A 63557-nucleotide genomic window follows, 5' to 3' on the forward strand; every position below is an offset into this window, starting at 1 on the left:
TCATTTTTATCCTATCTGAGCAGTTTATTATGGGATGTGCTACTGAAGGGTTATATAAATAATTAACCACAGCTGTACCATTGCATGTTAGGGTGGAGGCTCATTCTTGTGAACTCAGGAGAAATGGCAAAGCTATGGAAAGTAATGCACACGCCTACTTGAAAATATTGCAGAAAGTGAGAGTCCGCTTACATCTTAGTGAGAAAATTCACTTCAGGTTAAACTCTTTTTAGATATGAACAATCAGTATCACTCTAAGTAAGAAAAGTAATTGTGGTTGCTATCACGTGACAGTCATGAATTCCATCTCAGAATAGCTGCAGAATGAGAAATCCAAAGAATTGCCAAGAGATCCACTGGGGTCAGTGGAGCTCCTCTGGTCATTCTAGCCAGAGCCTTACTCTATTTGAGGACATGCTTGTTAGCAGCAGTGAAAATGGGGCTTGAAAAGAAATGAAATATTGAGACTTTACTGTTTTACAGATTTCATTGCACCTCTTTCTCCTGTATTTAACATACTTTGAAAGCTTTATACTGGGGAGAGAAAAAGGACGAAAGTTCTTGGGGTCATGGATGTTATCAGACATCTTCTGCAGCATGAATTATGCAAACTTGCTCTTTCACCCTTTCTTGAATCTTCAAAATTTGCGTTTGATTGGGTTCAGCTCACGTTATACGTGGGAGATGGTGGGACTCCTAAGGGCTGTTCTTATAAAAACTCATTCTTCTTTAGCGGTCAGAATTTAATTCAGTAGAGATCCCTAAAGGATGCGATTTTGAGCACTTGTATTTAGAGTTTATTCAGTTGCTGTAATGGAGTCAATATTGTTGACATTGTTTGTATTATGCTGTGGACACTAATTTGATTTAACACCACCAAACTCAATTAGAAGCAACTAATTCTCACTATTATTTCAGTAACAGAAGTATATGAATGTAATGAGAATATACTGACAAGCTCTGAAAACCTGGGTAGCTATTATCGGTTAAATGCATGTTAGCATGGCAGTAACCATCTGGATTTCCCTAGTTACCCCCGTATGGTCTGCCTAAGTGTTCTAGAAAGACTATTATCCTTGATTAGTTTGGAAGCGCAGGTAATTCATTACCCTCCAGGAAGCCAGAAAATGTTTAAAAGCTTTTAATAGCTCTCATAAAAAAGAAGAATAAAATAAGAGGCCACCATGAAAACATTGAATAAGTGACCAATGTATTCCTACCAGTGGAGTTTTCAGAATTATATATTGACAGGGAACATTAACAACAACTGGAGTTAGTTTCCTTTTCATGGAGTGCATAGTGTATGCATGAAGAGATGCCACTGATTGTGCTTGTAGGTTGCAAGATGAAACTGCTTTCCACAAAAGAAGAATGCCAAGAAACACCACAGATATGGAAAAGGATTATCTAAAAGGCTATTTTAGTTTTGTTTACGCAACATGATGAGTGTTTCCAATGTCTAATTTAGATAGGATCTTTGATTTTGTTTTATTCTAGTTAAATTGGGATTAGCTCAGCCTTTCATTGTAGCTATGCAGTTTCTCCTTAAGCTAGGCTACAGTTCCTTGAAGAAAATATATCTCAAAAAGTTACCTTGTCTTCAGGCTTTATGAATTTCCCTAGTAATAAGACGCAGAAAAAACTTGCCCCAGGTTTTGTGAGCTGTGTGCAGGACAGATATGTGGTAAAAAGAGGCAGCCTTGTATGACCTTCCTGGTTCTTTATTTCCCAAAAGATGCATGAAGGGAAAAATCAAAGAGAAGTGTGAGATGTTGTTGTTTAAGGAAAAAGCAGATAGAACTCGTTGCGTGCATTAATCTGTGTGAGAATGAGGAAGAACTCTGCTGGCAGTCAGTCCATGAGAATCTGAAACAGATGCTGGAAAAGATGCTGGATTGGCAGGACCTCTGTTGAGAGATGAACGTATAGAACTACACATTAAAGTTTGCTTTAGTGATCAGCAAAAGGGAATTTTTAGAAACTGGACCAGTGAAGATGCTACATCACCTCTGTCAGCTTCCCCCTCTCTGGCTGCTCTGCTATCTCCCTCTTTTTCCTTGTAGTTACCACGAAAACTCCCTTTTTTGCCCCCTAACTCTGTTCACGCAATGTGTTGGGGAAGATGGGGACAGTGGAGAACAGGGAACACAAATATTCTCAAGATGCTAAAGATACATAAAAGGTGCACCATGGATGAGATGGATAAGCAGAACAAAATGTCCTCACGGTTTTAGACAGTTCTTTCCAGGTTTTGGCACGCCCATTGAATGAGTCATGAATGAATGAGCCATTGAATGAGTGATGCTAGAAGTCATCTCTGAGTTGTTCTCTATGTGTTGTCAAAAAGTCTTAACTGCTTCCAAAATATAGGCATCTCCACTGGTGGTTCATGTTCCTATGCAAAATAGCCACAGAAGTAGCTGGAATCTGGAAGTAAATGGCTTTAGGCACCCCCAAAAGGAATCAGGATATTTCAGAAGGTAAGTGAAAGCAGCTCTTGGAATTCGTGACTGAATTCAGAGTGCCCCTGTGGTACCACTGTGGAATTGCCAGCATCCTTCCCTATTTCTGAGGACAGCAAAACTTTATTTCATTTCCATGTGATGCCATATTTGCTCCCACCTTCCTAATGGTAAGCATATGTCCTTATCTATGTAGTGCTGAAACAGAAGGGAGTGGGAGAACTTACTACATGCACTTAAACATTTTGCAGTGTTCTGGACACACAGAACACCAATGTTGTTTAAATAAATTACATCTCCAGGCTTACAGATGGACGAGTAAATTCCCTCAGGGCTTCTTAGAGGTCGCATTTGTGTATTTTGCCATGAGTTCACTACAGTGGTACCATTTTTGAGACAAAAATATGGATGCTTGACAAACTTGCATTGCAGCTAAAAGAAAAAAAAAATGTGTTGATTGCTCCTAGACTTGGAGTCGCAGGATTGTTCAACTTCCAGACTACTGATATCCAGGCTGCTATAGGGTGCTGCCTACTTAGTGAAGCCTTCTTACATAAAGATCCATGGTTATGAGGCCCAATTCATTGTTACCTGAGGAACTGGAATTCCTCCTGTTGACTTAAATGGCATTATGTATGTGGGCCAAAACGAAGAGTCCAGGAGTAGTGGTATCACGGAGAAGCAGGGAAGCAGATGAGAGTCCTAAGAAGGCGTTTTCCTGTGAAGCTAACTATAGCCAAAGGGGAAGGAACAGAGAAGGAGTTGCTGTCATGAATGCTGTGGATAAGGACATATTACAAGTAGTAATGCAATTCATACAAAAGTCCCAGAAGGGGACATTTATACTGTATAGTTAACCAATGTGCATAAAACCTTAACTCAGGACAGATGTCCACTCCAGTAATTGGTAGTCACACAATCATTTTTCAAAGAACACAATGTAATATCAGAGATCTTTTTTCCTGTTTTCTGCTAGTGAGTGCTACTCTGAGAATGGCAGGCAAGTAGTCTTTCAAAGTCATTTATATGTCAGCTATGAAGTGAACAAGGCAAAACCGTGAAATGAATTGAAACTTGTTTTGCAGCTGATCAGTCTTTCATTTGTCATCTTCCCCTTTGGGATAAAAGGCATGGACTGAAATAGGAAAGGAAGGAGATGATTAAAGAAGTCTAAGCAAAGAATCTGCTCCGGCTTGTGCCAGCTATCAGCTCCCATCAGCCCTGCTGGTGGAAGCATCACTGGGACCACTCATAACCCACCAATGCTGTAGGAACACAATTTTGGAAATGAGGTGCTTGCAATTATTTTATAGCCAAAGAAGAAAAAAATGCCCCTGCAACTTAAGGTGAATGAAAATTAGTGTAGGGCTGAGCATCATAAGAATGAATTAGGATGTTCTTTTTCATTGTATTTTAGATGTGAAATTAAAGCATGCAGGACCCTTGTGTTATACTCTTAGGCCTGAGATTACCTGATGTCATAAAACATGATGACACAAATATTGCTCATTTATGTCACTATAAAGTTAAGTTTATAGTGGTACAATCAGTACTACCATTTATGCTATCTAAGCTCAGCATTACTAATTGTATCACTATAAAGCTATTTTATAGTCATATAAACAGTACAGATAATGCTGTCAGACATCAGTATGAAAGCTGCAAATAAACCTACAAACACTTTATCCAGATATCTTTTATGGTGCTAATATGCAAACATTAGGGGCAAGCTCACCATTGTAATATGTGATCCTGTGGCCAGTTAGTTTTATCACTGGAGAATGAGACAAGGGAGTGCCCTTGCACTTTCCTCTGGCTGAAATATTTATTACCACATTTGCTTTTCATAAATGTCTGACTATCACATCTCCAACTGGGGATGTACAGCAAGTACCTCTCTAAGGGCAGGTCACACACTGGGGACCTGCAAGCAGGAGAAGTTCAGTTTCTGAATGAGGGGCTGGTATAATTCTGTAGCTCCTCTTTTTGCTGGAAGAGATAGTGGAAGTCTAGTTGGGAAAGTAGTCTTTTCTACTAGAGTGTACATTGTGGTTTTGTTGCCCCCTGAGCATAGCAGAAAGCAAAAAATGAAAGAGCCTCTCTGTGAGAGTTAGTATTGTGCCCTGTTCCCAGATTCCTGTCTCATGTATTGCCTCCAATAAGTTTCTTGGGTGGGAGAAGACCTCAGACTTGTAATGGAAGAATAAAAGGGAAATTCTTGTCTCTCATTTACTTTTGCTGTTAATTTGCAATTCTTAGTCATAAAGCTGGCTTAAAAAAAAAAAGTATCTGAAGACCATGATAGGTTATATCTATCCAGCAGCAAAGGCAGTGAGAGAATGCAAGGGTGCAGATGATTATTTTATGGCTTAAGGGCTATTAAGCTCAGGAATGGATGATACAGTTGCACATGCACTGTGCTCATATAAGCCTTTTTTCTGTAGAACATCAGGGTTAATGAGATTACAGGAAAAAAAAAAAAAGGAAAAAAAAAGAAAAAAAAAAAGACTAACACAGGGAGGTCTGCTACAGGTGTTGATTAATCTTGCAGGAAATCCAAAGTTCAAGTGTTTTAAGGTCTGGGATATACTGAGGGAAACCTCAGGTTTCTTCCCCAGGATTCACAGACAAGCATCCATCTTTCGAGAGCCTTTCCTCAGTTTCTCCCCAAGGCTCACAAGTGCTGCAAGCGCAAACCAAGGGGGACACTGCTCTCAGTGCCATGTTGCAGATGGGCACTGACTTAGTGCAGTGAGGATGGGCTGGCACCCATATCAAGATACTTCACCGCTGTTGGTCCTGACTAGCAGGAGGAAGAGCAGGTTGAAGCAGGGAAAGGAGAAGTGCTCTGAGACTCCAGGACAGGTGAGGAGACTCAGCAGAGATGATGATTGTCTCTTATCATGGACTGTGCTGAGAAGTTAGGGTAACAGCTTAGATGAGATGCTTCATTTTTCATATGGCTAAAATGAGTGAGAAGAAATCCTCCCTTGGTATCTGAATGGTTCAAAAATTGCACATTCAGAACCTAGCAGGCACTTACAGCATTGGTTCTCCTTCAGCCCAACATCATGATGCACACCAGCCTGGAGAAGAAGAGACTCCTAGCACTCAGAGACAACACAGGTAGCAAGGTTATTCCCACTCCAACTTTCTCAAGCAACAGTACAGCCTCCCTCCACTTTGGCAATATAATTCAGAAAAGCAAAGAGTAAGAATTCAAAACATGCATGCACAACGAAGCACTGAAGTAGAGAACCTAGGGAGGCTGTGTATTCTCTCCCTAAAGACATCCAGTGACAAGCATCATTCAGGAGTGAGGCAGGTATAGTTCAGTCTGCCTGGGGAAAGATGAGTTGACTTTTGAAAGTTCCTTCCAGCCCTGCAAAGAAAAAAACCCATAATCACAGCTCCACAGAAATGTCCATTTTTTCATGGATTTTCAGATACAAGTCATCTAACTGTGCCGTTAGGCTGTCTACTTTCATTATCTCCAGATCATCATAGCTCTTGCTTGTTTCAAATGCTGATGGTAACTTACTGCATTGAAGAAATGGTTTCTGCTGAGCAGAAAGCTCTCCTAGGACATGATTGTGTAGATTAAAACGTAATCAACACAGCATGAAGCTTTTGTGTGATCTGCTGAACTCTGGAGCTGCTGGCCAGCACATGAGGCTGTGGCAGCAGAATGAAATCTGACAGCTATTGTGGGCCCTTGATCTGGGCAGTATACCCCATCAGTGAGAATGGAGGAAGCAAGAGCGCATGTGCATGTTCACAGGGAGAGCAGCTAACATAGCATCATGTCAGCTGCACTCAGCATGCACAACGAAGTCAGTAGCTCAGTGATGTTCTTCTGATGTCAGCGTCACAGGGTTGAAACATTGCCAACCGAGAGCTAAAGATTAGTACAGAGACTACGGTCATTCCAGCACCACTTAGCATGTATGGGAACCAATTAATCTTTGCAGCATGTCTGCAGAATACATATGAAAAATTAAATCCTTGCCTTGCTGAAATCAGTGAGAGCTTTATTTCTGACTTTACTGATTTCCTGATTTCACCCTAAAAATACAAATCTTTATCTCTGTTTTGTAGACGATTTAGAAATACATGCCAGAGGGTAGGCATAAGTATTGGATTCTGTCCTAGAGATGAGTAGTCTTGTCTAAATTTTCCATGCAATTTAGGACTCTTACACACTTTCGTTCATTTGCCTGTAAAGAGAGCTCTTCATTACAACTTACTCGTGTTTTCTTTTGAAACATTATAAACCCACAGGTGAGATTTAAGGCTTATGTATTCAGGTACCAAGTACATAGATTCAATTCTTTTTGACTTTTTCTATCAGACATACTGTAAGATGCTGATAAAGGGGAAGGAAAAGTCCTCGTTCAAGTTGAGATATGGTGATTGTGAACTTGAAAATAGGAAATAATCAGACTTCTAGTAACAAGGGAAGGAAGGGTATATGAAAAAGCCAGACATATGCACGAGAGGAAATCTCCTCTGGGATTTCATCCCAATCAATTGTTAACTTTAACAGGCTCTTGGACTCCCTCTTGCACAGATTAATATTTTCTAGTGCAAATTGAAAGGACCTTTTAAAGAATTTTGCAGACATTGGTTGTTTTCTTGCCATTTCCTTGCAAATTTGAAGATTGGTAAAAGTTGTCTCTGAGACTTCCAATTTCTAATCTTTTGACCACTTCTCATCTGCTCACATCCAAAAGTATTTTTAAAAGACAGCTGCAGCAATGTAGCATGTGAGGATATTTTTACCTAGATCTCAAATTCAAAAGACTGAAGAATTTTCAACAGGCAGTGAAATTCGAGTGGTGAAAGAAAGGCTGGCATTTGCCTTCCCATCACTATACCTAACAATGTGTACTTTCATATATGCCTGTGTGTTTATTTACTGCTCCCAAAGGCTTTCATATAATACCACACTTCAGATTTCCAGATTCAGAAAGCTGCTGCTTTGATCTGGTATTTCTACAAATTAATTTTCTTCTGTCTAAAACTGAGTTGGGATTTCTCTGTCTTATAGAACTGGCAAGTTCTCTATCCACGTACATGCTAATGGTCTACATCATTATAGTTATAGAAAGAAATTGCAATTTGATTAGGCAGAGGCGCAAGAGATTTGTATTATATGGATGGTTCTGACACAGGCGTTCGCTATTCTTGGGCAGTAGCTATTAATCTTGCTGTGTACCTATAAATTGGCATGAATGGTCTTTTCCTGACCATTCTGTGGGTGCTTAATTAATGTTTGTAAATAATTTTCAAGTTACTGGGACTACGGACTGTCAAAAAGGCAGTATATGTTTGATCATGAAGACACTGAAACGTGGTAAAGTGAGTGAGTCTGTGTGCAAAACGCTATCCCTCCCAAAGCACCATGGTATCATGGCCAGAGAGACTATCCAGCAGTGGGTATTTTTCATGAAATGGACAAAATACCCATTCCACTATGTTGTGCATCCCTATGTTGAAATACTAATTAACTAATTACCCACTGAAACACACACAGTGCATGAGCAAAATGAATCAATAGAAATGCTTTTCAAGGCTGGAATTGTAGATTTCACTCATGAAACACAAGGCATTTCATGCTCTGCTCAAGACAGCAGGGCTGCTTGTGTAAGATTATGTGGATTTTCCCCTTGCTATATTTAAAGCAGCGCGGCAGCAATATGAGACAGTAAATTTTAGAAAGGTGGTGCTGCCTTTCATATCCTGGAAGTGGAATCTTTCCTTTCCATGCCAAATTCCCAAAGTCAGTGCATTTGATCACTGCTGAGAAGAGTTTTCTCAGTCTCCAGTAGCATCAGTCATTGTGCTGCTCTACTTTTCTATTCCTGTGATTCCATTGATTTGCATTGATTTGAGTTACAGCCATACAAAACTGGGGTAAAGTGGGAGGTAATCCAGCTCTTTGCAAGGGCACTTCCTTAATTACAGAAAACAACAATATTTTTACCTGGGCTTAAGGTAAACTTTCTGCTTTTTTCAAGTGTCTTGTATCCAAGACATGTGTTGCTTCCTCACCTTTTACAGCATTGTAACATTTTTTCTTTTCTTCTGAGAACTTACAGGTGAGACCTTATGGCTCTCTACAACTACCTGAAAGGAGGTTGTAGTGAGGTGGGGGTCGGTCTCTTCTGCCAAGTAGCAAGTAATGGAGCAAGAGGAAAGGGCCTCAAGTTGCGCCAGGAGAGGTTTGGGTTGGATATTAGGAAAAAATTGTTCGCTGAAAGGGTTATCAAACACTGGAACAGGCTGCCCAGGAAAGTGTTTGAGTCCCCATCCCTGGAGGTATTTAAAAGACATGTAGATGTGGTGCTTAGGGACATGGTTTAGTGGTGGACTTGGCAGTGTTAGGTTTACAGTTGGAATTGATGATCTTAAGGGTCTTTTTCAATCTAAATGATTCTATGATTCTATGGTAGTGGTATAAAAGTGATACTTTGGAGCTTTAGAGCAGCTATGCTGCCAGATCATCATGGATAAACATCAGAAAATGAGGAGTACTAGCATTTCCTTGGTAAACAGCATATTTTGGTCTGACTCCTTCGCAAGCATCTCTTAGTAGTTATGCCAATGACATCTGAGATTGAAAGTGCTTTACTGACAAGGTCATTAAAATTTCAGTATTTTCAGCATTAACATAACTGTGCTTGTCTCTTGGATTTTGCTTCCTCTGATTTTAAAACGTACTGTCATGCTAACCAAGCTGAGCCGCGTATGAGAAAATAGCTTTATCTCCTTCAAATACCAATCTCTTACAAATATTCCTGTAAAAGGATGGCTTTTGGAACATCTCCCAAACCAACAGATTTTCACCCTGTCAGATTTCAATGGAAAATAATTTTAAATTTAAATTCCTTTCACTGCAAACATCCTTCCTGTGTACCCCAAGACAGACTCAAGCGCTGTGGTCCAGAGTCTCTGAAGATCATTACAATGGATAAAACCTAAAAAAGGATTATGGGCATGATTCTGTCATTGAACCCAGCTAGCTCAGCAGTCAGGCTGGTAGGATCTGCTGAGTTACAGGACTTTACAAAATGTAGAGAATCCAAATTATGGCCTTAAATCATGACAATGTGCTAATTTTTGCAGTCACATATTGGATCTCCAGTCAAGACCGGAGACCCATTCCTGCCTTGGTCCAGATGTGGAATGAGATGCAGATGAATGGTTATTCTGAAGAACAGAATCTGTCTGAAGGAATCCTGCACAGGAAAAATGCAAATTTTTCACTCCAGCTTACCAGCAACTTAATCTGCCCCTCTTCTACCATGTTGTATTGAATGAAACCCTTCTGCATCTCCCAGACTATGTCAAATTAGTGGATTATGTGCCACCCCAGGAGCGAGCTTGTGGAGCAGAGGGCTGCAGTCTGCTCCAGCACATCCTTTTCATTTATTTAGAGACACTCTCTTTCTCTTTGGCTTACTCTTTTTCTCATTTTTTGTCCTTTTCATCCACTAAGGGAAGGATCTCCCATATTTGATTTTCTCAGAAGTTAGGAAAATACCTCAACTGGAAAATGCTACTTCCCATATACAAAATGTAACACTTTGGAGTATTGTAGGTGAATTTGATATGGCCACAGAGCTCATGGGGAAGTAATGGCACTAAGCAGGTCAAAGTCAATGTTCTGTTGGAATATGGGGGAAGAGCCAGTTTTCCATACCCTGAAAGCCCTAGCTTTCTTTATGGAAGCAGAGAGGTTAGTATTTACTGAGAAGTAGAGCCTATATGAAAGTCTGACTGGGAGGAGGAGGGAAAGAGCTGAGCTCAAGGGGGGAGCTCATGCTTTCATCTGGCACCAATTTCAGCAAAATTGAGATTTCACCCCTCAGAGCTGGAAGGTTATATTGTCCATGCCACATCCTGTTGGTACAATCAGCTCAATCTAAATGGATTCAGGGAAAGGTTTATATTAAAGCTGGCAGAGTGTCTATCAACTTTACAATAGAATTTTCATCTATCTATAGATATGTAAGTCAATTACTGTCCACAGCTACAATTGATATAAATGAAAACTTCATGGAGGTGTGTATACAAACCAGATTTCAGAGTGATGACACACATATTCCTAAATCATCACAGCAGAATGGCAAGAACAAATGCTACTATAATTTAGTGGCAATTTTGTATGTTATGGAGACAAAGCAGAAAAGAAAGTGTCCTTCGGTTTAATAACTCTGCAGGTTACACATATGTGAAGGCAATGCAATGAAATGTTTACTCCTGAGCCTTCTCCTACCATTTACTTCCCCTGACTCAAATTTCCCTCTTCATCTGCCACTGCCCTTCCCCTTTCCTGACTTTGTGTGGAACATCTGAGGGGATGGTTATATGTGAGAAAATGTGAGTATGTTGGTGATGCCATCCCCACATGGCATGCTGTGTTCTGTCCTGATCATCTGCTGTAAAAGGTAGTTTTTGAAGTGTTTAAAAAGTGAACAACAAATGTTACTTCCTTTTGGAACTGATGAACCAAGTTGACTTGGTACCTGGAAAACATACAGGTGAAAGAGTACTGGGAAAGCAAATGGAAACTAAGACATTTCAGTTGGAGATGAATCAGAAGAGATGTATGAGAAGTTTATAAAATACTGTCTTGGAGAAAGGGACCAGACACTTAAACTTACCCTTTTTATACAACCAGAAAAAATGGTGTTAAATTGCAAGACTGTCTATTTAAAGCTGATTGGATAATGTGAATGTTAGAAAGGTAACTAGAGGAACAAGAAACTATTTAATCAATAATATTAGGATTAAATATTTTGAAGTGTTTAATACATTCACAATGATATCAGATAGGATACAAGAATAACAAGTAGACTTACATACACTTAAGAATTTAAGTCACCTATAAGTAACCAGGAGTTAGGAGAAAACATCGTCTTATAGGCAAGTTACATCATGAACTTTTTAGAAGACTTTTCCCATCTGTCTTTATGGAGCCAGTACAAGCCTTTTTAAGAGACATGGTGGTTCATTAAATATCTCTCTGCACTGACCAAAAATTGTGTTTCATTTGTTCTTCACTTCTCCTCAAACCTTCATGCAGGGCCATATTGGCCACTTCCTGGACAGCTTCATGGAAACTTTGCACCAGAAAGCTCCACATTTACCTAAAAACTGCCAGCAACCTGCTCTGTATGCTTCTGAACATAAGCCATTTCTGAAAAGATACAGGAAAAGCCAGTGGCCTGTGGCACTGGATGAATCTTTGGGCTGTACTGCAGCCAAAATGTGCAAATTAGTATGTAATCTAACTGGGGTTATTATATAGCCCTCTATTTTTAGAACCTCTCTTTAAAAAAATTATTAACAGTGCTGGGACATTCTAGCTAGGATGGCTCCAGCACCACTTGTGCTCAGTATTGTGCAAAATTATTCTAAGTAGTAACATTTTTTCCAACCAATTTACAAGATGAGACCCGCTAGACCTATTTCACATTTTACCAAAGTTTCCCTTTCTCTGTCCACATTTATGCACTCATTTATCTATTGTGCCTGTCTTCTTTCATTTTTTTCTTTTTTTTCTGAAGCTGCATGTTCTTTGGGGTGAAAAAGTCTTCCACTGTCTTCCCTACAGTTCCTAACAAAAAGGGCCAAATCTACAACAGAGCTAAATTTTATTTTTTGTAGTGAAAATAGGACTGGAAGATACTTCAAAGATTGTCTGCTACTCAGATGTCCCACTGTCATTCCTGGTAGGACCTTCTTATAACAGCAGATGGAGAGAAATGCAAGTCCAGAGAGGCATGCTTCTCCATGGCAGAGGGAGGCAAGAACTTGCATCTGATACCCACAGTTGTGCATTCCTCATTAGACTAATCATAGAATCATAGAATGGTTTGGGCTGGAAGGGACCTTAAAGATTGGTCAAACGTTCTATTGTTCCAACCCCCCTGCCATGGGCAGAGACACCTTCCACTAGACCAGGTTGCTCAAAGCCCCATCCAACCTGGCCTTGAACACTTCCAGGGATGGGGCATCCACAGCTTCTCTGGGCAACCTATTCCAGTGCCTCACCACCCTCATAGTGAAGAATTTCTTCCTTATATGCAATCTAAATCTACCCTCTTTCACTTTAAAGCCATTACCCCTTGTCCTGCCACTATGTGCCCTTGTAAAAAGCCCCTCTCCATCTTTCTTGTAGGCCCCCTTCAGGTACTGGAAGGCTGCTATAAGATCTTCTTGGAGCCTTCTCTTCTCCACGCTGAACAACCCCAACTCTCGCTGTTGGACATGACTGATTGGAAATCACCTATCTCTGTTAGAAATTACCTATTCCTCCATTTTGCCTCTTGTCTGAGTTTAGCAGCAGAGCACTGCAATTGCCTTCTGCTGTATTTAGCTTTGGGCTTCCAACTCAAGATGCAAAAGTCCTCTTTAAGGGCTATTTACCCACAGTGTTCCTGTGACAGACATTGACAGAAATTGCAAGGGAATTTGTAACAGTGATTACTTTTTGTCTAGTCAGGTTTACCATCATTACAAACTAATAGCTTGGAAAGTTGTTCAGCTTGTTTGTCCATAATGAATAGCGTTCAATAGTTTCTATATCTTGAGAGGGTTTGTTGTCAAATGCAAGTTCATCAGTAATATTGGAGCACTGTGGATGTCAAAGAATGGCAAAATGTCATCCATTAGGATGTTTCTCTCTGTGAAAAATATCATTTGTTTCCATTGTTTCAAAGTGAAGGGGCAAGTCTACACAAAGTCTACCAGCAGAAGCTTTTCAATTGGAGTTGCATCCCTAGGCTGGCAGGTGTAGAGGCTGGATTTGCATCTGGTGGGAGTCAGCTGGACTTCACTGAGCTGGGTGCAGTTTTACTAGTGGAGAGCAGATGGGCCACAGGCCCAAAGAACTCGGATACTCTTGAGTATACCTGCTCTCTTTGCTCACAGCTCGTTTTTTCATATCAGCTTCAGCAGCTTTTCAGAAGTGCAGCTTCACTGGCACTATGACTGTAGCTGAAATGCAGTCATATGGCAGAAAAGTTAATAATGAGTGAGGAGATGGAAAGGTACTTCTGTATTTGTTTGATCAATCTAGCTGTGCAGGTGGCACTTATGGGATAGAGCCTGTGTGACAGAGTTGAATAGGGGAGCCACCACTTTTCCAAGGAGGTTAGGTGAGGTGCTTGCTAGAGCATTTCAAGCCAGCTGGGAGTTTTCAGTTAGGGTTTGGGTCTTTTTGCAAGAGGAAAATTGAAGCAAAACATTCTGGTGAGTCAAAGCCAGTCTTTGTTTTTGCCTGCCAGCAGTTTCATGGGATTTGCAGCTTGACTTTAATATGCTTCTTTTAAGCCAGGTATCCCACCATGGGCTTCCCTCTGGTCAGCACTACCCTTGCTTGTGTCCATGGTGAGAGACAGTGGCTACCCAGGGTCATCAGACACTTTGGCTCCTATAAGCCCTTGCATTACCCTAGACAGGGATTCAAATTGCTGCTATATTTGCAGCTGAAGTAAAGATGAAAATGGGCTATGGGGTGACATCCTGTGTATCCTACTAGTGGGATCTAGTAAAAATAAAAAAAAAATGGGGCTTTTTTAAAAACAAATCTTTTGCAAGGGGAAACTTACTTTCAGATGGCAACCGTTTCGCCTGGTGCTTATCCCTGTGCTGATTGACCAGAGCTTCATTTCCCATCACATTGGGCATGGGGAAAGCATCTTTTACCCTGTGTGAGCATCACTGTATACACTGGGAAAACTGGCAATGAATTTCAGCTGCAGTTCAACATCTTTGAACAAAGGCAGAGGCAATCTCAATATGACTATTTCTGAACAGAGGGATGAAAGTAAAGGCTGATGGGAATGAAATATTTTGTGATCTGAAAACAAGAAATCATAATACACAATCTTTTGTGTGTATCTGTGTGGTTGTGCAGTAGTCCCCAGAACCTGTGGAAAGAGAAATTTGAAAACCAGAAAGGTATGCACTAATTATTTAAGAGAATAACTGCATCCAGCAGCCAGCAAGCTCCAAACAGCCGGGCAATTTTCCTTTCTTTACAGCTTTTGCCCTATGTGCACACAAACTGGGGTCAGGGAGGAGGATAGGAAAGGATTGAAGGAGGGGAAACTTGTTTACATACCAGATCTTTATGTCCAGTTTTTTTATTTGCTTCTGTCCATTCCATCTTTGTACCAGGTTAAACTATTCCTTATTACCTTTGCTGTTTTTTTTCCTTGGAGAGGAGCATCTTTATTAGCCATGATTAGATCTGGACATTCTGCAATTCTACAGGGACTGAAGGAGCAAAGGAGCAGGAGGTGGGTGCAGGAAAGAGAGGGGCAAGTCTATCCCAAGCAAAACATGTCTCAGGCCAGATCTCCTTGGTTTTGAAAAAGCATACTACAAACTCACAGATCTCATTATCAAATCAGGGGAGCGAACAGAGCTGCTCCTGTCAGCACAGAAGCCATCAGGTTCAAATAGGCTCTACATGTGTGCAAAGCATGACAATTTTCTCTGATTCTCATCAAGGCCAATCCCAGCTAGTGTCTGCTTTTGTTTCTACTGGAGAAGAGTCGCAGCTCCACAAATAGACCACTTTTGGGATATGGGAGGCAACCAAGGTCCAGTATAACTGGAGATTCAGGAAACCTGCCAGCCTCCTGTGCCCACCTCTGTACAAGCAGACAGGAAAACTTAGAGAAATCTTTTCCTCTTCCTGTGCCTCAGTACTCCCATTTGAAAATAAGGAGAATAATATTGATCTCCCTGATAGTCTTTAAGGAGCTGAGTATCATTACACTTAGTGACTATTAAAGTGGGACCTCACGTAGAGACAAACAGGCACAAAAACGATCAGTAATCTTGCAACACTGTCATCACATACTTAACCTTTGTTTTAAAATTCCAGCTCTCCTGAGTCAGTACAGTGAAGAACATTTGAAATTTTTCAGAGGAAACCCTCCAAAATCAAAGCATAAAGGGAAGCAAAGACAGAGAATATTACTGTTTTTTCAACAGTCACATTTACATATAAATATTTTATGCATGCAAAAATATGCATCCATACTTTTTTTTTTTTTTTTAGATTTGTCTAAAATGCAGATAGTTAGAAAAGCAGTTGCTTATTGCAGTTTCTCATACACACTTTCAAGGGTGAGTTACAGTAACCCCATTTCTCCCAGCTGGTAATTAATATCCTTTTCTCTTTTGCTGCTTTTGTTTAGTGTGTAACTTATGACCAGAGGTTTATAAATCCCTGACTATCTATTACGCTGAAAGAACTTCTTCCTTATTAAATGTCTGTGCTTTAAGATTCATCTCCTCCATCTGTTAGATATCAATATTGGATTCTGTGATGAAATTTATAGCTTACAGCATTTGCTTTTATCTATCTTGAACAATACTATTTTTCATTTTATTGGTTAATCTATTTTTCTAGCCTAATTTTTTTTGTCTATCCAGGTTCCTGTTTCTTATGGTGTTATATTTTAAGATTACTAAAAATGGTTAGCTGTTGTGTTTTGCAAATGCAAATAGCAAATATGAACAGATGTAGTTACAAATTGCTGTATAACAGGGATAAAAAATACAGGCAAAAGGAAGCCCCTTAGGAAGTGCTATGCTTTGGTCTTTCTACCTTAGGAAGTCTGTATTGTTGTCAAATGAAAAAGGCTGGGTACCAGGGTGAGCTGGTGCTTAATGGGTAGATAAACAGTTCTGCCATCATTAATGTATTATTTTTGTCTGAGGTCTTCTTATATTAAGTGTAATACAGACTTTTCATCCAGCAGTAGCTTCTGTTGGATTGTACCTTAGTATCCCAAAGAACAGCTATTCCATCCCACCACCCCACCTAGTTACCTGTACTGGAGATACTGATGAGAGTTTGGTCACTTAGCTTCAGTGGCATGTCCAGTGCTGTCTCTGGAGTTAATTCAAAGGGGAATGCTCTTAATTTTTGTTATCATTATTGAGAACTAGAAGAGAAAGCTCTGCATTTACTTAATGAGAATGTCATGGTTTGAGCAGAGCTGGAGAAGCAGTGAATTTGAAAGGCTGTTTTTTGTAATGAACCACAACATTATCAAATGGCATCAGCCATGATATGGAATTGGGTTTAACAGTTCTGTGTCTTACATGAGGTCAAATAATGGTGTGCATGTGAATTTTGCATGCTTAAAAATATACAACCATTTGTCTCACAAAAAAATTTACTAATGATATACTTTTACATATGCTATTGATCAATCAAAGTGTGTAGTGGTAGGTAAGACTAGGGCAAATGCTGGTCAGTGGGAACTGGAAAAAGAAAAAAAAATTAAGACTGGCACAGGCTTTATGCTTTCAACTAGGAAAGAGACAGAAGAGAGTAGGAACTGACATGGCTTTGTCAGTAGTGTACTAAACTAAGACAGATAATAAGATAGTCTAGAGAACTATCCAAACCTGCATACTGAAAGCTATCAGTTATTTACAATGTTCACACTGTGGGGAATGCCTGCGCTCCACTTCAGGATGGTTTTTTTAAGGCCCTTCAAACATGACAGCACCAACTTAACTTCAAATTGTCCATGCAGTAGTGATGATGAAATCATGAAAGCAAGGGCTTCAGCAGAGACTGCCATTAATGTCATACTGGGCTTGTACAGCTTAGCTCTCTGCAAAGGCTAGTTAGGTTAAAGTTAATCAGCTTTTAATTAAGTGTGGCACTTCAGTCCTGACTGTAGTGTTAAGTCTCTGCTTTTCTGTTAACTATAGTGAAGACCTGCAAGGGAGGCCACGGAGCAGCTTCAACAAGGAAGGGCAGCATGCAAAGCAAACCACAGCTCCTTCATCCACATCCATTCCTGGGCAGCAGGGGTAGGCTTCCCCCCATCATTGGTTCTCTCTTTGTGTAGGACCAACCCTGTATATCACAGGCACCCTACTGCAACATGTTCGTGAATGGATGTGCGTGTTCAAGCCTGGATTTATATCCAGGGAATACGAATTGTGTGAGACCTTCCTGATGAATGTCATATTACTTCTAGGCATGCTGGAAATCCACAGGTGTGACATTGTAAGTGAGGCAGCATCCCTTTGAAACAGAGAAGGACTGTGCTTGGCTTGTACCTCAGGCTCAGCCAACAGTGGAGAGAAGGAACATGCACATGACACAGATGGACCAAATGTCCAAGCCAGTAAACCACTTCCTCACTCTTGCCCCTTAACTTTCCACCAATTCTTAATCTGCTGTTGGGTGGTGAGAATACCTGCAATTTGGCTTATATAGCAGAGCCATGGGAGGATATTTGAAAGTGTGTTCTTTATTATTATTCATAGACATGATGGGAAGGGGAAGCAAAAAAATACCTGAAAATTACAAGATACTCAAATTATTAGCTTATGACTAAACACTCCATCTTTTTGGTCCTCTTCAGGAGGTTTGATCCCAAGTGTGGTCTCATCCATGTGGAAGCATGAATTAGCATATCTAACCAGCAAAGCACCAGCATTTTCTTTGTTGTTTACATGTTGGAGGAACTTCTCAGGAATTAAGTGGGGTGCTTTCAGCTCAGGTGAGCTACAGAGACTACCCAGAATTTAACCAACAAAGGTATTAGCTAGGCCTGATCCTGCTTCTGGTGAAATCAGTGGCTGCTCGTAGAAGAGAACAGTAATCTGTCCCTTATTCACTACTGTGCAAAAAAATACGTAGTAGATAATAATATTGTTTCTTAGTTGAAGTCATTTTTCAGGCCTGCACACGACAGGTGCAGAGAATCTACAATCTCCTTGCTGCTTCAGTCCCTATTTTTGGTTTTCACACAGAGCCCAAGGAAATTACTGAAATCACCCCCACTGATTCAGCTAATACTGAAACTGCTGGAACACTGGTATAGACAATGCTCAGGCAGTGTAGACAGGGTTTAGCAGCTCCACACATCCCTCTTGTGCATTCCAGCTTTCTTTCTGGTTCATTTAACCAAGTGAAAGAAGCTGAACTGATCAGCCCAAGTCTCCCAGGGAAGCTGGAACTTGGAGAAAAAAGGATTGTATAAATCTCCAGCAGCAAAACAACCATTGACTGCTAACGAAGCAGGGGGATGTTGCCAGTAATTCAGAGTGCCTGTTAGGCTATAAGCAGTCTGATCGTGTGTATTTGGCATTCAGGTGAAACTTCAGTGACTTCCACCTTCTCAGTGCTGCCGTGACTTACGTGCATTCAGATACAGTCAGATACTATGGCAGGCAATTTCTGGCAGTGAAGTTAGACTTTTAGCAGCTGGGATTATTCCCAAAAAATTGGTTGTGCAATTAGAGTTAAATTAATGAGATGGTGATGGTTTGTTCAAGCGATAAAAATAGTAGCAACTAATACTTATATAGGCATCCCGTCTCAAAGTCTACCCATATGCTTTACATACAGCACAGATTATCACTCCAAACACTGCTGAAAATGCAGCTATTGCTGGGGGCCTGATATTTTACAATGTTTTTCCAAGAAGTAATCTGCTACAACGGATAGAGCAGTTCCTATTAATTCTCCTTATTCTTCCTGATTACACAGGTGGTCCAGAGCCACAGATTTGGGTTGCTGTCCTGGTTTCAGCTGGGATAGAGTTAATTTTCGTCTTGGTAGCCGGTATGGGGCTGTGTTTTGGGTTTAGGATGAGAACAATGTCGATGATACACTGATGCTTTGGTTCTTGCTAAGTAGTGCTAAGCTATTGCTAAATAGGTGCTAAGTGGCGCTCACACTGGTCAAAGACCTTTCAGCTTCCCCTACTCTGCCGGGTGCACAAGAAGCTGGGAGGGGGCACAGCCGGGGTGGGGTGGGTTCTGACCCAAAGGCTGGCCAAAGGGCTATTCCATACCATGTGACGTCATGCTCAGTATATAAGCTGGGGGAAGAAGAAGGAAGGGGGGGACATTGGGTATGATGGCGTTTGTCTTCCCAAGTAACCGTTATGTGTGATGGAGCCCTGCTTTCCTGGGGATGGCTGAACACCTGCCTGCCGATGGGAAGTAGTGAATGAATTCCTTGTTTTGCTTTGTTTGCATGCACGGTTTTTGCTTTGCTTTGTTCTAATTTATTTTACTTCAATTATTAAACTGTTCTTATCTCAACCCACGAGTTTTCTTACTTTTACCCTTCTGATTCTCTCCCCCATCCCACTGGTGGGGAGTAAGCGAGCAGCTGCGTGGTGCTTAGTTGCTGGCTGAGGTTAAACCACGACAGTTGCTATTTTCACTCTAACTTTTTTTATTATCCACATCTTGTCTTTCTTTAAAATTGGAGTCTGAAATAACAAGTGCCTAACAGCAAAGTTTGACCTGCTGTATTTTGACATTAACTAGAAAAAAACAGCTGCTTTTCATTCCTTAATCATGTGCAAACAAAAATCAGCAGGTCACTGGTAGGAATGGAAAGGTGTTATCTGTCTTGCTGCTTGTCAATCAGCAACATGCCCTGTGGAACAGTCAGGGAAAGTACTTGATTTACTACTGATATATTGTCCAAAGTATTGAATTATCATGTGTCTGTGGAATAGAAACATAAGCACATTTTCTAGGTACTGGGATCCAGCACACCAATGTGTAGGTAAGCTTGCTGTTGTAGGGACTGGATTGCTCACAGCTTTGGTGTGTAATCGATGGAGATTTTCATCTAGTGTCACAAAATCCTTGTAGGGCTTAATATATTTCAGCACAATAAACAGGAATTTTGCAATCAACTTCAGGAGAAAGGTCTTGGTTTTACCGCTATGTCCACAAGAGCAGACCTCTGTGATCATGCAGCGCATCATAGGAATCGGCAGCTAGGACAATGCCTTACATGGGCCTTGAATTTGATCCAGGCTAAGCAAAGAGCAGCATTTTAAAATGCAATAGAATAGTATAGAATAGAATATAGTTTAGTTGGAAGGGTTCTACAACAATCATCTAGTCCAACTGCCTGCCCGCTAATTTTATCCACTTCAGAGGTTATTTGAAGAAACCCTGCCTATGCTCTCAAAGGACTCATACCATTGTTGCACTGAGGGAATAGAGTTTATGCCTTTAACCAGAGTTTTCTGTCCCTTCCCAAACTGTAAGTAGTATCAAAGGCTTTAATTCAGGTTGCCTTGAAAAGTCTGTTTTCTCTTTGAATTTTGAACTCAGTGTCACCCTGTAGCAGAGACTCACCTGTCTCACTGCACTGTGAGATGCTTCTGCTCTACCAACTGGACTTTAGGTGGATTTCTGTGAGCTTCAGGGGCATAAGTGGAGTTAGACTGGGAAGTCAAGGCTGGGCCAATGGGACCCACTGATAGACTTGAAGCCAAAGCAGAAGCAATCATCATCTGAGAACTTATTACAGGCCTGTATGGAATGAGCTTGTGTCCTCACTCCAGGTCCTCTTGGGAACGGTAACCCATCCATTACCCATGTCTTTCTGCATTGCTTATTCCTGTCTGGACATTGTTCAAGGGCTGAATTGGTGAAAAGGTGACCGAAACCCCATGTGTTCCCCATCAGATCTTCTGTCCCTTTGGAAGTAGAACTGAAGCAATCATCACCTCAATTTGGTCCCATAAATAGAAACTCGTATGGGAGAGATGTCACTGCTGGCAGAGATGTCACCATCTCAGTGCTCAGGTCTCCCTGTCCCTCAGCTTTTCCTTGCTTCCATGTGCAAAGCTCCATGGGCCCTGGATTTTACTAGATGCAGCTCTGGGGTAGGGCTCTTGATCCCCACTGCTTTGCTGGCACTGAGAATCCACCCTTGTTTTCTTTCATCAAGGTCAGAAATCTCTGTTCCTGGCCTTAATGTGTCAAGAGACAGCAAGGGCAGGTCCCCCTGTTTGTCTGCATCTGAACATCACCCATGCTGCCTTTCAGACTAACAAATGTGTATGCATTTGCTCCTGCTTAGGGTACAGAAGGGAGCACTTGCGTATGCAGGTGGCTTGTCAAAACTGGGCAGCTGCTTCAGCCTGCTCAGGGTTGACCAGCATTAGCAAGGTCTGGGAGGAGGTAGGATCTGAGCATGCAAAATGGGAAGGCCATAATAAATGAGGCATAAGTGGGAATTTTTGCCCTGCTCCTCAGAAAATACTCCTGCATGTATCCCAGGGATCTTGCCTCTGTGTATGTGTTGGTATAAAGCAGGGTGCTGGCATAGAGCAGCAGTGTGCACAAAACCTCATCTCTCCATGGCTTTTAAATCCTGCTAGTCTGCCGGCATGACTTGATGCCATTTGCATATCAGCAGGCTGGGTATTCAATCCTGGCACTGAGTTCTTAAGCTGAGCTCTTGCAGACAGATTTGTTGCTGTGAAATACCTAGCCTGTTTCCTGCAGAAATACCTTTCTGCCACAGCTAAATACAGTCGTAGTGATAATGGTGAGATATGGTTGAAGGTTCTGCAGGAAAAGCCAGGTGTTTTTTGTCCAGCTGAAAAATATGTCCATGATGGAGATGCCTTCAACGCTCAGAAGAACTAATTCTGCTGCATAGGAAACTGATATGGCTCCACCTGGTGGTTTCAGGCCAGGAATGACATTTTCCATTTTTCTGCAGAAAATTCTGAAACAAGCAATTTTTTTGCAAACACCCTGCCCCACCAAAAAAAGCCCTGAACAGCAACACACACAAAAAAATAAAGAGTAAAATGCATGCAAACCTTCCCTGAAATTAAACAATTAAAAGTTAAATGAAAAGGGAACATTATCTATGTCCTGCCAATCAGGGATTGTGGAAGAAAAATGCAATATATCAGCAGAAATTAAATAGTTTGACTAAGCTACTCGTGCTTTATAGTTCCAGGCTTAAATTTAAATAAAAATGTGGACAGATAAAAATTCTGTTCTTTGGGGTGAGATAGCAGGCTTTCTGGCCACAAAATGGCTTTAAAAATATTTTTTTTTTTAAAAAAAAGACACATGCCTTTTTCCAGAGACAAAGCTAAATGAAATTCTTCCAGAGGCATTACTAACTTCCGGGATATATGGAAGAAATGTCAGGGAAATTTGTCTCTGAATGAATGTCTATTTTGAAAGGCCTAGTTATCTGTAGTCAAACCCCCTATTAAAGATTCAGTGACAGAGTATTCTAGTTTTTGGGTGGATGAGATAAACACATCCATTCTCAACTAGGATCTAAAGCCAACTGCTCTCTAGAAGTTTATTACAATATCTAGGGCTTGTGAAAATGCTGATTATGGTGATTGCTATCCAAATGCCCTTCAATTTACTAACAAAAGAGTGTGATAAGTTTCTAACACTATTGCCATCTGTTCAACACTGAGGTTGGACAGATGATTTTGGGAGTTCTTCTGTTTTTTTTAATAATATAAAATATTATACGCCCATAACTTAGGCATTGCTTTCAAAAACTGTCTAAATTCCAACAATGTATTTTCCATTCTCTTTTTCAGCTTCTGTGGGACAAAGGAGGATGCGCAAAGAAGGAAGGTCTTACATGTAAAAGAAGACCAGTTTCAGGATTGTAGATGCAGCTCCTTGGTCTGTCACAGATTTCCTGTGGGATTTTATTGAGGAACTGGGGACTGTTATATTCATTGCTGGTGACCCGTGTTTGCTTTAGAAGGAAGTTTCTGGGAAGCATTGCCTACAGTTGTATGTCTTTGCACTTGGCTGCAGCAGAGATGCCAACAATAGGGAATGCTACAAGAAGCACGGTAGGGTTGACAGCAGCAACAGCTTACCTCTATTCTCCTTTGCATAATGACAAAGTGACTTCAGGCAGTAATTGCAGGAAAAAAAAGCAGCAGCTTGGTAGGAATGGACACTTCTGTATTGGTAAGCCTGGATATGACCTTGCTGCTACCTGGAGGACAGGCTCTTTCTTTCTGAAGAGTCCCTTCCTTTCATTTTTGCTTTTAGACCTCCTTTTAAATAAGTGCTGCGAAGTCATTCCTGCATAGTTGCGCAGCATGAGGCCTGACTGCATCATCAGTTCCATTTACATTTTATTTGGAGGAATTAAATTGAGTGTAATCCTTGTGAATGCATGGGGGAGAAGAGTACGCAGCTTTATTTATTTGAAAAGTCTGTGATAGGAACTGGCAGTGGTAGTTGGATCATTTTGTTCATGTCTGATATACTGTCTTGGCAAGAAAGAAAGATTTACCAGGTAGCTATAAGGCCTCTCACTCACTCTCTTATCCTCAGTGCCCTGGACATGTGCTTTTGAGGCTAAAATACATGAATTTGGCCACATTACTATATGGCCCTCCCATTGACTGGGATGGCATCTGCCTTGAGGGAATTTGAAGAAAGCATTGCCATATGATGGTACTAGAGATTTTGAAGGACACTTTTTGTTAGGTCCCTGACTGTACATAAATAAATCTTGAGTCTCCTATAAATGATCTGTGGACAAGTCTAACCCTAGCACTTCAAACTCTGAGTGTCAGAGATCCATGATTCCCTCCCCAACATCTATTCTGTGGAACATGTGTGGTGCATCTGCAAGTAGTCCCCCTCTTTAACAGCAGGCTTGCCCCGCTTCCAAATCCCAGCTGCCCCAAAGCTGCATGGTTTGGTGTCCTTCCTTCTCAAAAGGGCTTCCAGATGATTTCTCTCCCTGACAGCACCCAGCACTGCAGCCCCAAATAATTCTGGGGACATCTAAGGCACTACCATGGTATAAATACAGGTTACCAGGCTGCAAGAAAGCATGACATTGTACTGACCATAGAGTAAAGTAGTCTTTAGAGTACGCTCTCCAGCAAGAAAGGACTTGGGTGTTGCCTCAGTGCAGCCTGGTGCGGTGGTGCTCTGCATCGTCCATTCACCTCTACTGCAGCTGCCTCCAGTTTCATGTCATCACCAGGGCAAAACACACCCAGCACCAGCACAGGATTAATGCTAATTTAAGGGAGAAACAGGGAATAAATCATTTGTTCATACATCTTGACTGAAGTAACAGGTCTTAGAGGCAAAATAAAAGACCATCAGACTGGAAGGTGCTAACTGGTGGCCAGATGCTGAGGGAAGGAGAGGACAAAGGTGTGCGATGTCATATGTCCCCAAAATGCTCTCCTACCTCCTTGTCAATGTCTGAGGTGCATCCTGGAGGAGATGGTGTCTTTGCATTTAATGGCTCTTATGGGCTTTCCTTCCCTGGATTTGTCTGATTGCTTCTTGAAGCCACATGCATTTTTAGCTTCTGCAATGCCCTTTGACAAGTTGTGTTTCACAGCTTATATCATAGAATCATAGAATCATAGAATGGTTTGGATTGGAAGGGACCTTAAAGATCATCTTGTTCCAACACCCCTCCCATGGGCAGGGATACCTTCCACTAGACCAGGTTGCTCAAAGCCCCATCCAGCCTGGCCTTGAACACTTCCAAGGAGGAGGCATCCACAAGTTCTCTGGGCAACCCGTTTCAGTGTCTCACCACCCTTACAGTAAAGAATTTCTTCCTAATATGCAATCTAAATCTACCCTTTTTCACTTTAAAACCATTGCCCTTCATCCTGTCACTATATTCCCTGATAAAAAGTCCCTCCCCATCTTTCCGGTAGACCTTCTTTAAGTATTGGAAGGCTGCTATAACGTCTCCCCGCAGGCTTCTTTTTCTAGGCTAAAGATATGTCTGTTTTTTTTTTTTTCTTTTGCTAGCTTCAAGCGATGTCGGTGGAATTGTCATTACTCATATAAAAAGTGGGGCTTTGTATACATTAGGAGAAAAGCACCACGTAATATTTATACACAGTGTGTTTGTTATTAATAATAGTTTTAGAGCACAGGTTTGGGCATCCTCTTGGCTTCTTACTTCATTTCTTGTATATACAGAGTTAATGGAAGAGTAAATGATGGTGACAGGTGGAAGATGGGTTTTGGAAGGATTACTTACCATGGCTTGGAGCTGTAGGACTGTGTGAGTTCTGCAAATTTCCTAGGGCTATGTCAATGAAATAACTTATGATGACTTTCCCTGTAACACATACAGCAGTTCTTGAATGGCACCCACAAATTCTCTGTAGCACTCTGGGTTTTTTTTTAATCACATACTGTATGCCAGACGTTGAGTCATCATTTGCTAAAGCACATAAAATGGTATTCAGTCTTTATGCTTCTCTAGCTGTACAGCTTTACAGATTATTGTTTTACTGGTTCTTAGGTGATTATCTTACCCATACAATATTACACTGCATAAAACTTTTTCTCTTTATAGGAAATTGAATTTGGATTGTGATTCATATTTGCAATTATTATCTAAATGCTTTCAATGACTCAAAATGACACAGCTAGTAAAAAAAAAAAAAAAGCCAAACCAATCTCCATTGATAACATTTGCCCCTTGTCTTGAATTTTTGGTAATTCGTACTAGCATGGTAGTCCCATGGGTAAGATCTCCTGGGAACTTGTTCATATCTCTCTCTTCTCTGTGGTCATACAAATCATGACAATACATTTGGCTGGGAAAGATCTCTACAAAGTACCAACTGACACAGGGATGGTTGTGGCATCCAACGTTGCTGGGATTTAATGCACTAACATTTCACCCCAAGGACTTTGGTGACATCCCTTTAGGGTCTTAGTCTAGTTTCTCAATACACAGATTTCTGCAGGATGGAGATACTCCTCTGTCAAACAGTTTGAATCACAGTCTGAGACGAGGGTTGATCCCTGTCTCAGCAATGAGGAAGACAAACAGACTTGATATATCCAACTCAGGGCTGGGATGCAGCAGCAGTGCAACATGAACCTGGGTTTTCCTAAAGGCTGACACTTAACCTTTCTTTTTCTGGAATATAAGAAAGGTGTACTTACAACTACACACACGGAATTCTTCCAAAATCAGCTGGCTCCAAATAAAGCCCACCAAGGCTACACTCTGAATAGTGCATCTACTGGTTACAGGATCTAGAATTCACAAAAGCCAGGATCTTAGATTTTTTTTTTTTTCCTCCTGGGAGCTTGTTTTTAGCTACCTTAACAGTACCTAATTTTGAGAAAATGCTAAGAGCTTTTATTCTTGAAGCTGGGTCCTGTTATGGTGCTTTGAGCTGTATACCTAAAAGCAGTAGTCATGTAGGAGCTTCTTGAGATCTTTTCTAACAACAGCAAGGAAACAAATGACTCCTCCATATTGCAATAGCAGCCAACAGGCAGTAAATTTTATGCAGGCACAAAGACAGATGCAGTTCCTGCCCCAATAAACTTGCCAGCTGTTAGTAAAGTGTGAGAAGGCCACTTGGTTACTCAGTATAGTAACCCTGTGCCTTTTCTCTGTCTGTGCAATCATACATTTTCAGGTGTCTTCACTCATGTCAGGAATTCAGCCAAAACTGCTCTCTCTCATGCATCATCAGGCCTTGTGTGGAAGCTGCTACCTTTCTACAAAGCGAGACTATGCAGTGCAGTGCAGAGCCATTATAGTAGGCATAGTTGTAGAGATGGCATTGAGGTCCTAACTTGTGCCTGCAGACCCCCAGTCCCTAGCATGAGCGAGGAGGAAAAAAGCAGCTTAACAATCCAGCACAGTCTCTGAGTGTTGGCTCTCTAGGAAGAGATAATCTTCTACTGATATTCCTGTAACATGAAGGCCTTGCACTATATCTTTGCTGATCAGTCCAGCACTCTTCTTTTCCAGCTTTTATATTAGCATAGACATTTCGGAGAGTTTAAACACTGCACTCTCAGAGAACTTTTCTTCCAAGCTGTCCCAACTGGAGCCTTGAAGGATGAGATTTTTCCCTCCAGGAAAGGAATAATGGTGTCATTTCTGCTGGCCTTGTTGATCCCACAAGACTAGAACAGCTATTATCAGTAGCTGCTTCTCCATGGGAGACCATCTCAATTCATCACGGAGAGAAAATTAAAAGCCTGGACACTGATTTGTTTTGGTCTGCTGTTCTTCTTTACCCTTTCCATGGATCAGCATAGCACAGCTGGAATGTGTCTCTAGTAAGCTTCAAATGGTGTATGTAAGCTTGGTTTAGTGTTTAAAAGCATTTGGAGCTCTGTACTTGCAGTGAATGATGTGTAAAGGCAGAATGGTATTTTCCTTTGGCAGGAGAGGATGACATAGGAAGGACTGGGCTAGATCCTGGGGACTTGACCAGCCTGCTTCTGTATTGTCCTGTGAATTGTTGGAACATCTTCCCAAAAAGGAAATCCAGTCCTGAACTGAAGGTTTCAGCCGTTTTAATAATCATCTCTTCTCTTCATAATCTGTTCCCATGCAGTAAAATTGTTCTTTAAAAAAAATGTGTTGTAAATCTCATTGGATCAGAATGACCTTAGGCTTGCACTGGTGATCTTTTTCAGAGGGAAGGTTTGGAAGCAATTTTTCTAGATAGTGTGAATATATTAAAAAAAAATAATTATGTTTTACTGGATATAAAATTTCTAATGATGTGACTCAGACTGGGGTGGAAACCTATCTCAGTTTCAGATGAAACTGTTGAATATTGTGGAGTTATAATTGCACATTCATTTAAAAATTAGTTCTCATTTCTTTCCGTACATGCCCTTTGCTTCTGTCCCGGACAGTGAGGAGATGCAAAACTTTTGCTGATTACAGAACAAGCTCACTAAGTGAGCTTGTGTTCTTCACAAGTGTTCTTCAATACTGTGGCTGCTTCTGTGTAGAAATAGGCTCTGACCACTGACAAATTTCCGTGTTTAAGCTCAGAGGAACACACCATAGTTCTATCAATAATGTGATGCTTTATTTAAATATTTGATTATTTCATGGTGCAGATGACATTGAATATACAAAGTCAATACTTTGAATGAGGCATGGCAATCAGTACTTGAGGTCCAAAGGGGTTTATAAAATAAGTCAATATCACAGGTCTGCCTAAGATGTTGTGATCTGGTTGTATGGAATGCTACTCCTTAAGAAAGAAAAAAAAAAACAAAAAAAAAAAAACAAAACACAACATAAAAGCAAGGTTTAAAGTGCATAGAAATTAATTGAGAAAGTAGCAAGCATAATCAATTTTTAATAAAGTTCATTGACCTCAATATGGATTCAGTATGATGTATTCAAGTTATCAGTTTTATGTTTTCACAGAAGTTCTTCATAATGTGAAACAACAGCTCCACTAGGTCACACAGTAGTGGAGTAACACACTTGTCACTTCTTTCTTCTGCTCACTCAGCCATGCTTAGCATATGCATGGCTCAGTGTATGGAGTGTCTATAGCATGCCATCTTTTATACCTGTGATTTAGCAGAGTGAGTGGCAGCTCTCTTGAATTCAAGCTGCATGACTGGCAGCTTTACTTCACAAGGTGGCACTTACTTGGTCTGGTTTCTTTTGTAGCTGTGTCCTTGAGCTTGTATTTTCCTGTTTTTTTCTTTCCCTTCCCATAAAACAACTTTTACACCTGCTGTCTAGCCATAACAGAGATGTGTGAATGTATAACGGTAGTGAGAGAAGCCTCCATCATTCACTCCATGCTTTGAGCAGATGCAGGGTGACGAGCTGTATGAACCCTCACTTAGGCTATTCATTATGCTGCCCCTGTTATAAACCTTTTACACCTTATCACAAGCTTCTCTGCCCTCAGTGTCATGTTGCCTCTGCTACCCAGCAAAACAGACAACACAAAGAGACTCTTCTGCAAACTGCTCTTTCATTCCTTTAGATCTTAAATCCATAAAAAAATGTTGCAAGAGGTATAGCACCTGTTCCTTCTTGGACTTGGCCCACAGCCATGGGCTGTCATGCAAGTTTCATAAATAGGAATGTTTGTATCTGTAAAAATGTAGACATTTGTGCATGGTTTATAATTAAATAAGACATAGCAAGCAATGTATTATAGTACAATAACAGCTACTCTCACTGCCATGCATTGTCAAGATGACAAACTGGAAGTTATAGTATCTATCACATGCCCTCATCTGTAAATCTGTTAGTCCTCGTTATCATTACTGGATGTAACTCAAATACTAAATGAAATGCAGTTCGGACTGGGAGAGCTCTCAGTGCTTGATCTGATGTCAGCGCTTGGGCTTATGTGTATTTTAGGTTTCAGTATCTTTTCTGTAACACAGAAGACGTTTTCCACAGTAAAGTCTGTAAAAGAGCAGAAATTGATATATTGGGTTTTGAGGAAGGGACTGGGCAGTGGTGTCTTTCTTTTCAATTTTCAGAGATAATAAATTAATTTTAATTGGACAAGTTAGAAGAACTCAGGTCAATATGCAGTCTATATTTTCCCTTAATTATATCAAAACTCATAATGAAGAATAAGTATGTATTTTCACCATGGCAGACATTAGCACTGGTGATCCGTACTCATTTTGTGTGTGTGTGCATGTGTGTGCATATGTGTTTTGATGTGTACGTGAAAAAATTAGCCCCTAACTCAGGTGATACAAGTATACAGACTGAGTGCCTGAAAGTTCATATACCTGCTGGTCAAAAAGACTCTGTTCCTTTAGTTTATCAGTGGCATGTAAAAATTTGTTAATGTGCAGACTAGCTGCATTGTTCTGCAGAGAATTTCCCATGCACCCATTAGAAGATCAGACAAAACATAACATGCAATAAACTTTTGGCCTTCCCTCAACAACATTATCCTGTTGCCTTGAACTAGGAAATCATAGACTGTTTAAGGCTGAGAGCTGAGCTAACTCTGGGAGTTGCATCATGAAACTTTCAGCGTCTGTAATAATTCAGGAATGTTTCTATCATCATATGCACACAGGTAATGATTTAAGAACAATATTCTCACATCTTGCCAGTACCAATTATTAGGAAATCATGACAGCTGGAATCATTGGGTCTGTGTTTGACAGACAGTGGCCTTCTAAGGCATTGGTGTTAACATGGTATGGAGACTTGGAGCAAGATGTCTTTGCCATAGCTGGTCACTTGGATTGAGAACCAGAATTCAGGTCATGATGAGACAAATCTCTGCCTGAACTTGCAAAAGAACTACCTAAGAGCTTTCAAAGTTCCTCACCCACTATTTGATCTGAGTTTTTTTTTCCTAGGATGAACTTTTAATCCTGCAATTCTTTTCTAAAGCTTGAAGGTTTGTCTCAATTCAAGCTGCTACTCAAATCTTACAAAGTAAGAACCACTTTTTAGCAAGTTATTTGCTGGTCTTTGGTTACATTTTCCTTTTGTTGATGTAGTAGTTCCCACCTTGTGCTGAGCTGTTGCAAGGACTGGAGAGCCACCTGTGATGCACTGAGTGATCGTGATATGTTACACTGATATGTAACAGTGTCTCCCCACACCTCAACTACAAACAAGGACAAGCAGATTTTTCGGCTAATTTGCTTGATAAACCAACCAAGGGAGCCAGACATCTTACCACAAACTTGAATGAAACTTCTGCTGCTTTGTCCAGCTCCTTGAAATCTGCTGGCCAACCCCCCACCTGGGCTGCCTCACCCCTCCTGTAAGTTCTGGGTGGAATAGGTGGTGGTCTTACTGATCTTCTTCGTCGCATTGATGAGATGTTTTCTGTTGTGCAGAGGAGATGTGAGAGAAGAGGACACATGATGAAGGCAGTAGGTTGGCTTTTTCAGATGTTCCACTAGATGCTGGTAAATACTCAGGTCAGGAAACTGTACCAGAGACCTCCCAGAATGGGTCTTTTTTAAGAGCAGTCCCATCAGCCTTGTGTTAGCCTGAATGAGGTCAGAGGAGGAACTTCAACAACATTGTGAAAAGCCTTGTATGCACAGGGGCATAATCTGAGAAGTCATAAAAGCACTCCGCAAAGGACTTTAAAAGGAAAGTGGAGCTATTTGGGTATCAGGAGGTGCTTCTATACTTGCTTAAAGCTGCAGTTCAAGGTTGTACTTATACATGTGTTTAAGCACTTGTTGCAGACTCCAAGATGCACATAAGGCTGGATGCAGAAGTTTTGGTGTTTGGGGAATGGCAGGGAACTGCAGCACCAGTCACTGTTTCCTATCCATGGCTGGAACACTCTTACCCTTCACCCCCACATTAAACCTCTCAACTCTTAAACCACTTCTGGTGAGTGGGTTTTCAGCTATGAGAACAGAACGAATTACAGCAAGCTTTGCTATATAGTATCACTCTCGGGATCTCTGCTGACACATGCGAAAATAGCTAACATGGAATTGATGCATACCTAATGAATTGCAGAGGCCAGTGGACCATGGAAATAATGTCATTGCATGGAAAGCCATGCATTCCTCCCTACCCCAGAAGAGAAGTGATTAGTTATCACCTATCTCTTTAACTCTGTATTTTGTTGGTTTTCTTCTTAAAAACCATCCCAAACCCCAATATTTGCAATAGTGGAGTAATGAAAAATACCAGCTTTATTATATATCCCAGTACATAACCTGTGCAAATGTGGTGTGACAGAAGACTGCGAGTACAAACAAAGGCATGATTACAATGGGACTTCTGGTGTGTGTGTTCTTCTATGCCTCTTCACTTTGCAATGGCTTCATTTAAAACAAACCACAACAACAACGAAAGCCAGATCAGTTTTTAAAGACTAGGGCAAAGACGAAAATTCAAGGTCTAAGGTACAATTAAAATAATAAATTTCAGCATAGTTTATAGGCACAGTAGATGCATTAATTTGTGCTTTGCTTCAGGCTAGTGCTTTTCGACTAATGACATCTAATTATATTAAGATATTAGGCCCAAATTAGATATTTAGATATTTAATTCCTACTGAAATCATGGGGAGTTAGATCGCAAAATACCCTCAGTATACTGGCCTCTTTCTCACATCTCACTGGCATATGGGAGGAAATATTTACATTATATAATGTTTTAGATTACTCATGGATCACCTTAAACACTCTGGAGTTGATCCTTAGGTGGAAGAAATTGCCATAGCTGCACTGAAGTTAATGGAGTTGTAACAATTTACACTATTTGACAAATCATCTCACAGAAGTTACAGCATAATCTGGCACCTTGGTTGCTATAGAGGCACTCAGAGAAGTAGCTTGATTTTCAGAGGTGCTGATGTATTGTCATCTTTTTATTCTGTCTGCGCTGAACTACAAGACAGGATCCAAAGCTCCAGTCTGCCTTTCAAAAATAAGCCCTTTAAGTAGCTGTAACATGAGATATTTCTGTCCCCAAAGTTGAATTTGGTTATGGCTGGGTATGATTTTATTGGTCAATGTACATATGTGGCATATGGTAGCTCTTCATAACCGATGTTATTTTATTATGACACCTAAATCATTGCAATTACTGCAGTGGTTGAGGATATAGGCATTAACAGCTCTTCAGAGGGAATAAACATGTATATGTTTAAATCAAAGTTGCATGAGAACAGGAGATTTTAGTGCTTCTTCTACTACAGTGCAAATGGGCTGTTTTGATGGAGAGCAGGTCAATTTTTTCCTCATCAACTGATCAAGGAACAGAGGAGATAATTACCAAACGTGAGGAGAGAAAAAAGAGATTTATTTTAATGAAAGAATGTAAACCCAGTTCTAAAGGCAGTCCTCTTCATTTCCAGCAATAATGGTGAGGGTTGGACTTTTTTCCAATCAGCACATGTTGCGTAAAGCAAGAAACAATAGAAAAGTATCAGTTAACACATCCCTTTTTGTTTTAAAAACTGCTTATTTACAAAACAGATTTTTTTTTCCTCCAAAACCCCATTTTGATTGCAAATGTGGTGATATTTGAAATTAGATATCAAGGAAAGCCTGGAAGCAAGAGAAATATTTTACTTTTTCTTGTGAAGAACTTTGTTTATCATTGCCTGGCTAAGTTTCCTATATGTCCTGCCCACTGTAAGGTTATATGAAAATTTAGACTTGTTAAATTTCATCCCATTAATAATTGCCCAATGCTCCAGTCTATCTAGACCCCTCTGCAAGGCAACTTCTCTCTCAAGAGAGTCAACAGCACCTCCCAGTTTTGTATCATCAGCAAATGTGCTAATGGTGCCTAGCACCCAGTATAATCTTCTCCCTAATTTTTCCAGGAACTGAGGTTAGACTAACAGGTCTGTAGTTTTTGTAAACTGGAATAACATTGGCTATCTTCCAGTCAGCAGGGACCTCCCCAGACTCCCAAGACCTTTGGTAGATGATTGAGAGGGGTCCTGCCATAACATCCGCTAGCTCCTTCACTACTCTGGGAAGGAGCTACTACTACTCTACTTCCTACCAGCCCCATGGACTTGTGAACATTCAGCTGATACAGCTGGTTCCTTACAATTTTAGTGTTCACAAAAGGAAAGTCACTGTCCCACACTTGTGGTCCTCCGACTCAGGGGACTGGGCAGCCCAAGGTCTATCAGTATTATTAAAGACTGAGGCAAAAAAAGCATTGAATGCCTCCGCTTTTTCTTCATCTCTATTAGTCAGGTGACAGTCTTCAACAAGTATCAGCCCAATGTTTTCTTTAGACCTCCTCTTGCTATTCATGTACTTAAAAAAGCCCTTCTTGTTATCTGACACAACACTGGCCAGTTTCAACTCTAACTGCGCTTTGGCCTTTTGTGTCTTCTCCCTGCATATATGAACCACAGATCTGTAGTCTTCCTGCAAAGCCTGACCTCACTTCCAGAGATCATAAAATTTATTTTTCCTCTTGAGCTCCATGAGAAGTTCCCTGTTCAGCCAAGCGGCACTTCTGCCCTGCTTGCTTGACTTAGAAGACAGTGCGATTGCCTGCTTCTGTGTTTCTAAAAGGTGGCTCTTAAAGACTGACCAGCACTCGTGGACTCCTGAGGCCTCAAAAGCAGATTCCCAGGGTACTCTGCTGAATAACTCCCAGAATAGTTTGCTCTCCTGAAGTCCAGGGTAGCAACTTTGCTATCCTTTTTTCTCATTACACTGAAAATTTTAAACTCAACCATTTCATGATCACTGTGGTCAAGACAGCCACCTACCATCACATCTCCCACGAGTACTTCTCTATTCACAAATAGCAAGTCTAGGAGGACATCTTTCCCAGTTGAGTACTCATGACAAGAAGTTATCTCCTACAAACTTCAAGAATTTCCAAGACCTGCTTGTCACAGCAGTATGATATTTCCAGTTATGGCTGGGAAGTTGAAATCTCCCATAAGGACAAGGGCTACCGATCCAGAAGTTTCTCCTAATTGCCTGTAGAATAACTCATCCGTGCTCACATCCTGGCTGGGTGATCGGTAGTAGACACCCACTACAACATCTCCCTTGTTTTCCATCCCCATAATTCTCACCCAGAGGCTCTCAACCACATCATCACTAACTGTAAGGGCTGTACAATGAAACCTCTCCCTTATGTATAGTGCGACACCTCCACCTCGCCTGCCCAGCCTCTCTCCTGAACAGCCTGTAGCCCTCCATCTCAACACTCCAGTCGTGAGACTCATTCCACCAAGTCTCAACAATACCAATGATGTTGTAGCTCTAGGAGCTGCCCAACGCTTCCAGTTCATCCTGTTTGACTCTCATACTGTGTGCGCTGGTATATAAGCATTTCAGATACGCTCCTGAGCCCTCCGTGCTCCCAGGAGCAGTGTAAATGTTCCCACTAGCATTGCCACCCTCAGGCAATGCCATGCCAACCCTTGGTTTACCTACTGCAATCTTGTTGGTATCCCCTTCCCCCATCAATTTGAGTTTAAAGCTCACTCGATCTGTCCCACCAGCTTACACCCAAAGGTGCCTTTTCCCCGTCGGGACAGGTGGATCCCGTCAGGCCCCAGCATATCTTGTGCCTCAAAGGCTCTTCCACGGCTTAGAAACCCAAAGTTTTGGGGGAGGCACCAGTCCTGGAGCCAGGACTGTTGCTCGCCTGTTTCTTCCAAAGTCTCCCCGCGTTACTGGGCGGATTGAGGAAAACATTACCTGTGCTCCTGAATCCTTTGGCATTCTTCCCAGGGCTCTGAAGTCTCTTTTGATTGACCTCAGACTTTTTGTTGCAACATCATTAGTACCCACGTGGAAGAGCAAGACTGGACGGTAGTCTGAAGGTTGTACTAGGCCCCTTCAGTCTTGTGGTGACGTCCCTGATTTGGGCCCCAGGGAGGCAGCAAACTTCCCTGAAAAGAGGGTCCGCTCTGAAAATGGGTGCTTCCATTCTGCACAGCAGGGAATCACCAGTGACCATGACTCGCCATTGTTTCTTCTTGGTGCTGGTCTTAATGCAGGTTTTGTTGCGAGGGGTTGGTCTCTCTGACCTTGGCAAGACTGCTTGCACAGGTTCCTCCTCTATCTCATTATGCGCTTTGTCTACCGTACCCAGGGCATCGTACCTATTCTGTAAGGGTATCTTAGAGGTTAAGGAGGGGTTTCTCTTACCGCTCCGTGGTGTAACCATCTTCCACCCCTCCTTATCCCTTGTAAAGCTGCCTGCCTCCTGGCACAAAGCAGATCCTGGACCTGCCTCCGTAGCGGCCATGCTGAGTTGGCTTCCATGCATCATAGATGGCAGAGTATGGCTCCATTGATCAATCTCCGTCTCAGACTCTCGAATACTCCTCAGTCTGCCCACCTCCTCCTGCAGCTCGGCCACCAGGCAGAGCAGCTCATCGTCAATCTATCTGGTCACACCTCCCACAGGCTTGCTTGCAATCACTTTCCACCTCTAGGAATATCCCTTCACACATCCCACAGCCAGGAACCCGCATGGTCGCATGCTTGAACAGGCGCTCTGTCTGTGTGGCTGCATTTGTTCTACCAGGTGCTAGAAGCTCAGGAGAAGCAGAGGACACTGCCTTTTGTTGGGTGCTGCCAGCAGCATCTGCCCACTGCCAGGCGTCTGCCCGCTGGGAAATATGTATGCTTGTCTGTTGCAGTCAGCTGGGCTGATTGTTTTAGCCTGCTTAAATCTCCTGCACTGCCGGGTGCAGGCTCTGCCCCTTGCTGCCTCTTCCAACCAGCAGGTCTGGGTTCAGTTGCTCAGGGAATGCCCCCTGTTCAGCCAAGCCTATCCTTGTCCACGTATATCCCTTGTGTGTCTGGCGTGTCTCCCTCATGTATCTGGCATGTCTCCTGCTGCTGCTTGCTGCTGCCACTGCTGGTGCTGCTTGTACTGCTCTGGTGTACATTGCAGTCAGCTGCGCTGATTGTTTTATGTATGTGTATTCTTTCATTACACAGGGATATTCAGCTCCTCATATCCACAAATGTTCTGGAGGTTTGAGACCATAAATTCAAAGCAAACATCAAACCAGGTCCTTTGTGCCTGTTCAAATGACTCTAGAAACTCCGTACCCATATGTGGCACAATGAATTTCCTTTACTGAGAGCTCTTTTTGAAAACTGTACCTAGGTTGACTTCAGAAACATCATCAGTTTTGTTTCAGCCTGCAGTTTGCTCAGAGCTATATCACTTTCCTAGGCAGAAAATACCTAATGCCAGGCACAATCTGTTACGCCCGGGTTATCATGTCCTAAATAATCAAAGCAATGATAATAATAGTGTGACTGTAATCACCAAGTGAATATGATAGGTGAGGAATGTTAAGGATCAAATGAAGTTAATACACATCTAAAGTGAACAAAGGCAACAAAGACCTCCTATTTGGATTGTTGTATCTTCACAACTGGTGTCTGCTTGGTCTGATGAGACATCTAAGTCTTTGTACATGCACAAAAAAGATAATTAAGCAATAATTGCATCTGATGCAGAGTATATGGTGGGAGGTGGGGGATAAACAGCTTGTGAATCAATAAACCATGAGGCTGCAGGCTGAGTTATTTATTGATTTATGACCTGTTTAGCTCCAAGTTTACTCCACATCTAATGCAATTATACCTTCTGGATTATACTTCATTTAAGAGGGAAGGAAAGTATATCTTTTCATCGAAGGAAATATATCTTTTCATCAAAGGAAACATGCTGTCTGCATTAATAATACTTCTCAGATTTGGATACTGCTTTGTTGCTGGATACAATTTGGTCAGATGTGACATTCAAAATCTAATGTGCTGTCTGCTTGACTTCAGCTTAAAAAGCCCTAACAAGTCACACCGCAAAAGAATTACAGAGCAAACCTATTAGAATCCATCAAATCATGTTACCAGCCTTAGCCTGTGCTGATTTAAGACATCGTGGAACAACATTACTTACTCCAACAGCAACCATGTAATATGTGAGAGTTAGTGGCCTTTTCAACCTGTGAGCAATACAAGGGACAAAAGCCAGGACTTCAACATCATCAAACACTAGACAAGTATGTGGCAAGCATCCTGCTTGCTGGGTTGTATCTGAAGCAGATGTGCCCTAGAGCACTTCTCAGATGACTTGCATCCAACAGTTTCAGGCTGAATCTTCAGGTCTGGGAAGACCATACTGGATGAGAAAATGATTGGGTGTGAAGAAGGAAAACTTCCAGCCAGCTCCACTGAGCAGCAAATGTGTTGAGGATGTTTTTTTTTTCCTTTTGCTCTCTTTTTTCCAGGATAGATACCCAAGAGCACACAGAGGACAGTCCTCTGGTGCATACAGGTGGCTTGCTTTGGGATCAACTAATCTGCAGGAAAAATGTCTCAGCTACAGGAGGGTGAAAAGAGTGGTATACAGGCTTGTGTCCACCCAGGGACAAAGTCTCATACTGGAGCCCACTCACATTCCTTCTCTATGTTGTCCTGTGCAACTTCTGTCTCACAGTCATCTCATCTGGAGCTGGAAGCCATGGAACATTTATTCTTAACGCTGTAAGAAAAGACCATTAGCAGGGTACTCAAATTCTTAGCACTCTGATTCCCCCGCAGATAATTCATTTCAGTGAACATGTTTCCTTGAAGCAATAAAAAAATTAATCTCCTTCATTCACAAGCCTAACCCTTCAGCTGTCTCTCTATAAATCTGTAATACTTTCTGTTGATTTGTGACCTCCATCTGTAGCTGTCAGCAGTATAATTTCCCTCACCAGTAGCCTAAACCTACCAGGTGCTAAGTGTCTCCTTGCAAAGTGCTGAAAGCCACACACAGCTTTGTTGTCATTGACTTCTCCTGACCATGTAGCATCTCCAAGGTGCCCAAATAATGATAAACTCTTTAAAGCAGATCAAGATGTGAACATTGTCCAGTGGAAATCACATCAGCATCATCCAAATATCTACCCAGTGGTGATATACAGAAATTCGTAGACATTATCACTTCAGTTTGTTTTCCAATAGACCTCTTCAATTTGCTCATTGAGAAGCTTTTGCTAAGCCTTCTCAACAGCAGAGACTGACTTGTAAAACTCAAAAAGTTTCTTTAATGACTATGAATTCATAAATAAAATCTGTTGTGGCTGGGTTCCCTCCAGCCCCTGGGAATATCAAGTCCCACAAAAGGAAAAAGTCCATAGGACTCAACTCCCAAGCATAAGCATGTCCAAGCCCTATTTTGTTCATCTTGTTGTCAAACCACAGCCACATTTCTGTTTCCAAAAGGCTGGGGAGCAATAATGTTTGTGAATCGTGTGGTTGCATGTGGCTGTTGTTTTATATCAAAAAGGTGCTTTTTCAAAGTATGTGGAATGCTGCCGACAGTTTTTGGGGAGATGGAAAAGGAAGGTCAGAGACTTAATCCATTGCTATCTGTGGGGTATAATGTGGGGATATAAGTTGATGTTTGGACCCAATTTTGGGGCACTTGGTCAGAGTTCAAGATGTCTTTAAGAGTAACTGCCCCGAGAGACAGGGAGTGTTTTGTAAAGCTCATCTGGTTATATTTGAGAAAACCTTGGTGTAGTGAAAAGGCTAGGTGGGATCCCTGGGAACAATTTTTGTTGTTATTATTACTATTTTATGAAGTTAGATTACTTTCTGGAATTGTGATGACTGTGTTGAGTGCCTGGTTTGGCCTGTTAGAGTTATGCAGTAGCTCTTGGTGAATCATCACCTTCCAGTATTGGGCCATCTGTTTAAGTCATCCCTAGACAGCTTGCCTGTTGCTCAATTCCCTTTGTTCCCTTCTCAGAGCAACATTAAGAAGCTATGACTTAGGCCAAATGTCTCAATGGACAGGACAGACAAGACTTCTCTACTCATCCCTCTCTGTGGGCTACCCAAACTTCAGATGCAGGGGCCCAGACCTTCATAGGCACCCTGAGCCCCTCTGCAGCCCACCTCAAGGCCAGTAGTTTGAGAACACGAAAAAGGCAGTGCTAGTGTTTTGGCCACACATTATGAGACAGGCCAAGTGAGGTTTCTTAATTTATTGACAGCATAGAGAAAGAAAAAGTTAGCAATGGGTCCTGGGACCCAAGTACAACTGGTGTGAACTGGCATAGCCTGCCACAAATGCTTGCTCTTCTTTTGGGTCGTGACACCAGTCAGTGGACCCTGGCTTCACCAAGAGACATTGTGGCCATCCACATCTTATTAATATCTTTTAATCTTGTTTTTATGTTGGGAGAGGGCATTTTTATTCCCTTTGTCTCAGCATTTAAAAGTGTGTTATAAACATCTAGGAACACAATAGTCACACTTTAAGCAAACATGCAGGGGATGTACCAGGATTTTGCTTCTGTATCTTTCTTTGCATTACTTATAATCAACCAGTACATTCAAAAATGCTTAAGATAGCTGTTGTACTGCTGTCAGAATGGCAAGCCTTTGGTTAATGCAGAAAGCAGTTCTGCCTCTCGCTGGGTAATGTCATTGATGTTACCCTACAGTCATCAGGAAGGTGCTTTTTTTTTTAAACGTTTGGACTGCAGATGTTGGGGGGGATGGGGAGGAAGAGGAAGGTGTTTAAAATGGATAGCTTCACTCCCTCACCCGAGACATCTCTTATGTATGTCACTGGGCTCCCAAGCAGGGAAGTCAACCAGAGAGATTGGATCCATCTAGTTCATTTTTTAAGAATCAGGTAAAGGGAAGTTATCCTTGGGGCTGCAGAGGAAGACAGATACAAAACATTCTCTTCCTTGACACAGGGTATCTGAGGCTGCCTGTGTTAACAGGGAGTCTGTGCCACTGAAGCCATGTAGTCTCCAGTGTTGCCTTGCTGCTGTAGGAATGTCTCTAGTCCTGCTGCAGGTTCTCATTTAAAATCTTGTTTTGAAAAGATATAAAGTCAGAGCTGTTAGTGATGTTCCCTTGGTACTATAAAGAGTTTGTAAATTAATTCTGTTTTATTTTTCTTTTGCTTTTCCTATGCGCAGGGCAGAGGAGTCATTACACTCTGAATTACGATACACTGACTGAAGACTATTACCCTGCATTTTTAACATGACATAATTATACTAAGTTTAGTGGTGCTATTATGGTTAAATTATTTAGTTCAATGCCTAAAGTCAACAACGTCTACTCATTGCCATTAAAAAATGGAGAATAACTCAAGAACAGCTTCATGGTTCCACAAGTAAATAATGCCATTTGCTACAAGTTGTTTTTCATCTCAGTAGAGACGGTAGTTTGAGAGCAGAAGATTTTTAGGGGCAAAGGGCAGTTGAAAAGTATGGAGGTGAAAATATATTTCATAAGACTTAAAGAATTATTTGCTGAAAATAATTTTTTCTTTTTCTGATACATTCAACCTCTCTCATTCCAGCTTACTGGGTTCAGAATAACTGTGTTCAAATGCAAGAAGTGTTACTTTAGACGGCATAAACTAGGGTGCCAGCTGTAGCATATATTTGTTTCTCCTTTTGATCAGCATTTTGGGAGCTATGGAAATGACTGTGCTACAGCTAAACCTGAAGAGGCACGCAGTTCTGTGATTTATATCAACTGGTGTGAAGTTGCATGCATCAGTTAAGTGACCATCAATGGCATTTCAAAAGCACCAAAGTGCCTGAGAAATTAACTTTATTTTGCAGATAGGATATAAGTTCCTAAGTCGTGTTGGCACTTTAAAACATTTTATCCACTGATGAATGCCTTTCAAGCTGATCCAGTGCTCTGACTGATGGATGAAATCCATGGAGTCTATATTCATTAATACCAATAATTTGGAATTAAAGCCAGTCTCTACCTCTTTTTTATGGGCATCCAGCAGATCTGGAGATGATAAGGTATAGTCTAGGAGTGGTGGCATTAAAGATAAGCTATTAGATAATTAGTGGAAATCAGGCAAAAGAAAGAAAAATGAAGGCAATCTTCAAAAATTGTGCAAACAAAATCCAAAACTGGTGCATTGTTTGTATATTGCCTTGGAAGCTAAGACTATAATTTTACCTTTAAACTGAGATTTCCAGAGAGCTTGATGTCCTCTTAATGCTGTCCCTAATGAATCTCAATATGGTTGAGAAAGTAACCTGTGTAGGTATTTAGGCACAGATGGTCCTGACTTGTGTTGCTTCTGTGATCCTATCCAGCCCTAATAGGCTGGGATTTTCTGATGTGTACAAAGTTGGTCTGGTATGTTGCTTTTTCAGGATAACTAAAAAGAAAGTTGTCTAAGAAATTAGATGTTCTGGATAAATATCTTTCTTTTTTATTTTAATAGTATGGAGAGTGTTATTACATTTTATTAATCATGTAAACTCACACTAATGTTTTTCCAAAAAGATGTATAAGCATAAACTGCATGATTAAAGGTTTCTGTGCACCCTATCTGCAACTTTGCAACCTTAATTGTATACAATTTAGGAAAAAATAATTTACTTATATTTTGATGATGAAGAAAAGAGGTTTTCCAATATTGAATAGTGCTTTATGAGTAATTTCTCTGAATTTGGCTGGTTCTTTATCACTGAAAGAAATATGTATATATTCTTCACTGTTTCTGGTTTAAGTTGAAAGAATAAAGACCCCCAAGCCAAACTGTAAAACTTAGTGTCTGAAAAGGCTGAGTGCCTTTAACCTTCAACACAGAGCGCCTTTATCCAAAATGCTAACTAAGCGATGCAGTGAAGCTGTTGACAAACAAAACAAAACTTAAATCAGTCAGACTGGAAAAGCCTCTTTGTCCTCAATGGTGCTTTCCCTTACACAGTTGTTCCGAAATTGTCATTCCATGCACACCCCAGTCAGCATACTAATGTAGTCCAAATTTCTGGAAAACACTATAAAAAGGAAAAGGAAAACAGCTTTCAATACTTCTTTATGTATCATGAGAAAACAAAAACAAAAGCAAAAAGGCACAAGCCAAGGGTTTTTTTACCCTTTTGGAAGTCATCTTGAAGAGATCAAAATTGCCAACAGCAGCAAACATACATCATTTTTACATAGATAAGAAGGTGCTGAGCTGCTCCGTAACAGTAACCAAAACAAGCTTTGCAATGGTATGTAAATCACTATCCATAAAGACAAGACAGCCCAAATTCCCATCTGTACATTAGTAAAATTGGAGCAGAGGCAATCCCTAATGGACATACATAATCCTGAGAGCCAGCCACCAATATACAGCTGGGCATTTGACAGGGTAAAAGGAAATCAAATCTAAACCTTTATACGCAAGTAAGTATGAAAGGAAAGAGTGTGTTCCTCAGCACAGCACAGTTATAGGCTCTAATCAGAGAATATAAATAGAAGTTATGATATTTAATTGATATTTAATTGATATTTAATTGAGTTAACCTCATTCAGTGCTCAAACCTAGGTCTTTGGTTTCTGAAACAGGCAAAGCAGTCGGTGTGAAGGATGTTAAAAAAAAAAAAAAAATCACTCCTTGCTGTCAGATGGACAAACTTAAGTTGGAAACACAGGATTTACCAGGATTTACTTCTTGCTTCATATCCCACAAAAATTCAAAGGTGTAATCATATCCAGATTCCTGCCCAGCAAGATATCTTCCAAGTAGGAGCCCTTCAGAATAGAACCGGCCCTGTTTTTTTCTCCTTATCCTTCCAGACTGATCAGGAATTACGCACACACTGGCAAAAGACACTAGATTAAATGTGCTCTCTTGCTCTTCCCTTCCTGACTTATTTCCATTTTTTTCACTCTTCTCAGTATTCTGAGTCTTGTGTTGTGGTGGGTTGACCTTGGCTGGTCGCCAGGTGTCCACCAAGCCTCTCTATCACTCCCCCTTCATCAACAGGACAGGGGGAGAAAATACAATGAGCTTGTCAGTTGAGAAAATGACAGGGAGATCACTTACCAGTTATCATCACAGGCAAAACAGACTCGACTTGGGGAAATGAATTTAATGTCAATTAACCAGAGTAGAATAATGAGAAATAAGAACAAATTTTCCCCCTCAACCTTCCCTTCTTCCTAGGCTCAACTTCACTCCTAACTTTTCAAGCCCCTCACCCAAAGCGGTGTAGGGCGATAGGGAATGGGGGCTATGGTCAGTTCATAACACTTTGTCTCTGCTGCACCTTCCTCCTTCCTCCACTTTTCCCCTGCACCAGCACGAGGTCACACCCATGGGATACAGTCCTTCACAAAATTCCCCAACAAGGGTCCTTCCCATGGGCTGCAGTTCTTCATGAACTGCACCAGCATGGGTCCTTTCCACAGGGTACAGTCCTTCAGGAACTGACTGCTCCAGGATGGGTCCCCCATGGGGTCACAGGTCCTGCTAGAAAACCTGCTCCAGCTTGGGCTCCTCTCCATGGGCTGCAGTTCCTGCCAGGAACCTGCTCCATTGCGGGCTCTCCACAGGGCCGCAGCCTCCTTCAGGGCACATCCAGTTGCTCCAGCATGGGGTCCTCCACAGGCTGCAGGGTGGATATTTGCTCCACTGTGGACCTCCATGGGCTGCAGGGGACAACCTGCTTATCCATGGTCTTCACCATGGGCTGCAGGGGAATCTCTGCTCTGGCACCTGGAGCACCTCCTCCCCCTCCTTCTTTACTGACCTTGGTGTCGGCAGAGTTGTTTCTCTCACATATTCTGACTCCTCTCCCAGCTGTGGTTGCACAGCAGTTTTCACCCTTTCTTAAACATGTTATCACAGAGGTGCTACCAACATCAGTGATGGGCTCAGCTTTGGCCAGCAGCGGATCCATCTCGGAGCCGGCTGGAACTGGCTCTGTCCAACATGGGGGCAGCTTCTGGCATCTTCTCACAGAAGTCACCCTTGCAGCTCCCCCGCTACCAAAACCTTGCCACATAAACCCAATATGTGTATTTAGGATAATATGGGCAGTAAAGTCCATGCATGTTTCTCTGTGGTCCCCTCTTCTGTGCAGACATTCAACACCCAGAAGACAGGCCTGTAATTCCCCAAAGTCACAATTGCCATGAGACACAGTGCAAAATCCTGGTCCTGAATGCATAGCCCTTTACTCCTTATCAAGCTAAAGAAATGCACCCAGTCCCTGAACATACAGAACGTATTGTGTGCTGTGTAGCATGAATGTTTACATGTAGGATCATTCATGTGGGATCCAGGCATTCTCATGAGGTGTCAAACATCCTGAGCTGTTTCATGTTTCTGCTATATGTAACCTGTCTTTATTCAACGTCTCCTGCTCCATGTCCATCTTATCTTTTTGGTGGTTTTTTTCATGGATATTTCTTCTTAATTATTCTCTACTTAATGTTTCTTTTCCTGGGTTCTACCTATCCAGGCTTTGTAGTGTTCGTTACATATCAAGGTTATACCAACGGATCTCCAGCCGACCCGGGCTGGGGAAGGAACAGTCAACACACGCAGTGTGGGTGTTCAGCTCCCCCGTTTATTGCGCAGTAGTTTACCTTTATACTCCCAACAGTAGGCGTGTCATGTTATAAGGGGCGGGGACAAAGGAGGGTCGACCTTTCACTCTTTCCGTACAGCGCGTGATCTTCCGGTCGCCAGCCCTTATCTTACTACAAGGCATGAGCTCAAACATGAGATCAATTTTCTATTAAAACCTTAGAGTTTATTGCACATTAAATAGATCTATATTTTGCAATATCTGAGCATTAGTCATGCACTTGTGCTGGAGTTTAGGCACTTTACTCTTACAGGGCCTGTACTGAAATACTGAACTTGTTCTAGGAGACTTCAAAACTTTGATTTATTCTCTCCTAAATCAGCGTTACAGTTTTGAACAATGTATCATTCAAAATGAACTGATATTTCAAAATAATCTGTTTTTTCAGTTAAAAAATGAAACCAACAAACATTGCAATTTGAAAATGCCAGAATTCTGAATTTCTCAGGACTTAGGCTTTGAGGTTTTTTTAATTAAAATTGAAATTACATAAACTAACCTTTTCTTGGGGAGAAAATTAGTGTTTTCATGTGCCTGTGTTTTCCAATGGAAAACTACATTTTTGAGAAATACTCTTCCAGCTGGCTTATCTGACTAAAATGCAAATGTTTCCACAAACTTCAGATGAACATAATTGCTCTTCTGAGAGGACACCAGGATTAATGGCTGCAGGGAGAGCATCCAATATATGTGGATTTTAATAAAGTCATGGAAGCCATTTCTACATAATTCACATCTCAAAATCAATTCCTGTAGTAATACTCCCAGGTGGACTGGAAAATAGCTGATTGATTGTAATACTGAGGTAGGATAAAGGAATTGCAATATATCCTCTGGTCAGGCACTTTCTGGTAAGAAATTTGCAGGTGTCCAGTCAGAGGTCCAGTCTTGTTTAAGTTCTGTTATTTATTCACTGATTTCTCCTATAATAAATGTAGAATTCATGGGACTGACCATGCTAGATGAAGAGTTCTTGCAAAAAAAGAGAACAGAGAAACAATGGAAAGATAATTAAACAATCAAAGCAAGTGTCAGCAAAAACTGAAGGAAAGTTAGAGAAGGTGTATATTTGTATTTGTGAAAATAAACAAGCTGTGGCATGTACATTCTGGCTGGCACAATTTCTGGAAGGAAATGGGGCTGTGGAATATTCTTCATACCATGCATGACCCCTTCTAGAGTTTACAGAGCTGAGATTTGGCCTCAGCCTGCCAAATCAAAACGTAAGTTAAAAATTTTTCCATGAATATGTAGCATATTCCTCTGGGGGACAGTTAGCTCTTCAATGGACTAAATTGCCCTCAAGAGATGGCTGTCTCTCCCCAGCACCTATATAAAGAACTTAGCATGACTGAGCTCCCATTCAAGAGCCTTTGGGATGTGTCTAAAATTCACTGGGCCGAGTACAGCTTTCAGTTTTTGTACTGCTATGACTGATTTGACATATTACAGGACCAAAGATCGTTGTGGAGGCCACACTACATCTCTTTGCTAAAAAAATACATATTGCAAAGATATAACAAACATAGGAAGCTTTTAGTAGTGTGATACCTTACTTTTTGATGTTTAACACATGCACACACACTGGCCAGGAGCTGCTTTCTGCATAGAAGATGTGTCATGTCTTGATGGTCAAGTCTCTCTTTTCTGGCAGAGATTTTTATAGCCCAGAGATCGTGGCATACCTGACTTGTTTCCTTTAATGGTCCTGGGTGCTTCAGTCTCCATGCCAATCAGGCGTAAGCTTGCTGTTTTTATGGAGAGATGAGCATTAATCTCTGGTATAGGCATTACTTTGAATATATGTGAAAAGGACCTGTAGTATTTACAATAATGTTGTTATTGACTGTATTGGCCAACATGGCATTGTTCTAAAATTAACCAAATTTGAAGCAATTCACATCCAAATCTGCCTCCTCCCAGGAACCTCAACTCCTAGCATTATAGAAAACCTCAATTTCTGTTCTTTTCTGCACAATGCAGGCACAGTCATCATGGGCCCTGTTGTGCTCTCTCTCTCCTGTCCTACAGTGCCTTAATCTGGAAAGAGTGTGGCTATTCTGACTACATTTTTACTTTGGTAGGTGTTGTAGAAGTCATTTTTAGCTCAAATAAGGATCCAAAGGCCTGTTGAAGCCTTAGACTGCAAGCTGTGAACTTTCACCTAGATACGCTGACCACATGCTGAACTCTTACCTAGCTACATGAAGAAAGGCCCTGAAACAGGTGCAAACCAGGAAGATAAGGTAGCCAAAACAATCAGCAGAAGCTGCAGCTAATCAAGATAAGAAAAGGAATGTCCTGCCTGGAGACTGGGAAAGGATCCAATAAGGAACAAGAAGACCCCAGACCTAAATATCACTATTGGACCAAACTATCGCATGAGGGGAGGGGAGCATAGACTGTAATTGCCCAGGGATTTCTTTGTTTGGGGTCCCTCTCTGGAGGCTCTCAGCTTGAGCTGTTCTTCACTGCTGTACCACTCAAATTCACCTGGTGTACGTCATGTCAGAGACTCTGCTTTGGGGAAACCGAGGGTCGAGCCTGAGGGGAGAGGAAGCACCCGAGGGTGAGTGTGTGTGTGTGAGCAAGGAGTTAAAAAGGGGTGCTCGTCAGCTCAATAGAGCTGCCCGCTGTGAAGAGACTCTGGTCCTAGCAGTTAAAATCTCAGGTGGTGTGTGTGCAACTCCCTGGATGGTGTGTGAATGCTCAGGTGGCAGCTGCTCCCTTAACAGTAGGAAACCTTGGTCAGAGCCAGCCCTGCTGAAATCCCACCTGCAAATGGATCCGAGTTGAAAATCTGCATGGTTTAGACCACAGTTCAAATGTTCATGAGCTGAACATCACCCTCACACGCTTAAGTTAAGTTAAGTTAAGTATCTGATCAGAATTAGCTGTTTTCTTGAAAAGTACTTCACCTTCCCTGTGCCTGCTCCGTTGACTCTCTTTCACCACCAAGTAACAGGCCTCTGCCTTCTAGGCATGTTAGTTGCATTCACACAACCAAATTCCTGCTGTTTTTTATGCTCAGTGATACTGGGAACTCATTTTGTATGGTACTGGTTTTAACTTTGGATTTGTTGCTATACCTGTCCTCAGATGTGTACTGTCTCTGCTTTCTGTATGCTTCCTCTTTAATTTTCAAGCCATTAAAGATTACCATTGTTGCCATAATGTTTATTAACATTTCTCTTTCTCATGTGTTGAGGAACTTGCCTTCGTGCCTTTTACTACAGTAGCCTGCTCATCTATGCTCTTTTTTTTTTTTTTCCTGAGCGACCCTAGCTACCAATTCCTTGTGTATGAAATCTGCTTTTTGCCAAGCCTGGTGTCTTATCCTTCTCTGCTCAGATTTCTGAACTTCATCACTTTGCAATCACTGTTGTCTAAATTGCTTCTGCCTTTCAGGTTCTCATCTGTCCCTCAGGTCACCCCACAAAAGAAACTATATTAGGTACCCACCAATTGAAAAACACTGGTCTATAACCTGCTGTATTGTTTTCCTAGCAACTGTCTCTGGACTTGGTGATACATGTAGTGTTAATGCACTTACAAAAACCTCCTGTATACCAGGGTGAAGGGGATTGCATATGAACGTGCACAGAAAAAAGCAACAAAGCACTCAGCAATTCTCTTACCACTGGGAAGCTACCTTCATCTGTGGCTGTGAGGATACCAGACTGTCTGTCTCCCGAGCCATGTAAAGGAGTCCCCTGCCTCAGGACCAATGGCCAAAGGTGTAACAGCTGTAAATGAGAAATGGGAATTAGTTCTTAGATAGCCTGTTAAACTGGTAGCCCAGCTCCTGATTTCCAGCTTATTTCACCTGGACATTTTATATTATAAACTAATTATAAGGGATGGCTGATTTGATAGGTGCACAGAGAAGGCAAGGTGCTTGAAGGAAAAAAAACACCCAGCTGTGGAGATTTATGATGCTTTTGACAGATTAGCTGTAATTTTCCAGCTCATCAATTGGAATTCCTCCCTACTTCTTCCATGTGCTGGGAAAAAAAAAACCTCAAACTCAACTAAGGGAGATACTACTGGGCCCCGGGAAGCATGACAAAATGACAAAATTCTGTGAAAGGAGAAGCAAACAAGGACAGGAAATGGCTATAAAGAAAAGAAGGAAAAAGGAAAAGGAACTTCAATGACATTGGCAACTAATTTAAAAGAAAGCCTTAAAAAAGAAAAGCTGTCAGTTTAAGCTGACACTCTTGCACTGTGAAGATGCCTTTCTAAAAAGTCACTTCAGGAAGTTTTTTACCTCTCTTCCCCAGCACCTCCACCACAACAGCTCAGTATATTTCCTTAAGGAGCTGCTGTAACACTGTTCCATGTGGGACTGTTCTGGATACAGGGTTGCTGAGGTGCTCAGTGCTTTTTTTTTTTTTTTTTTCCTTCTCTTTTGTATGCCTTTTTTTTTGGGGGGGGGAGCATGGAAAGAATCATAATTCATGTAAAACATTTATTTTAAAATCCAGCTTCTGGAAAAAAAACCCACAGTTTGGTCTATAAAGCTATTGGATGATTGATCACCAAAAAAATTTCATAATTACATTGAAAAATCAAAGTTCCAATTATGTGCTAGCTGGCAGCACCCCCAACTAGCAAACAAATCCCCAGCATTGCCAGCCATGCAGTTTGGGTGACAGTGTGAACACAAAAAACACATCCCTTCACAAGTGTGCTGTGAAGGTGGATTAATGAATATTCATTGTGTGCACATGTCCAATTTGGTAGTGATACATTGCAGAATTAGTAATTCTGTCCTGAGGGGAGGGTTTGGAAGCATTGCAGTAAATAAGAACTGGTGTGCATTAAATCAGACCACACCAGGAATTAAAAGAAACAGAAAGAAATAATGAAGAACTAGCCATTCAGTGAGTGAAACAGAGATCCAGGGGGAGCCAAATATTATAGCACCATATTATTAGGTAGTGTCATAAAACTTGTGCAATGGAAAGGCAAACTAAGGTATCGCAGATAACTGTTAATACTGAAATTTCCAAACTTTCAAGTGCTGAACTCTATAAAGGAACATACTTTAAATGGAAAATTATCTCTACAATACAATATTGCAAGATATTCAATACTCCTTTGTATAAAAATGAAATAGGTTCAGCCTTGGAGTTAACATCTGTTTGGGGAAATTTATAGGATTACAAAAAGAAGGTGTTCTAGCTGCTAGTCACAAACAGTCAGGAATGAACCTTTCCCCAGGAAACGTGTGTGCGGAAGTATCATTGCTGAGACCTGGAGGAAAAAAACAGTTACAATTTTTGACACTTGTAAGAGCCATCAGGAGACTGAAGCCACTAAAAGGCTCAGCTTAAGGATGTACTATGCAACTCTAAGGGGCTTTTGTGCTAGAAGACTTGTTACCTGGAGGCCACTTTCAGAGTCTTTTTCATCTCCTTCCTGGTATAAAATAAAAGACCAGAGAGAGCTCCTTTTCTCATCCATACCTCAGACATTTGCACAGCAAGGCCCTGAGTGTTTTACTAAGTATGGAGCTGTGCAAGGGCTGAAAGGACCAGTTCTTGCAGCCTGGATCTTAGGCAGTCCTCTACCCCCAGGCAGGCTGCATGCCAAACGCCTGCAAAACATTGCCAGTCATATGCCCGCCTTGCACACAAATACACCAATATAGCAGCAGGATAACTGTGTTATTCTGCAGTTTTGGGAGCAGCACTCTCAGGGCTCTGTTAGTTTTCAGGTTCATTTGCCTCCATTTTGAACATGAAGAACAAACGTTTTCCAAAATTAAGGTTTTTTAGCAGAAGTAAGGTTTAGTCAAACAGTTTGGGTTGGTGGTGCAGGGCTTGTGCCTTGTTCCGTTTCTCAGTAGCTTTACATTTGAACAAAAATATTTCAGCTGGCAAGCATTTTAAATGTAAGTCTTTGAGGCTCGAGTGATGCTCTGCTTCAAAACTGCAACAGCTTCTGCCCCCATCTTAGCAGTTCATGACACTTGCCAGCTGAAACTCTGTGACCACGTGCTAGCTGCTTGGTTTTCTAAGAGAAAGCCACTTTGCCTTTGAAAAATCACCCTTTGAGCACTTGACATGGAGGCTGTTTCTTTTCAAAGTGAAGATGATGGTGTTAATACTTAAAAAGGAACACACAACATGAGCACTTGACATGGAGGCTGTTTCTTTTCAAAGTGAAAATGACAGTGTTAATACTTGAAAAAGAACACACAACTTCCATATATTTCCCACAGGCAGAAATGAAAGGGGACATTTCTTTGCACCCTAAATGCTAGAGCATCTTTCCTCCTGTGAAGCATGAAGTTGTCTCTACTGCACTCTGAAAAGAAGAAAAGAGGATAGTATGGTGTTAGTAAAATTGAAAAAAACATTGTGTGCATAAGATTCAAAACAGCATTGTGGATTAAACTTACTTCATCAAAAACTTTGGCTCCTAGTGAGATGATTTGTGCTTTGTCTTATCCCCTCACTTTTGTAAAAACAAGTATCTAGTTAAGGGGAGGGAGATATTTTGTGTTTTCTAGCTTGCTGAACAGGCATATTTATTTTAGGGTCAGTAGGAGCAGCCCTCTTTCTTAGCCACCTCAGATATCCCAAGGAAAGCTCGATCTGTGGACTGATGCCACATTTGCTTCTATGGAGCTTGACCTGATTTGGCATTTTGGAATTAAATATTTACTTTCCCCTTCATCCCACCTTATGACCAGTCATTTCTCTTAAAACATGGGAATTTCAAAGGAAGAGCTAGATTGTTAACTATTAGGGGTAAGGATACCTTAGATCAAAAAGTAGCTAACTTTTCTTAGCCACTTATGTGTTCTTCAGTTTTCTTTTCCAGCATGACTGGATAATTAAAAGACTTCAATAAGAAACTGGAAAATGGCAGTATACAAAATTGGGGAGAGGGCAGGGGGGGTGGGGGACTGAGAAGTTTTTTGCAGGAAAAGCAGAAAAAAGCAAAGCAAAGGAGAGAGGGTTGCAAACAGAAAGCTTGGAAGAAAAACAAAAATTTGTATTGGAATCAGTTGTGCCTCTTCTTGACTTGCTGCTCTTTGAAACTGCACATAATGTTCAAATGTTTCCTTATATTCTATTTAGAACAGGGCAGGAAAGAGAAGGAAGGGAAAGGAAACTGGGTTTGGATCCACCTTGGCAAATGCAAAGCAGCATCATGGTGTAAATCCTGGCCTCAATACTGGTAAGCAAGTCCTTTCAAGGTGTTGTGGTTTAACCCCAGCCAGCAGCTATGCACCACACAGCCGCTCACTCACTCCCCCCCAGTGGGGTGGGGGAGAGAATCAGAAGAGTAAAAGTGAGAAAACTCATGGCTTGAGATAAAGACAGTTTAATGGGTAAAGCAAAAGCCGCAAGCAAAGCAAAGCAAGGAATTAATTCACTACTTCCCATCAGCAGGCAGGTGTTCAGCCATCCTCAGGAAAGCAGGGCTCCATCATGCGTAACGGTTACTTGGGAAGACAAACGCCATCACGCCCAATGTCCTCCCCTTCCTTCTTCTTCCCCCAGCTTATATACTGAGCATGACGTCATATGGTATGGAATAGCCCTTTGGCCAGTCTGGGTCAGCTGTCCTAGCTATGCTCCCTCCCAGCTTCTTATGCACCTGGCAGAGCACAAGAAGCTGAAAAGTCCTTGACTAGTGTAACCTCTGCTCAGCAAGAACCAAAACATCAGTGCGTTATCAACATTATTCTCATCCTAAATCCAAAACACAGTGCTCTACCAGCTACTAAGAAGAAAACTAACTCTATCCCAGCTGAAACCAGGACACAAGGTTGCTTGCACAATCATTTGATTTGACAGCAGATACACTGTTCTCTTTTGTAATTTATTTTAAACTCCACATTGTTTCAGTGGCATTTAAAACTTTTTTGTCCTCATTTTACTTCAAAATTACTTGTACAGAATCAGGATGAATGTTTGTGTTATTTATAAAAAATCCAGGCCAAAGACGTGTCATCACGAGTCAGGGAGATCTATGACCAACTGTTTCTTGCTGATAACCAGAAGAGGACTTGGAGAGCCTCTCCGGTCACAGCTGCCATTTGCACACTCTTGAATCAGTGAAGATGATGAAATATTTTGCAGTTCCCAGAAGGGATGCTGAAAAGTGGAAGATGGTGTGGGGCAAGAGTTCTTCATTGCCTGTGGGAAATGTTTATTTATGGTATTTTTGTAAACCTAGCCTCCCTGTCCATGTTTTAGGAGACCAGGTAACTTCAGCAGTTGCCAGAGCAGCCACAATACACAGTAAAGATTTAAAACCCAATAAGGCATTTTCTTCAGGAAACTGTGGAGTCATAAAACCTTGTCTCTTCTTCCTGGGCTGGGAGTGACAGACAGTGGTTCTTGCTCATAAAAAAGCTGTAAAGTAGGCAATTCTTTCAGCTATAGTCTTTCTCCTGGCAGAGATTAGCTAAAATATTCAGATTAAGTGCATCTACCAAGACAGAATAATGGTTAAATATAGTCTCTGTTTGCTAGAATTTCTAAACAGGGACAGAGAGCTGAAGCACTCAAGTTAAAGTTGATGATCTTTAGTGCTTTCCCAGTCCTTTCTGAATTGATCAAGGGCTCCTATAGAACTTTTGTTTACAGTTTTATGTGCAGTGTAGTGAGGACAGAAACAGGGAAAACATTGGCATAGTGAAAGCAAAATCAGCCTCTTAATCTAGACTAGTATCCTTTTGTGGGACAGTGGACCAGTGTACTAGTAGAGGCTGGAATTTTAGAGACACTCGGGTGCCTAAAAATTCAGATAAAATCCTAATGAGATTTTTCAGAAATGCAGTTTTTCAATGGCATTTTGGCTCACAGCATGCTCTGAAATTCCCTTTGGGAGCCAATATGCATGCTTAAGCACCCAGATACCTTAAATATCTATCTCTTGGTGCCTAAACACAGCATAGCTACTTTCTCTCTCCTTCAAGGCACCTGCTAAAGAAGAAGGCATGTCGAAGCCATGTGTAATCTACATGGCCTCCTCAACCCAACAGGATTTCCAGAGCTCTGATAAATTTTGGGGAAGCAAGAGGGGATTTAAAAATGCTGGGGAAAGGGAATTATGTAAATACCTAATCTCTTGAGCCCATGACAGTGCACTTTGCTTTGGCATTAGGTCAGCACTGGTTTTGAGAATGTGGCCTGCTGTCACCTTCAAGTGGCAAGAAGACATCGATATGTACCTGTGTGCCAGGTGAGACCTTCTGGGTGAAAACCTGGATTCTGATGAAGTAATGTAGGATGCCTATCTTTAAGATCAGAAAGAGCTTTTGCCCCTGAACGAAGAGACTGATTCAGTTGCATTCTCAAGTCTGAAAACTCCAAATTTCCATGCAAGCATATATACATATTCGAAAATTGAAAATGCTTAAAAATAGTTGAACATTTTACTTCAGATACAGATTAATTTTGTACAAATAACTGGAGGTAGACCATAGGTAATACTAGTGTCTGGGGATGGCAACTAACTTCCTCTGCTTTCATACAATTCTGATGTGTTCAAATATTTATGTACTCATATGTGCCTTCTCAGATTTCTGTGTGACATACATTATCACAGAACATGAATTCAGTGTGGTTATGACATTGATGATGACAGCTGCCAGGAAATTGAAATAAATTCTTTGGGAAAATCAAGCAGCTCTTAATTTCCTGTGTTTTTTATGTGATAACAGTAGTCAAAAGCAAAAAAATAACCAACTCTGAGATAGAAATGCAGCCTAGTAAAAAGGGCTATACCTAATTTAATCCAAGATTAGTAAAATTATATTAATAGGCCAGTGTCAGGTAAGAACCACGAATTGAAGGATCAGTACTAGCTGGAAATGAGATACGAGCAAACAGGAAAAAGGAATACCTGTATAGATTTTATGTCCTCACCATAATGACATAAGGATTTCCTTTTTGTATTTGATGGGTCATAAGCTATTGAATATTTTATTGTGGTTCTGATTGATTGCAGCCACTCTATAAGCACTTGCATGACCATTAATGCAGTACGCTTCTCTAAAGCAGGGTCTCTTCATGTTTCCGTGGAAAACTCTCTCCCTTTGTTCAAGTTTTTAGCTTTCAAGGTTTTTGGGTGCCTAGAGATCCCATTAGCCTTAGCCCAGTGTGTAGCTGAGCACTTCTGAAAGCCATCTATAAAATGCAGTGATTGAGGTAGGATTGCATACTGGGTTTATACTAGTGTTTCTTCATTGAAGTCAAGGGAGCTACTAATTTTCATCAGCATGTTACTAGAATGTGCTCGGTGCAGACATCAGCTGAGGATTTCATTATACAACTGATGCAGGCAGAACATATCCAAACCCCCAGTACCTCAAACTATACCATAAAAGCAAAATGTGTGACTCTTTAGCAAAGGCAATACATTTTAATTTTGCACACTGCATGGATTTAGCCAGGACATGTATAAGCGCATGTCATTAAGGGAATTATTCCATTCAATTAGTGGTGCCAGTTTAAAAGTTATGGCATGGACAGCACACTGCCTACATGTCTACTTGCAGGAAATGATGAGACACATTTGTGGAGTATGTCACTGGCTACCTGAAAATGTCAGTGAGTCAACTGACATTCCTGACATGGTGATCCTGTCCATGAATGGATGAGGAAGAGACAGTGTAACATTCCTTATCTGGAGGTATTGAATATCTTCTGACGTCTGTCATTGAGGAAGAAGGCAGAAGAGAGTGGAAAGAGGATGAGAAGACGGTTCTTATGCACTCTGCCAAAGCATGCCTTTACCTTTGAGTAGCAATATGTCAGTGCCTCTGGAAGCCTCCTCTAAGGGTCCATAGTACCCTGTGGATGTTCAGGGAAAAGTGGTGGGAGCAGAGGTGATGTGGACAGTGAAACTCCAGGCAGAAACGTGTCCTTGTGATTATTTGCTTGCTTAGTTGTTTTTTTAAGGTTGGGGTTTTTTTCAGCAATTCTTATTTTCTTGCTGCGTGTCTTCAGCTCTGAACATAGCTGTCTTTGCTAAGAAGTCTACTTTTTCCTTCAGAGAGGATCATTCTTTCAATTACTGCTGAGAAAAAATTTTAGAAGGGTTTTGATTTTTTTAATTTCTTCTTGCTCCTCTGACTTAAAAAAAAATACATTCCAAGTCTCATCCACATTCAGGTAATTTTACAATGGCCTTATAATTTACCAAAACAAAAATCTAAAAAAACTTCATCTCCTGCTGCTTTGGAGAAAGTGCAGTGACAAAGTCAGTCAGCTGTTATCTCCAGGTGTATCTGGCTCTTACCTCATTAATAGCATTTTTGCTTCAGTTTATATGTGATAATCTAAACTCTCCCTAATGTCCCTGATAATATTTCTCGCTTAATAACACTGAAGACATATCCCAGTCTAAAACCTACAATACACTGTATGGACCCTTAGCAGGATCTCTTCTACTGCCCTTCTCTAGAAGTGATCTTGACCCAAATCACTTGCTTTTTGCCGTTGTTTTATTTCCCACCTCCCTTTGCCATTTCTTTATTCATTGCTGTCCTTCAGCTGCTTACATTTTCTCTAGCTATTTTTTAAGACCACACATGGAGATTAAATGAGTCTCTACTGACATTCTCCTGCATATCTGTTTAAAGCTTTTCTTGCTCCTCTCAGCCTTGGTATCAAGAGGCTGGAATCTGAGGTGAAGACAGTCTGTTGAGAAGAGCAAATGCAAGATGACCTCTATACGTAGAAGAAAGGAATATTCTTATATGCTAGCCCTTCTCATTAGCTTGCAAGATGTACTGTAGGAGAAAAATGGTCAGAAAGTTCTTTCCTACATATCCACATGCCCCATGAACATCCACAAGTAAAAAAATTAGGTGGTACTGTTTTGTTGAATCTTAGGACTGTAATTGTCCTTTAATTCCTCTTTATTGCATTAGTACTCACTGAGGCCGTTTGGGAATCTAGACTCCCACAGTGTAAAGTGGAAAGATGGTTCACCCCTTGGAGAAGTTATATTCTGTCAAAGATGCCACCCAGAATGACAGTCTTCTCCGTAAAAAGAAATCATTGCAATCTGCAGACATCTTTGTTTTCCAGAGAACAGCATTTGTCATTTAACTGGCTGGCAGAAATGAGGTGGTAAATCCATTTGTAGCAAACTTTTTCCTTCCTAAAACTGACAGAGAAAATCTGAATCTAAGTGGCATCTAAGGAGTGCAAAGGCTGGCTAATATTGTGACACTTGGCATTGTCCTTGCACTGCCAGTTTGTGTCAGAACAGCAAATGCACAAAGCAAGGTAAAGCAAGGATCCTGTCTATGCTGAAGCTGCCCTGCCTGTCAAGATCAGCATCTGAAATTTCTACCTAAGCTGTATGAACGCAGCAGAATCCATCTGGTGAACCATCTGTGGGACGACTCACTAAAATTATAGCCCATCTGTTGTTTCACTGCCACAAAGTTTGCCAGCCTCACCCTCACTCCGTTATCTGAATATTTTTCTTTCCCTGTGGGCCTCCTCTGTGCTCTTCTCTCTCTCCTGCTCTGTATCTTTTGTTTTGTTTTGTTAACACGTTGCCTTTCCAATCTCTGAAATGTAAAAAAAGAAGGAGGTTGTATTCCTACTGCCCTCCAGTTAGCTAGGAACAGCTTTGACCAGGGCAGAATGTAGGTCTGTTGTGTGTATATCATCATTGCCTATCTTCAGCTGCTCTGTACCAACACAGCTCATTGCAGGCAAGAGATCTAGGCTGTTTTACACTAGCTGAGTCTCTCCCCCACATCTAGGCTCTCACATGGAACTACTAGAAGTTTAGATTGTGGCTTGACTTTTCCTCACTCTTGAGGAAAGTATTTTTCGTGTATTATTTACCTCTCAGCTTGAAAATTCAACCTTGCCTTTAGTGTCACACTCAAAAAAAAGAGAGAAATGCCCAGTTACCTCTTTCCTCCCATGTATCCTTTTATACTCAGGGAAGGCTTAGCTGAAGGTTTTTCACCAGAGCATTAACTTTGGCTCAGCATCAGCCGTGGCATAGTGCTGAGACAGTGGGGATGGGCAGGAAAGGCAGCTGCATGCAGAAAACCAGACTGATTTCTGTGCAGCAGAAAGAAGGAGTACATACTCTCTTTTATGGTCCTCACAGTCCATCTGAGGAGATTTTCACGATTTGCTCTCAGCTTAGATATTTAACAAGGAACGAGAGTAGAATTTGATCCTATGTGGAAGCATAGAGAAAAGAGGAGAAGGAGATCTCCATTATGTGTCATAGATTTGATAAGGTTTGATAAGGGGACTGGTGTGCTAGCAGGCATGGAGACCACAAAATTTAAGAGCTTGGCTGTTGTCAGCAGCAACAAATTAGAGGCTTCTGCGGTGTCACCATCAACATTGAATCAGCTTGGGTTGGGAAGGCAGTGTTGGACACCTTGGGTACCACTCATGGAAAACATAAGTTTGCGGCAGGCCCACATTTGCCCCCTCTTTCTGCAGTACCTACTCCAGCTGTCCCCCTGCAGTCTAGACTATGACAGTCCTGTGCTTGTGCATCTTTATAGGAACCTTACAGACTCATTCAGATCAGTGGGGATGCATGCATGCATAACCCCACCTCCTCTACAGTGCTTGTAGGATGACTGAGGGGTGGAGGGAGAATATTTTTATGAAAACCTGACAAAACTGGGATGTCTCATTGTAGCATCTGTCCCATCTAAATGTAGACTAGCTGCCTAGTGCTAAGCCAAAATACAGCAAAGCTGCCTTGAGAGGTGGTCGATGCCCTGTGCCTGTCTGTGTTTAAGAGGTATCTGGGCAATGCTCTTAATAACATGCTTTAACTTTTGGTCAGCCCTGCAGTGGTCAGGCAGTTGGACTAGATGGTCATTGTAGGTCCCTTCCAACTGAACTATTCACTTCTCTGCTCTGCTCTTCTTTATAGCCTACATTCACTAGGGAGAGATGTTCAGATCAGCTGTTAGGCTTCTGCTTTGAATCCCCCTTGTCTTGAACGTCCCTTTCTCTCCAGTGCCTTTAGAGGGATCTAGAGAGACTGATCTCTTAATTTAGGTATTGAATTACATGGCTAAAAAAAGCTGTCTGAGTCACTCCCCCCATACACATCCTTGCTTTGCCTTGGTCTGGGTTTGAAGTGATGACAAATTCACTATTCCCCACCACCAGGAGATGTTCGAATGATTAAGTATCCTCTTAAAATAAAGAAAAGGCAACAAATTGTGCCTTTAATTTCAGATTGGCTACTATTTAGCTTCAACCTCCAGCCACTGGATCTTGTTAGACTTTCATCTGCTAGATTAAAGGACTTCCTCCTGTCAGATATCCTCTTGTATAGGAATTTATGTTCCTGCACTTGGGAACATCAGAGATTAAAATCAGAACATAAGGAGCACTGAATACTGTTCTACTTTGTTTAGGAGAGGACGGATTTAGAAAATACCCTGGCTGATGTGACCACTTTTCACAAAGAAAGAGAAAATAAGAATGATGTCCTCTCTTGGCAAAAAAAATGGAGAAATAGCAGAAGCAGTGCAAGCCTGGGGAACAGCAATTTCTTGGCATTTTTGAAAGGACTGGATCTCTGCCCTTTCATGCAGCATTCACTCTAAGGCCCTGCTTGTTTAGTAGCACATATCTCAGGCAAGCACCAGTGCCTTCAAGACACTTGGTAAGTTAATGGTAATATTTAGTAGAAAAGGGACATTAAATGTAAACAATTAATAGAGGAGCACAGCAATAGGATTATTTATTTATTATTATTATTTACGTATTATTATCCACTGCATGGATGAAGAAAGTGAAAAAAAAAAAACCAGAAAGACTGTGATATGTTTGGGCCCATAGATCTAGTCCAATTTTCAGAGGTGTTATTCTGGAAGGGTTAAAAGTATTCTTGTTGGGCATATATAGACAGTATTGTTCACAGGATATCTGTTTTCATTAGAATGCATATATCTGCTTAAAGATATCATCCAGGATAAGCAAATTCCCTGTGTTTGATGTTTTTTTCAGTGTCCATCTGACTTGCATCCAGCCATTCAGTTGGCTTGCAGATTCTTGAGCTCCAGTTGGCTTGAATGTCGGTGCTGGCTGGGACCAATGACTGTGTTGTCTTTCAGGTGTTTTTCAATAACTCCCAGAATAATCTTCTCCATGATTTTGCGAGGCACAGAGGTGAGACTGACAGGCCTGTAGTTACCAGGGTCATCCCTGTTGCCCTTCTTGAAGATTGGGACAACATTTGCCAGCTTCCAGTCAACTGGGACCTCTCCAGATTCCCAAAAGCGTTGAAAAATCATTGAGAGAGGTCTCGTTATGACATCAGTCAGCTCTTTAAGTACCCTCAGATGAATCCCATTGGGCCCCAGTAACTTATAGTGATCCAGCTGGAGCAGCAAATCCCACACAAGTTTGGGGTTGGCTGGGAGTTTATCATTCTCACAGTCATGGTTCTCTAGCCCCCCAGAGCCCATCACTGATGTTGAAGACTGAGGCGAAGAAAGCATTAAATGTCTCTGCTTTGTCTGTGTCCCTGTTTGTGAGATGACCATGCTCGTCAAGTAACGGGCCAATGTTATGTCTGGCCTGCCTTTTGCTATTAACATATTTTAAAAAGCCCTTTTTATTGTCCTTCACAGTACCGGCCAGCTTCAGCTCTAATTGAGCTTTGGCCGTGCGAATTTCCTCCCTACAGTGGCGAACAGCATCTCTGTAGTCTTTCCATGTCAGCTGACCTTGCTTCCCCTGGCCATATACTTTATTTTTTCGCCTTAGTTCTAGAGTAAGATCCCTGCTCAGCCAAGCCGGCCTCCTACCTCACCTGCTTGACTTCTGATGTTTTGGAACGTGCTCCTGTGCTTTTAGGAGGTGGTACTTAAACAGTAACCAGCACTGATGGACCCCAGGACCTTCAAAAGCTTTTTCCCAGGGGACCTTACTAAGTAGTTCCCTAGGCAGCCTGAAGTCAGCTCTCCTCATATCCAGAGTTGAGGTCTTGCTGGCAGTTTTCCTCCTGTTACCATATATTTTAAACTTGACTGCTTCATGGTCACTGTGGCCAAGGCAGCCACCAATTGCCACTTCACCCACGAGACCCTCTCTGTTAATAAGCAACAAATTGAGGAAGACACCTTTTGTGGTCAGTTCCCTTAGTACCTGTACCCAGAAGTTATCATCCAGATGGTTTAAGAATCTTCTGGACCTTTTTGTACCAGCTGTGTGGTATTCCCAGTTGACATCTGGCAAGTTGAAGTCCCCCATAAGGACAAGGGCAGATGACTTAGAAGCATCCCTTAGTTCCTTAAAGAATAACTCATCAGTGTCGTCATCCTGGCTGGGTGGCCTATAGTAGACTCCCACAACAACATCTGCTTTATTTGTCTGTCCCTTAATCCTTACCCAGAGGCTCTCAACTGTGCCATCGCCAGCTGCTAGCTCCATGCATTCCAGCCCCTCCGCTACATACAATGCCACTCCCCTGCCTCGCCTGGCCTGCCTATCCCTCCTGAAAAGCCTGTAACCATTCATCATAACACACCAGTCACAGGACTCATCCCACCAGGTTTCACTTATGCCTATGATGTCATATCTCTGGGACTGGGCCAAGGCATCTAGCTCCTCTTGCTTGTTCCTCATGCTGCACGCATTTGTGTAGAAACACTTCAAGTGTGGTTCATTGTGCCCATTACCTCGTTGAGCAGCCTGAGGAATCTCACTAGCACACAGCTCCTCGAACTTGGGCATGCCATCCTGTTGCTTGTCACTGACTAGTCTGGTGTTGTCCCTTTCCCCCTTCCAATCTAGTTTAAGGCTCTATCAATCAGCCCTGCTAGCTCCTGAGCAAAAACCCTTTTCGCCTTCTGAGAAAGGTGCATCCCATCAGATGTCAGTAGATCTGGTGATGTACAGACCATCCCATGATTGAAAAACCCAAAGTTCTGCTGATGACACCAGCCTCGGAACCACATGTTGATCAGCTGGGTCTGCCTGTTCCATTCAATATTCTTCCCTGCTACTGAAAGGATTGAAGAAAACACCTGAACACCTGATTCTTCAGCCAACTGCCCCAAGGCTCTGAAATCCCTTTTGATTGACTTAGGACTTCACTTTGTTATCTCTTTGCTGCCGACATGAAGAACTAATAGTGGGTAATAGTCTGAGGACCTTACCAGACTAGGGAGTTTTCTAGTGACATCTCTTATCCTGGCCCCAGGGAGGCAGCAGACTTCCCTGTGGGTTGGGTCTGGTCAGCATATGGGACCCTCCGTTCCCCTCAGAAGGGAGAGCATGTTATTAAGGGCATTGTCCAAATACCTCTTAAACACTGACAGGCTTGGGGCATTGATCATCTCTCTAGGAAGCCTGTTCCAGTGTTTGACCACCCTCTCAATAAACAAATGCTTCCTAATGTCCAGTCTAATCTTCTCCTGGTGCAGTTTTGAACCATTCCCATGCGTCCTGTCACTGGATACCAGGGAGAAGAGATCAGCACCTCCCTCTCCACTTCCTGTTCTCAGGAAGCTGTAGAGAGCAATGAGATAGCCCCTCAGCCTCCTTTTCTCCAAACTAGACAAACCCAAAGTCCTTAGCCACTCCTCATAGGACATGCCTTTCAGCCCTTTCACCAGCCTCATTGCCCTCCTCTGGACACATTTGATTACTTTAACATCCTTCTTAAATTTTGGGGCCCAGAACTGCACACAGTACTGAAGGTGAGGCTGCACTAATGCTAAACACAATGGGATAATCACCTCTTTTGACCAGCTGGTAATACAGTGTTTGATGCACCCCAACATCCAGTTTGCCCTCTTGGCTGCCAGGGCACACTGCTGACTCATACTGAGCTTGCTGTTAACCAGTACCCCCAGGTCCCTTTCTGCAGGGCTGCTCTTCAGTCACTTGTCTGCCAATTTATACTTGTGCCTGGTACTACTCCATCCTAGGTGCAGAATCCAGCATTTGGACTTGTTAAATTTCATCCCATTAATAATTGCCCAATGCTCCAGTCTATCTAGACCCCTCTGCAAGGCAACTTCTCTCTCAAGAGAGTCAACAGCACCTCCCAGTTTTGTATCATCAGCAAATGTGCTAATGGTGCCTAGCACCCAGTATAATCTTCTCCCTAATTTTTCCAGGAACTGAGGTTAGACTAACAGGTCTGTAGTTTTTGTAAACTGGAATAACATTGGCTATCTTCCAGTCAGCAGGGACCTCCCCAGACTCCCAAGACCTTTGGTAGATGATTGAGAGGGGTCCTGCCATAACATCCGCTAGCTCCTTCACTACTCTGGGAAGGAGCTACTACTACTCTACTTCCTACCAGCCCCATGGACTTGTGAACATTCAGCTGATACAGCTGGTTCCTTACAATTTTAGTGTTCACAAAAGGAAAGTCACTGTCCCACACTTGTGGTCCTCCGACTCAGGGGACTGGGCAGCCCAAGGTCTATCAGTATTATTAAAGACTGAGGCAAAAAAAGCATTGAATGCCTCCGCTTTTTCTTCATCTCTATTAGTCAGGTGACAGTCTTCAACAAGTATCAGCCCAATGTTTTCTTTAGACCTCCTCTTGCTATTCATGTACTTAAAAAAGCCCTTCTTGTTATCTGACACAACACTGGCCAGTTTCAACTCTAACTGCGCTTTGGCCTTTTGTGTCT

General features: G+C 41.6%; 1 pseudogene; it reads right to left on the reverse strand.

The window, feature by feature from the left end:
- Positions 1 to 35008: 35008 nt before the first annotated feature.
- LOC148051518 (uncharacterized) lies at positions 35009 to 36430 on the reverse strand (annotated as a pseudogene).
- Positions 36431 to 63557: the final 27127 nt, after the last annotated feature.

The sequence above is a fragment of the Nipponia nippon genome, unplaced genomic scaffold, assembly GCF_047370975.1.
Source record: "Nipponia nippon isolate SJK-2023a ecotype South Korea unplaced genomic scaffold, ASM4737097v1 scaffold_6, whole genome shotgun sequence".
Lineage (NCBI taxonomy): Eukaryota > Metazoa > Chordata > Aves > Pelecaniformes > Threskiornithidae > Nipponia > Nipponia nippon.